We start from the raw sequence: 72,089 nt of genomic DNA, 5'->3' as shown, positions 1-72,089 counted from the left end.
ATAAATAAAATAAATTAAGAGAGAAATTTCACTTCACTTCTAAATTTCTCATTTGAATTTTGAGGAAATTTCATTGCATTGTTCAAATTTCAACAAGTTTCGCTAAAATTTCGAGATTTCAATAAATTTTAGATGATTCGTTGAGATTTTGACAGAATTTATGCAAGACAGAAATCGACTGCATTTTTTATTTCAAGGGTGATGGAAATCGGAAATTTCGAGGGAAATTTTTACAATTTCGTGGAAATTTAAGACCATGGTTGAATCATGCCCTATAGGCTATTACTGAGATGGGGATTGGCAGGAGTAAATAGCTGCCAGTGTATAGAATTTGGCTGGGTTTGTGCAGATTTGGAAGGAACCTTATGAGCAGCTCATTGAGAATTAAGGATCTGTTTGGTATCATTTTTGACTTCCATTTCCTATTTTCTTTTCTATACAGTGAAAAAATATACTATGAAAAAACACGTTTATTTACGTTGGCAGTTTTCTGTTTCTGTTATCGATTTTTAACTCTTCTTAAAAAAGTTGAAAACCAGATTTTATGGTTTTTAGTTGTTTTGAAAACCTGATGTCAGAATACTTTAATACTCAGAATCAACTTTTGCAGATTAAAAATCATTCATTTTATACTTGTATTATTCTAACCATATTTTTGTATTTTTATTTGATTCAAGTACAAAAATGAGTATTTATTCAATCAAAATTTTAATTTGTTTTAGTTTTAGAAATATAATGCAAACAGGTTACTATTTTTCAATCTTTAGTTTCTATTTTTGGTTTTTAGTTTTCATTTTCATAATTTTTTATGGTGATTACAAATGGCCCCTAAGGTGCATAGTTGACACACCCAACTGAGTGGCAGGAAACAACTTTGGCAGGTGTTACATGATAGGATCTTGAATAATCTTGCAGAGTTTAAATGAGGCTTATGCAAGGATTCACGTTTTGGATGTTGTGGATATGATAAGGCTGATGCAGCAATGTTTTGGATTTTGTGGATATGATAGGATCTCGAATAATCTTGCAGAGTTTAAATGAGGCTTATGCAAGGATTCACATTTTGGATGTTGTGGATATGATGAGGCAGATACAGCAATGTTTTGGATTTTGTAAATATGATAAGGTAGATACAGCAATGTCTTGTGGGATTACCCTTGAATTTTGTGTGTCTGGCATTGGCTTCCAGTACTTACTAACAAAAGAGGTTTTCTTTGGATCAGATCTACATAATTGGCCAATTTTAAACCTGTTAGATAGAAAAGGTTGGAAGGTAATTTTTACTTTGCTCTGTGGTGGATTTATAAGGATAGGAATGAATGGATGCTTTGAGGGACCTCCCCTTATCATTAGCTGTTTGAGCATATCCTTACTTATGCTCAATAATGTCATGTTCATTTGGCTTATGTTGGAAAAGGAAAAATTACATTCATACAACCAAAGGAGCATCTAATTAGATGGTTTTCTCCCCCAAATAATTGAGTAAAATTAGATACATATGACTCTTCTAAAGGCAATCCTAGCCTAGCAGGGTGCAGCAGTGTTTTTATAGATAACTCTGGTAGGCACAGAGGTGGTTTCTTCTTCAATATTGGCATAAGCAACTCTTTGGTGGCAGAGCTCAGGGTCATGTGACATGGCCTTGAAATGACTTGGAATGGAGGTTTTTGTCAAGTAATGGCAGAATCGGATTCGGGCATGGCTTATGGTGCATCCAATATATTTATGAGTTCAGTTTAGCTTGTTAGTGTAAAGGTTATGCTAGAAGGGACTGGACCCTGAAATTCGGCGCACTTAATTAGAAGGCATCTGTGCAGCAGATTCTGTCAAAGCCAATTGATCTTACTTATGCAAGAACCCTACACTTGGTATTTTGAGTCTTTTGTTGGATGATCTAGAGCTTAGAGGGCATCAGTATCTGCAAATAAGTCCTTCTGAAGTCTTCTTAACGTTTCTTATTTGGGCATTTTGGCCTTACACTTAACCAACATAATGTATGTGTGCATGTGCGTGTGCGTGCGCGCGTGTGTGTGTGTACATATATATTACTTTAGTTTCATCAAAATTTTCTTTTAGAAAAGGCAAGAGAGCGTATATTAGCGTAATTCGGATACAAAGAGAAGCTGATATCAAGAAAAAACAAGTACTAGAAGAATTTGCTAAATTTTGTAACACCATCAATGTAACATTGAATGTCTTCCTATACTAATGAGTTACCTCATCAATTTTAAAGTTTTTAAAAACCATTTATTCCTAGTTCTCCAAATGTGATGGACACATGCAGCTAGAATGAGTTTGCAAATCAGCTGAAGAACCATGATCCAGGATGATTAATCTTTCCATCTCTTCCTCCCAAGAAAGAGCTGGACTAGGAGTTTTTGAAGTGGCTGCAGCCTTTTGTTAGATCGAACTTGTATGGCAGCAAGAAAAGAATTATGACAGAATAATCAGTTCAGAGAACAAAGACTATTCTATTTTGAGACTCAACCTGAAGACTTTAGCATATTCCAGGTAGACAGCAATAGAGTATCCCCGCATGCCTAGGAATGCAGCCTTTAACCAACTAACTTACGATGAGGAACTGAAGCCCATTTCTCTCTGATGAGTTCCTATGCTGTACTGAAATTTAGCATATTAGAAGAATCTGCAACCAGTACCAAAGAGTCATGCTTTGAAGGATTTGGATCAAAGCTTAAAGCCTTTTTTACTGCATTAACAATGACCGAAGACCTTCTAGGCCAGAACCACTTCCCCTCCCTAGGGATGTTGCAAACCCCTTTCCCTCTAAAAGGAGGAAAAGATCTTTGTGAAGATTAAGCCCAAACTTCTGAGTTAGGTTCCCAAAAGACACCAATTATTAAAAAAAAAAAAATGGATGTGTTGTATCCACTCCCTATTATATGTTTGAAGGCATGAGATGCTTTACTTCAAATTCCAACACTCTTCCCTGAACAAGTGTCGCTTGGAGGGGGCTTGATAGCCCAAATGCTTGTGTTTTTAATCTTCTAGGCCTTCTTCAATCATTGAACCCATAAGAAAGACGAATAAGTGCATATTAACCAGGGAAGCTTTATAACAAAAGCCTCCCTCGTCCCACATGGCCTTTTAAGGCCTAAGCCAACCTCAGTTTGTTCTGCAAACTTTATCCTAGCTTGTATTGCAGCTAGTCTGTACATTTCTACACGAAAGCCTAAAGCTTTTTCTCCAAGTAAGTAGTACAGATGAGGGAAGAGCAAGGGAGGAGCCCCAGTAGTGGTGAATACTAAGTAGGTTTGAATTAATAAGTTGCAAACTCCCAACATAAGATAGGTTTTCTTTCCACCAGCTACTAATCCTTAGACAAATCCTCTCAACCAACACAAAACAGTCTTTTTTATTGAAGTTTTATTTTCGCCATGTTTTCAAAATGCCACTTGGAATATCACCTAGCATTTTTAGTTTCATTGACTTGTGAAAAAGAAATGGCAACTTTTGATTCTCAAATTCTGATTATTGGTTTGCTGCAAGATTGTTGCTTTAATGATCTAAATCATGGAAGCAAGAATTCCAACATACATTGTAATCCCTTTTTTGTTTCATTTTAAGCATTTTTTGTTATTATTTTGGTTTGTTTCTTTCACTTGTAATCATGTAAATGCAATTTTTTGTTATATTGTTGGTTGTCGCATGCAACAACTACTTCCGCATTGGTTTGATTATGTTTATAATTACTTCTACACTAGCTTCAACCTGGTTCCAAAATAAAATACATTGTAACTATATTGTAGTAGTAAAACAAGACAAATGGCATGTTCACAAAATTTTCTTAAAGCTTTCGTTCTAATTTTAATTTACCACTCTCATGGAAAATGCTTATTCTTATGGTTCTCTAGGCTAGGGTTTGTAATTTTATTTTTTTTTAAAAAGTGCTCATTTTAAAATATATTGCATCTCTTTATTTTTGCAGAGAGCTTTATTTTATTGGTTTTATTTATTGATGTTATTTCGGTATCAACATGAATTAGATTTACAGGTTGGATGCCAAGATTTGAATCTAAGGATTTAGATTTGGTTTACATTCATCTTAAGGATAAAATAAAAAGCTTGTGATTTTTTAAAGTGCAAGTTGTGTTGAATTTCAGGTGTAAAAAGCAATAAATTATGAATTAACTTTTTTTTTTTTTTATCTAGCTATTTAAATCTAAGATTAAATAGATGTAGCCAAAATAGTTAAGGCTTCTTAAATATTTTTGTACATACTTCCTAACATTTTGGTTTTGGTAAGATTTAAATCAAAGTGATGTATATGAAGTCAATGTAAAAGCAATAACTAATTTTATGTATACTTTTTTAGGTAGATTACTTATTGCATATCAAGAATATTTTATACCATAAAATAAGATAATAATTATAGAAATATATAGTAACTAATAAAAATCATAAAAATAATTTATGAATAAATATAACATCATAAAAATTCCTAATCAGAATTAAGGTATATTCTTTGCACATAAAAGTGTGGTACTGAAATGATAAAATTTAGCTGTTCTCTCTATATTGCATGAGTTGCTATTTTGTTCTTTAGTTCTTCCCAAGGCATTGCTTGATTAGTGTTTTCATAATTATTTCTTTATGTCTAAAATTAAATTATTCATGCATAGCATTGCGTCACGAGACCTCTGCTAATGCTTTATTAATAATTATCAAAAAGAAAAATGCTGAAATTAGCAAAAAAATTTAAAACAACCTTTGCATGGGCTGCAAATGATCAAATTTCCAAGCCATTCATTAGTTATTCAGTGCTCAGCTTGATAATGGTTTGTTTAGCCCATTTATTAAGATAAATGAGTCAAACTCAAGCTTAGATTTTAGTCTTGAAAAGTGAAAACAAGCTGAGTTTCAGCAAGATGATACTCAGCTTGCCAAACTCACAAGCTAGCTCGTTTAACTAGCTCACAAGTAGACCTGTTTCAAAACTCGAATAATAGGTTTGTTCAATAGGCTTACGAATTAAGTAATAAAGTAAGTTCGTAAACTTCTTTGTATGTAGGACAAAAAATTAACTTGTCTATTCATTTGTCAAGAGGCTCATTAATATAGTTGGTTAGAGTTCATTTTAAATTGATATTATTTTACATGTGTACTTTTTTATAAGTATTTTCTTCCTCACTAATTGCTTATTTCTGTTTGTCACTTAAAATTTTTTCATAACATACGATAGCAAAACATATAACAACACAACAACAAAACCAAGCCTTAGTCCTACTAAGTGGGGTCGGCTATATAAATCATTTTCCGTCAATTTATGCGATTATGAACCATTTCTTTTGATAGATTCAAGAATATTAAATCCTTAGTCACTATCTCCTCCCAAGTTATTTTAGGTCTACCCCTACTCCTTCTACTGCCCCTCACAGTAATTAAGTCACTCTTCCTCACAGGTGCACTATAAGGCCTACGTTGCAAGTGTCCATACCATCTGAGTCGTCCCTCCCTTATCTTATCTTCTATAAGAGTTACACCTAACTTACCACGAATATGTTCATTCCTTAATTTATCTTTCAATGTTATACTACTCATCCATCTAAGCATCCTCATCTCGGCAACTTTTACTTTTTGGATATTATGTTTCTTCGTCGCCCAACATTCTGATCCATATAGCATAACTAGTCTTATAGCTGTCCTATAAAACTTCCCTTTCAATTTTAAGGGTATTCTACAATCACATAGTACACTTGAAGCACTTCTTCATTTTACCCAACCTACTTTAACTCTGTGCATTACATCATCTTCAATTTCTCCTTCAGCTTGCATAATAGATCCAAGATATCGAAATCTACAAGTGCTATTTATTTCTTCATCATCAAGTTTAACTTTGTCTCCAATATTCCTCTTATCATTACTAAAATTACATTTCATATATTCTGTTTTATTTCTACTTATCCTAAAGCCTCTAGATTCCAAAGCTTCTCTCCATAATTCTAACTCAGCCTCTACTCCATCCCTAGTTTTGTCAATTAATACAATATCATCTGGAAACAACATACACCATGAAACCTCCTTTTGAATACTCTTAGTCAATTGGTCCATCATTAAAGTAGAAAGATAAGGACTCAAAGCAGATCCTTGATGTACACGTATGGTAATCGGAAATTTTCTAGTTTCTCTATCTATAGTCCTTACACTAGTCATTACTCCATCGTACATATCCTTAATGACATCGGTATACCTACAACATATACCTTTTTTTTCTAAAACCCACCATAGAACTTCCCTAAGTATCCTATCATATGCTTTCTCAAGGTCAATAAATATCATATGCAAGTCCCTCTTCTTTTCCCTAAACTTTTCCATTAATCTTCTTAAAAGATGAATAGCTTTTGTGGTAGATCTCTCAGGCATAAAACCAAATTGATTTTCTGAGATCTTCATTTCTAACCTTAATCTTTGTTCAACTACTCTTTCCCATAGTTTCATCGTATGACTCATAAGTTTAATTCCACGATAGTTATTACAATTTTAAATATCTCCTTTATTTTTGTATATTGGTATTAAAGTGCTTTTCTTCCATTCATCTAACATTTTCTTAGTTTTTACATTTGTATTAAATAAATTAGTTAACCATATAATTCCGTTATCACCCAAGCATTTCCAAACTTCAATTGGGATGTTATCCGGTCCCATAGCTTTCCCATTTTTCATTTTTTTAGTACAAACTTAACTTCGTTAACTCTAATTTTGCGAATAAATCTTATATTTTTAGTTTTTTCCTCATTTAACAATTCTAAGTTTAAGCCTTCTATTTGGTTTTCGTTAAACAACCTACTAAAGTAACTTCACCATCTTTCTTTAATATCTTCGTCCTTAACCAAGACAATATCATCTTCACTTTTTATGCATTTTACATTTCCTAAGTCCTTGCTCTTCCTTTCTCTAGCTTTAGCAAGTTTAAATATATCTCTTTCCCCTTCTTTTGTACCTAATCTATCATACAAACTATTAAATGATTTATATTTAGCTTCACTAACGGCCTTTTTTGCATCTTTTCTTGCCTTATATTTTTCAAAGTTATCTCTACTTCTATATTTTTGCCACGTTTTATATCAAATTATTTTTGTCTTTATAATTTTTTTGTACACCTTTATCCCACTACCAACTTTCTTTGCTATTCGAGAATCTTCCCCTTGATTCACCTAAAATTTCCTTTGTTATCTTTTTAATAGAGCTAGCTAATCTATTCCAAAGATTATTTGTATTTATCCCATCCTCTAAGGTTCAATCTCCATCTTTGATCATTTTATCTTTAAATTTTATTATATTTTCTCCTTTTAGGTTTTACCATCTAGTTCTCCTACACTGGTTTATTTTATCCTTTTTCTTCCATTTTTTAATACATATATCTAATACTAAGATTCTATGTTATGTGGTTAGGTTTTCACGTGGAATAACTTTACAATCCTTGCATGATAAACGATCTACCCTCCTAGTTAAAAAAAAATCTATTTGACTTCTATTTTTTCCATTTTTAAAGGTTATTAAGTGTTCTTCTCTCTTCTTAAAGCAAGTATTCATTATACTAAAATCATATGACATAGCAAAACATAAGTCCGAATATTAAATTTATGTTTTTAATGATCTAACTGGTTTTTTTTTTTTCTTTTAATTCATCAATGAGCAATTTCAGATTTCACCATAAAGCTCATTTTTATATAATGAAAACTTTAATTGGATTAGAGTCGGCTCGTTTTAAGCTCGATTAATAAATAAACCAAGCATGAACAAGGCTTAAGCTCCGCTTTTTTAATTAGCGAGTCCAGTTCAAGCTCCACTTTAAAAGCTTATTTATTAAAAGAGTCAAGCTTGAACATGTTAAATCACGCTCGGCTTGGGTTGATTGCAACCTCGTTGACATCTTTATGTCCAAAACAAGAGCAATGGGTAAATTGCTTTCTTTGAATTGAAAGGGTGCAGGCAGAAGGAATGTTGAGGCCTTGATTAAGAATCAAACATGATTTGCTTTTTCTTCTTGAAACGCTTATTCTAGGTGCCTGTGTGGTAGCCCCACTGCTCGGATTGGGTAACAACTTTCAATGATTGTTCATCACCTTGAGGGGTTCAAGGAGGAAGTTTATGGTGTCCAGACCGATGAAGTTTTAAGGAAAATATTGATTATTGCAATCTGTTGGATTTGGGTTCTTAACAGGAGGTTCTCTTGCATTTCAAATAGCTCCCCTGCTCTTTTGAAAATATTCCTCAACCATTTTTTGCTATCCATAATAATCCTAAACTTCCTTTTGAGTCTCATTGGCCTCATCTCAGTGGACAAGGTGCTGCAAGCTTTAAAGTCCATGATAAAAATCTTTCAAAGCTCTTGGAGTGAATGGCTTATCGCCCATTTTCGTCAATCAGTAGAGGCAAATTGTGAGTGATTTTGTTCTTTCTACAATCAGGTATGCATTTGAGATTGGTAATTCTTGAACAAGTTTTGGCTGATCGACTACTATAACATGATTTAGAAATTTTGGATTAAGGTTCATGGTAACAACATTTGACCATTCCTTGATGATATTATAAGCTATTTTCAAGTGAGATTTTTTTTACATTAGAGAACTTCTGATAACATCATTGTCACCCAAGCGGCAATGTAATCTATTAGGAGAGGTTTAAAGCTAAAAGGGCATCGTGGATGTTAAAAGCAGACCCTGGGAGGGCATAGAATAGGGTGGATTAGTATTTTCTTATTGCATTTTTCACTTCTTTTTCGCTATGTTGTAGACTAGGGCTAGGTTGGATTTGTATAGACCACCTAGTAGTCTTTTCCAAAGAGATCTCATTTCTCCATCTTTCTGTTCTTTGTGTGGAAGAATTTAATTTGATTACTAACAAGAAGGTTGATCTGAGGGATGGCATCTTGTTAATTCCCAGAAGTTCTAGCTTTTGTCTTGCCAATGACCGAGCGGAGGTGTCAAGAGAACCTGAAATCCTTACCCGAGGTATCTCTTCCTTCATATGTGAGGTAGCAGTTTGATTTTGCAACCCCCATTTTAAATTATGAGAGTCAACAAATTTACATACATCTTTCTGCCATTAGTCAAAATAGACTCTCTCTGTAGAAGGCTGAACTCCTGATTTTGGCATGGCATGCCATTTTAATTGTGATCACTGGGGTTCCCTTGTTCTTCTTATGGACTTCTTACTTCTCAGGCAAAGGTGTCCTCCTGAATGGATCATATGAGTTCTCATGAAAAGGAGTAGGTAATATGAGCAAGGGAAAATAATATTCTGCAATCATAGGCAACTTTTGCCATCATGGTATCTCCACACTTTGAATATGCTTTGGTTTAAGGTGTTTTGGTATTTGCAGGATGAGGATTGTCTCAGCCATGTTCCTCGTAGCAGTGCTTCCCACACTTGGAAGTCAGTTGTGAAGGGCATTAATACTCTTGAGCATGGTTTTTAAGTGGGAGTATCAAGGCAGGGCAGAAGGTGTCTGTTTGGCTCAACCTTTGAGTGGGAATGCTCCCGTTTTTGGAAATTTTCTGTTGTAAGAATTGTCTAGACTTGATTATTAGGGGTTCTAATGGCTTGAATTTGAGAATTCCATTTTGGAGGTCCTCATTTCAAATTTTATTTAGGCTATATTTGGCCTAGGTGAGGGTTAACTTGTAAGTTGGACTAACTTGGAATATTGTTGTGAGCTTAGGAAATTGTTTCAATTGCTATTTCTTATTTGGATAGAACCATTAGTACTATTGCTAATCAATTATTGTCTACTAATAAATATATCAAGTGTAGCTAATGCCCTAACCCAATTACATTACAAATTCTAAACCTAACAAAATTGATGAGTTTTGTCATTTGCTCAAAAGGAATTCAACATTAATGAGGGGGTAGTTCAGCATTAAAGTCATTTATTGGCTATCCTCCATTTGGGCTTTGACCCAACTTTGAGTCATTGATCTTAAAAATTTAATGACTTGTTTATTTGTGGTAAATGATATTTATTTATTATTTTTAGTTTTTCAAAGAAATATGAAAATATCAGCCTATTTTTTTTTTTTCAATATTCTGTTAGAAAAAAAAATATACAAATATATAATGGAGGCTTTTTTTTTTTTAGTTGTGAAAAGCATTTAAAAATTATATAAAAAATTAATCTATAAAATAGTAAGAGATGTTTTGAAGTTCATTGTACAAATTTTTAAAATTAGAAGATATTTTTGAAATTATTTGAAAAAATAAAAATGACTTGTGTCAAAAATTTTCTTTATCATTTTGGTGTGTTTATGCAATTGTTGCAAAATTAAAATAAAAAATATATAGTAGTTTTGGCAATTTATTGTCAAATTACTTGAATCTCCTAGATTAACTATTATCTCATTAATTCTATTAATAATATTTTATGAATATCAAAATAAAATTACTATATGAATTTAAAACATAATTAAAATAAAAATATTTATACTTTTAAAAAAAGTTGATAAAAAATAAGTCATTCAAAATATAATTTTATAAATTGCTAATTGACATGTAAAATATGATTATTTTGCTATACTAAATAATGGGTTTTGAAATATAATAATGAAGTAAAATAATAATATTATTTCTTGTACTTTTTTTATTTTTATTATTTTAGCTATACTTTTTAATTGTGTTTTTATGATTTGAAATATCCTATTTAGGTAAGCCCTTTGGATGCACTCAGATAATACTAAATCGGGAGAAATGAAAACATTGTTATTTCTCCATTGACGTATTCCTAATAATTCACTAGTCAACCCGCAAGTAGGAATTTGTCATCAAGCCCCAACTTTGGCTTAATCACTCGAGGAGGAAACTCAATTAGGTTATACTTTTTAATTGTTATTTGAGAAAGGACAAAAATGAACATTTGTGCAATTAATTTTTAATTTATTTTAATTTTGCAAATACTATTCAAAAGGGTTGTTGGTTTTTTAGTTTTTATTTTTATACTTTTTTTTCTAATTTTCATTTTTAAATAATTTGAACGGCCCTTTAAATTTATAGTTTTCTTATTGTCCTTGAAATTCTTATTGCACATTTGGTACGTAGGAATGGAATGTAATCGGGAGGAATGGAATCAATTTTATGATTTGATCTTATAATTTAATTTTCATTTCATTCCAAAAAAAAAAATTTGTGTTGTTGATCCTATAATTATTTATATATTATTTTTGCAATAAAATGGAAACTCAAAAAGAACAGGAGAAACTGAGGGCTTGCTTAGTTGTTAAAAAATATTTCTATTTTTTTATTTTAATATTTCAAAAATTAAAAAACAGTTTGCTTGTTTCTTATTTAATTTTGAAATATTTGTATAAATTTTTTTATAAAAAAAAACAACAACAAAAAATATTGGCATTGTCCACTTGTGAAAATAGTTTTATTTTCTATTCTTATTTTTTTAATTAGTTAAAAAATGTACCTTTTTGACTTTTCTAAATTTGTATAGAAAGGGTGAAAAACATTTTTTTTTAATTGTTTTTCAAAATTTTGATTTCTAACATAATATTTTTTAGAAGATAGAACACAATGTGTGATTTTTGTAATTATTTAAAAATATGGAAATAAAAAATAAAACTATTGCTTGGAACCAAATGAACCCTTTTTTTCTAATTTTTTAAAACAAAATGTGGAAAATTAAAGATAAGCTAGCATTTTTATAATTTTTGAAAATTAAAAAAGAAAAAAATATTTTATTTTTCAAAGAATTATAAAAACGTCATTTTGATATTTAGTTTTCAAATATTTGTATGGAAAAGTTAGGAAACAATAAATTTTATTTTCAGAAAAAATTAACAAAATGCTAGATTGTTTCACAATTTATTTATTTTTATAGAAAATTAGAATTTTTTATTATAACTAGGGCTGCCACAGCTGCATCGTCAACAATATGCCTCACCCACTACCTTCTCTGAAATCACCTTCATCAATCAAGAAGGTTTCTATGATGTCACCTTGATCGACTGCTATTATTTACTCATTTCCATAAAATTGTTCAAGGTTCAGAAAAGTTCAATTAAGTGGGCGCACATAATCCCAATTTTTGTACTTTGAATTTGAATTTATCTGAATCATACAAATTATATTAATTTTTTACCAAATCTTCACAAATTTCAAATCCAAATCTCGAAATCTATACTTTCAAATATTATCTTAAAAGGTAAGATTCTCTTACCACGTCAATTAAATATAATTTTCTTCAACAAAATTCTAAAACTCCAATTTTATTTTTATTATTATATTTTTACTAAAAGAGGTCGGCACCTCCATTTATTTATTAATATACCCTCACTTTCGGTAGAGGAATACCATAATTACAAGATAAAACAATAGAGAGAGTATAGAAAAACCCTCCCAAAAACAACCAACACCAACAACCAATTAAATTAGGACAACAAAACTAAACATAACTAACAAAGAAGATAAAAACATAAACACAACCAAAATTAAAATAAAATGCACCAAACGAAACTCTAGAGTTGAACTAACGATGAACGGAAACGAGACCCTACCTATCCATCCAAAAAATACCTTTCAGATAACATGGTAAAAGGTGTTGTTTTTCGTAGATTACATTGTTTCTCATTTCTCCTTCTTTAGCAAGAAAATCAATCGCACTATTGTCTTCCTTATATTGATGCATCACCATGATGCTCACTCCTTCTAGCTCCACCACGAGCTCCTCCCAAAAATTCCAAAGATACCACAAAGTACATCTTCCTTTCCGAAGTCAATCAACTACAATTCGCGAGTCACTTTCAATAATCACATTAAAATAATGCAAACGTTTATACAAACGAATTCCTTTCCTAACTACTTTTAACTCCGCACTATTATTTGTATCATTACCAAAATAACTTGAAAGAACCGTTTTTACCATGTCATGGTAATCCCGAATAATTCCTCCACCTCCTGAAGTACCCGGATTGCCCCTACAACTCCCATCACAATTAAGTTTTATCCACCCTACTGGAGGTTTAACCCACGAAATAATTATTCCAGACCTGTCGCAAACTCCCTGATACTTAATTTGAAACTCATCCAAAATCTTAATGTCCGACTTTTTCAACTTTTGAAAAGAATTGGTGCTCTTAGCGATAAAACTAACCCAGAATCAAATGCTTCTCCACATCTGATCTGCACTTTGATAAACTTCTTCCATTCTCGCTTTACATCTTCGATTCCAGAGGCACCATGTAGTCATACACGGAATCAACTCGATTAAAATATCTTAAATAGACAATTTTTTAACATAGTGGAACCAATTTGCTATTTTGTTTTTCCAGGGAAGGGATCGTTGGAAAGCGATCCCCAACGCCACACTAGCCCGACCTCAAACCTCTAAAGCCATCTCACCTAAAGAAAGAATATGATCAATATTTTTTTGCCTTCTCTGAACGTAGCAATCACAAGCCGAAGCCATCGATATTTCTTTGGCCTGAATTCTATCATTTACAGCTAAGCATCTAAATCAGGCTCTCCATAAACACATTGAGATTATTCAGGGCAATAAAGAATGCCAAAACCAGTCATTCCACACAAAATTATCACTTCTACTCCTCATTGCCTCCCAAGCAGTTTTTGTAGAAAAATTACCGTCAGGGGCAGGCTTCCAGACAAAAGTATCCTGCCCACTTTTACCCACCGACACCTAGTGCAAAATTTCCCTTATTTTATCGGCACCAACCAATTCCAGTACTAAATTAGAGTTCCAATTATTATTTAGTCATCAATCCTTAATACATAGTTTCTTTTTCAAAATATCCTCAGTACTCATAAATAATGGACCTGATGACAGCCACCTGTCGAACCAAAAAGAAGAGTTCCCACCTCTCACCAAAATTTTAACACTATCCATAACTTTTGGAATGGTGATCGTAATTGATTTCCAGAATTGAGAGTCATTTGGTCTCCCATTCCTTATTAATAAATTATCATTTTTGTAATATTTATTCCTGAAAAAGTCTGCCCACAGATTGTTAGAGGTGAGTAATCTGAAGGCAAATTTCATGAGAAGAGAATTCTGAATTTCCTTAAGATCTCTCAAGCCTAGACCCCATTTCGAAGTAGGTTTACAAATTTTCCCCCAAGAACGTTAATGAATCTTCCTTTTATCTTTTACCCCTCCCCATACAAAATTAGAAAGAAGAGAGTTAATGCGAGAATATATGACCTGCGAAACCTTAATAACAAGCATCAAATGAATAGGCATGCTAGACAACACATGTCTTAATAAAATCAATCTTTCACCTTGCAAGAGCAACTTAGATTTCCACTGAACAATTTTCTTTCTAATCTTCTCCACAAGAGGCTCCAATGTCTTGGAAGACAATTTTCCAAACACCAAAGGCGCACCCAAATATGTAACTGAGAATTTATCTTCCATAAAACCCGTAATTCTCAATAGACCACACTTCCGAGCAGGAGTGATGTATTTCAAAAGGAATAGCGCTGACTTTGTCTTACTAATTTTTTGACCCGACCACTTTTCAAACATTTCCAAAGCATAAACTAAATTTCTAATAGACCTCTTCCCACCATTCGCAAAAATAAGAATATCATCCGCATATAACAAATGCGAAACTAATGGGGCCCCAATCGGATGATTAAATTGACCAATCTGACCAGTCTCATAGTTTTTCCTAAGCAACCTCATCAAAATCTCCTCCATTATGATGAATAAATAAGGAGAGAGTGGATCCCCTTGCCGCAAGCCTCTTGTAGATTGAAAAAACTCTTTAAAGGTTATGTTCATCAAAACAGAAAACCATGAGAACACACAATTTTTTATTAGCTTGCAAAGCATCTCAGAAAAACCAAAAGCCTTAAGAACCTCCAAAAGAAAATTCTAATTCACTCTGTCATAAGCCTTAGCCATATCAAGTTTTACCATCACATTGTCGTCAGCCATTTTTTTGTGCAAACACTGAACCATTTTTTAAGTAAGTGTAATATTTTCAAAAATACTACGCCCAGGAATAAAAGTGTCTTGTTCATGCGAGACCAACTTATCAACAATTTCGGTTAGTTTAAAAACAATAATCTTGGAAAGAATTTTATACGCCACAAAGCATAATAAATTTCATGCTAATAATTAAGCATCATAAATCCATGCATAATTGTATAACAAAATAAATATATTGTGCAAATTTTGTGATACCACATGCATCGATCCTAAAAGGTAATGAAAACATGCTTGGTAAAAAAATTAAATAGGCTCGATCGATCCTAAAAGGTAATTCCTTTATCTTAAGATATGCCTAAAACCTAACCCTATGATCGACACCCATAACATGGCTTTCGATGTTAGGCTAAATTACATCAAACGCGTACTAAGAACATGTATGGTTCAAATGACAAAAGCCATATAATCTCACAATCGCTTAACCAAAAACAAAGTTATAAAAATAGACAATGAAAAAAATGTTAAAAGAAACAAAAAAAAAAAAAGAAGAAAAAAAATACACATAATTCATACTTAAATTCTGAGTTAGCTTCCGAGTAAATTAATATATTATGGAACTTTATGTTAGTAATAAAGTAATACTTTTGAATTATCACATAAATTCTTTATTTTTTTTTTTAAAAAGTTATCAACATGATGGCTAGAAACTTGTTCAAAATTTTCAAGAAGTAACAAAGTCATGCATGGTAAGATAATAAACAGACTCCATCAATCTTAAAAGGTTATTTCTTGTGTCTTTATTTCATTAATTGTAATGGAATGTAATATAATTATAAAAAAATAAAATCAGGAAATGCGTTGAGAAAGGGCATATGTATGGAACCTTTCAATGAGATAATGTTGTTGAGAATTTCACTTGTGAGTTTGTCCCACATTGAAAAATTTGAGTAGATGATGGGTACTTATATACATGGTTGGGCCCAAGACCCAATAGACTTAAGCTTTTGGGTCAAGTTGGTGTTCGCCCATGTGTATTAAGCCCACCTATGGGCTCCTCTGATCCTAACAAGTGGTATCAGAGTTTGGTTTGGAGCAAAAAGGCTAGATTGGAGATTTTCACCGAAATCAGAGCTCTATCCAGTAGCTCGAAATTGAATTTTGAGGCCACCATCACGTTCATCTCGCCGATACGAAGCCGACAGTGCAAACGGGAGCTTAAAAGGAGTTCAGACGACATCACACGCGTTGCCATGCGCCTCGCCAGAGTTGTCCGTGTCGTCACGCACCATCACGCGCCGGTGACCTGCCGGCCACGCATCCGCACACGTGCCAGGTGTCTTCCTCACTCAGCTGCCTCAACTCGACCCGACACGGCAACCAGCTCTAGATCCCGACCCGGATCCATAACTGGTCCGTCCACGTCAGCGAGCCACGCGTCCTGTCAGCGTTGAGTCAAGCCTCGTCAAACGCTGCGTCACCGCCACGTCAGGTGTCACATCACTGCCACATCATTAGTGGGACCCACATAATATGCCATCAGGTGGGCCCCATAGTGCCACGTCAGCGCCATGTTAGTAGTGGACCCCACACCTGCCACGTCAGCAACCGTTGACCAGATTTGACTCGATCTTTGATTAGGTTTTTTGGAGTCATTTGGGTCCATTTTTTGAACAACTTGAACCATTTATAAGGTTTTCAACCATTCTGGATTCAACCGTGCTATCCATTTGAGCTAATTCCATCTCTAAATCAGTGAATCGAGATGTCGAACAAAAAAAGCTCAAAGATCGAGATGTTTAACGACAACAATTTCGGTTTCGAGAAAATACAAATTGAAGATTACTTGTTTGGGAAGGAGTTGCACTTACCATTGAAGGGTAAGCCAACATCTATGAACGAGGATGAGTGGGAGTTGCTTGACCGAAAAGCTCTCGGAGCTATCAAAATGACATTGTCAAAGTTTGTGGCATTTAATATCAAGCACATATCAACCACCAAGTCTTTGATGGATGCTGTAAGAACCCAAACGGTAGTATGTGGATTTGATACTTGAAAGAAGGGTAAAAAGGTAATTGTGCAGACTTCGTCGACAAGGCCATCATTTGTCGACGAAGGTTGAAGGCTCCTTGTCGACGAAATTCAGAGGCTCGTCGACGAGGGAATGTTGAGAGGTTCGGAGAATATTCGGCTCGTCGACAAGGCCACCCCTTTGTCGACGAAAGTAATGGCGGATTCGTCGACGAGGACGCCAATTCGTTGACAAATCCACCCAAGTCAAAAGCCTTTAAAGGATATTTTGGGGTTGCTTCTTGGCTAAGATTTAGAAATCCTCTTCCTCTCTCTCTAAAACTCGAAGCTCTCTCTCTCTCTCTCTCTCCTTGATTTCTTCGCCGTTCGTCGCCTGATTCATAAATCCAACGTTACTGCGAGGATCAGGGAATGATTCTTTACGTTTCTAGCGGATCGAAATCTCGTTTTGAGCGATTTTGAGTTTCGAGCTAAAATCGAGGTAAGGCTCAGTTATTGTTTTTGATTCAGGATATGTGTAGTAGTACGAATTGTAAGCATGTATTGTACTGTGGTTTGTGGGTTTTGGAGTCTCGGTTCGTAAAGTTGGGGACTATAGAGTTCGTAGTTGGAATTCGGGTTAAGGTAAGGGGATTTAGTTTATATCAGTTTATTTTCGAAATCAGAATCGGTAAGCTTGTAGGCTACGATCATATGTATGTTTTGGTAACTTATTTGGGGAAATCTGTCGGGTAAAATACGGGATTTTTGAGTTACAATTTTTGGGAAAATTTAAGGATTTCGGGTATCATCTCTACTTTGTTTGGAAAACCGTTCATTTTGTTTAAACTGCATTATTGAGATAACTGTTATCCATATTTGCATAAACTGTATACTTGAAATGGAAAACAAATGATTTACCGTAAACCAAATAAGTGTGGTATGTGTGGTTGTATGTAATTGTTCTAGGTATTTGTAAAACAGCTATGTGGCGGCTAATTACATTACACTAAAATGTATAGGAACGTGAGTTCCAAAATGATTCCAGGTTTTGTGAAATCGGCTAGGGGCGGCTAATTACCGTACGTCGAAATAGTTATATGGCTACTAATTACCATATGATGCGCCATGTACCGGTTAACTATCATTGGTAAGAGTGGCCGACTCTATATCCGGGGTGTGAAATATCACCAGTATGTTCCGTTTGGTCACTGATGGGTGTGTTCTACACCGTATGGAGCAATGTAATCATTGTGGGCCTCGGTCGTCGCAGCGTAGTTGTGTATGTAGCAATGTAATCGTTGTGAGACTTAGGTGACTTTGTGTAGTTGCGTATGGAGCAATGTAATCACTGTGGGCCTCAGTCGTCGCAACGTAGTTACGTATGTAGCAATGTAATAGCTGTGAGACTTAGGTGACCTTGTGTAGTTGCGTACTAGTGTGACGACACTGACCGTATGTTTTGGGTATCGTATGTACTGGAATGGTTTTGTGAAAATACTAGAACTGTATGTAACTGTATGAAACTATATGGAAATGTTTCAAACTGTATCGTATTTTATAGTGTTATGAAGTATGTAAAATAACAGTGGTATGCCACACACTGATATAACCTGTTTTCTTCCTTACAAAGAGGTGTCTCTCCCTGAATGTACGTACAATGTTTTTTTTTTTTTTTTAGGTCCTTCAGGTAGCCGTAACTAGCATCCTAGCATCTAGGAGCGGGGGTGTCGTTAGCTATTGCTAGTACCTATTAGGTACGAGTTTTGGTATCCAGGTTATCGGGATGGTTTTGTAGACACTTGAGGTATGCTTAGTATTATGGGAATGTATATCCTAGCTTGTATAGACTCTGGTATGATACTGCATTTGTATAAAAAGATTGTATTTCGCTATGTATTTTGATGAGTATGGATGTTTATGTGTATGTATATGAGGCATCCGTTCACCCCACGAGGTTGAACCCTCTTTTTGTGTTATATCATGTATGTTTTAAATTGATACAGAGACATATTAGGTTACTAAATTCACACCTAGGACCCACCTGCGGATTCGGGGCGTGACAGATGCACTTTCTAATATGTACGAGCAGCCGTCAACCGCTAATAAGGTACATCTTATGAAAATATTAGTTACTATGATCATGTCTGCAGGTGAAAGTTTTAGCAAACATTTGAATAATTTCAACGAGTTGTCAGATCAACTCGCCTCAGTCGGGATTACACTTGATAGTGAGATTCATGCCCTACTGATTCTTAGTCAGTTGCTCGAAAGTTGGAATGGTGTTGCTACTGCAAGGAAATCAAAGCTTGTATATGATGAGGTCGTTAGCATGATTTTGACGAAAGAAATCAGAATGCAGTCAAACTATGGTTCCACTTCGAGTTCAGCCTTGAACATAGAAATTTGAGGTAGAGGAAACAGGCATGGACGATCAAACAACTGTGGCGGATCTAGGCCCAGGCGGTCTTAATCAAGAAATCTTAGAGGTTCTCAGGACACAGGTTCTCAGGGCACAAAAATTATTGAGTGCTGGAACTGTGGAAAAATTGGTCATTACAAGAACTAATGCAAAATTCTAAAGAAAGAATATGAGACAAAGTTAAAGACAGAAGCAAATGTTGCTTCAGAAAATGATGATATGTTGTTATGCTCTTTGGAGAGCAAAAAAGAGTCTTGAGTGTTAGACTCTGGAGCTTCATTCCATGCCACTTGCAGCAGATATTGCTTAGAGGAATGTACATCAGGTAATTTCAGTAAAGTATATCTTGGCAATGATCAACCTTGCGACATTGCCGGCAAGGGAACAATGAAGTGGGTCAGTATAGAAGCTGAGAGATGTCAGATATATTCTAGACTTGAGGAAGAATTTGATCTCAGTTGGTCAACTAGCAGATGAAGGAAATAACACAACTTTCATTGGTGATGAATGGAAGATTTCGAAAGGTGCACTAACGATTGCACGAGGTAAGAAAAGTGGTACTGTTTATGTAACTCCTAATGCATGCATGTCTATTACAGTTGCTACAGGAAAATGATGATAGCAACATATGACATCAATGACTCAGACACCTAAGTGAGAAGGGACTCAGGGTGATGCACTCAAAGGGTAAGTTGAGTGATTTACAGTCGGTGAAGATTGACATATGTAAGGATTGCATATTTGGGAAACAGAAAAGGGTTAGTTTCTAGATAAACATTAGTACCCCAAAGAAGGAGAGACTTGAGCTAGTCCATTCAGATGTATGGGGACCAACAACCATTTCATCCACAAGTGGGAAGCATTACTTCGTGACATTTATTGATGATCATTTATGGAAGGTATGAGTTTACTTCTTGAAATATAAATCTGATGTTTTTGATGCTTTTAAAATTTGGAAAGCAATGGTAGAAAATGAAACTAGTTTGAAAATCAAGAAACTGAGAACAAATAACAGTGGTGAGTATGTTGACACCGAGTTCAATAAATTCTACTATGAGCATGGTATTAGAATGGAAAGAGCTGTGCTAGGTACGTCTCAACACAACGGCGTAGCCGAGCAGATGAACAGAACGTTGACAGAAAAAGTCAGAAGCATGCGTATGCAGTCAGGCTTGCCAAAGATGTTTTGGGTAGAAGTAGTCAACACAACAACTTATTTGATTAATAGAAGTCCATTAGTACCATTGGACTATAATCTACCAGAAGAAGTATGGAATAATAAAGAGGTAAGACTTTCACATTTAAGAGTTTTTGGTTGTGTTGCATATGTACATATCAATGATCATGTCAAGAATAAGCTGGATCCGAAATCCTAGAAATGCACCTTCGTTGGTTATGGTGAAGATGAATATAAGTATCACATTTGGGATGATGAAAACAAAAAGGTGATCAGAAGTAGAGATGTGATTTTTGACCGTACCACGTAAATTTCTGGTGTCTCTCAATTTCTGGTGCTTGCTTATTGCTCATAGGGTCCTTACAAGTGGTATCAGAGATGATGGGTTGTAACTCTGGGTGAGCGACATCGTAAAAAAAGTCGAGATGTGAAGGTAATTTTCCTAACGTGGGAGGTAGGATTGGTTTGGAGGCATGTGGAATGCAATCTGAGGCACGTAAAGCACTAGTGGTAAGGCCCACTTGAGAGCAACTGTTGAAGAATTGGGCTTACTCCCAAAAGGGAGACGATTTCTGTTCAAGGGGGACTAGTTGGAACTCACAAGTGAGGAGGAGATTATTGAGACTTCCACTTGTAAGTTTGTCCCACATTGAAAACTTTGAGTGGATGATGGGTCCTTATATACATGGTTGGGCCCAAGACCCAATAGGCTTAAGCTTTTGGGTCAAGTTGGTGTTCACCCATGCGTATTAAGCCCACCCATGGGCTCCTCCGGTCCTAACAAGTGTTTTTTCAACTCAACAATGTCTTTGTTATTTGATCTAATAGCGTTCAGTTAGATAGGAACAGATTTGATAAATACTCATAACTCTCAGATAGAATATTAGAACGAAATTATCACTCGATTTATAGTAGTCACAATTCAAAACTTCAATCCATTACTTTTCTACTCTATTTTATTCCACTTTTCAACAATATGTACAAACCCAATAAAATAAATAAAAGACACATATCATGCAATTTCAATTTGACTAAAATGGGTTTAATCCCTTTTTTTTTTTGCCTCAAATTCTGTTAACTTTTTGAGTCTGATTCCTGTTTTGATGCTGACAAAGCATAAGTATCTTACTTGTGCACTAAGCTTATGAACATGGTAAATTCTTTGCACGCACGGATGGTAAGGACATAAGAAAACCATAAGGACCACGAAGATCATACTTCATGATGCTTAACAAGAGGCAAAAAGAATGAAGACATTTTTGTGTTGTATTGTAATGCATTTAATATTTGGGTCTATAATAATGCATTTGCATGCATGATAGAGTTTAATGCTTAAGAGACCTTAGACTGACCTTAAGGCGTTAAAAATGCCTCCGTCGACCGAACTGGTAAAAAGTCAATTCTTTGACTTGACTAGGGAGACGGACCCATATTTGAACTAAAACTCCACGGTTGACCGAACCTTAGAGCTGTCACTTTTTACCAGCCCCAGCCGCCCGAACCTATAGTTCAAAATCACCTCGGGCGATCGAATAGCAAAAACCAGCAGATCAAATCCTAAACCAGGTGACCAAACCTACGAAGGTTTGGTTTTTCGCCTTGGTTTGGCCGACCAGTCCTATTCTCAGCCAACTGAACCCAATATGAGCTTTGTGTCTGTTCGGGGTGACCGACCCTATGACCGGGCGACGGAACCTCTCAGGTTCACTTAAAATAACCGCAGTAATTAGGATAAAAATCCTCATTAAACTTTTCTAAAGTTTTCGATTGAGTCCCAACGATTATTTTTTTAGGAAAAACTATATATAGCCCTTCATTTGCCTTGATTAAGTAGGAGATTAGTAAATAGATTAAGGAAAAATCCTCTCAAATTCTTATACTCCCATTTGCCCATACAACATATTTTCAAGCAAATTTTTTCATACTCTCTCTTACATTACTTGCTAAAATCTTTTTAAGAGTGGAGAAATTTATTTGCTTATACTTCTCACTTGCAAATTAATTGCAACTTGAAGGGGAGTTTTGAGCTTTATTGTTACGAGTATTTTCCTACTCAAATCTCTATATACTCTCAAATTTCTATACTCATTTGAAAATTTTTCATTGAGAGTTTGCTTGGTAATTTTTCCTATATTGTTATTTATTGATTAGCATTGTTTGGAAAAATTATTTTAACTTGTGAGTTTCTTGCATACAAATTGCAAGAATTGAAAGTTTGCCTTTATCTTTGATAAATCTTTTGCACACTTAATCCATAACCTCATTTGTGCTTCATTTTTTAAATATATTAGTGAACTATTTGATTTGGGTTGTTTAGATTCTTTGATTGCTTACATGGTGAATATATCTTCTAGAATCAAAGACCTCACTCACACACACATATACAAAGGGGGTCGCATGACCAGACCCTCATATATTTACTTTCAATAATAGAATTTCCAGTGATGTGCATAGACTCAATAATATATCCGAATATATGGACTGAGTTGCATATTCAATAAATTCCATCAAATGCACATTGAGCACATGCATATATCTATATATATATATATATATATATATGTGTGTGTGTGTGTGTGTGTGTGTGTGTGTGCGCGCGCGCGCGCGCGCGCGTGTGTTAGGGTTTATGGTTTAGAGTTTATGATTTTAGGATAGAAGGGGTGTCTCCTCATAAAGGGGGGTTGCAGCGACCAAGCCAGTGTAATTTTATAGTCATTTAATTAAGATAAAGTTAAAAAAAATACAAAAGAAATTTATAAAAAAAAAAGTAAAACAAAAGAAAATCACTAAAAAATATAACGTCATATAGGTCCAAATAGCAAGTCACCCTGTACACATGCCTTATATGAAAGAAGCATGAAAGTTTTTAAATTCATATTCAAACCCTAACATGTATTAAAAAAAAAACTCAAAATTCAAAGTGAAAAAACCTCATGCATAATCTCATACACTTAAAAAAAAAAAAAAATCCTTATGCAAAGAAAAAAAAAAATAAAAAAAAAAAAAATATATATATATATATATATATACACAAGACTTACAAGTAGCACGAGGCTGGCAATGAGCAAGAGAGTACAAACTCACAAACTCAAATTAAGAAGAGGTAAAATAAGAGCAAACAAATGGGCAGTACCCATAAAAGTAAACAAGTGAGAAAAGGGGTTTCCCACCCTTATATAATATGGTTTTTTTGAAATCATACTTAACATAAAAATTAATTTTATAAAGAAAATCTTAAGTGATGGTTTTTTTTTTTAAATATATGATTATATGTAAGGTTTAGTCAGTCAAATATTTATTTTATTTTATTTTATTTTTTCCTCGCAAACTGAATTTCTACATAGATTGATAAGAGAAACTATGTAATGAAATATTTATAACGCAGTTTCTTACTAATATTTTAAAGAATTTAAAATCTCTAAGGATACTTTGAAATGATATACAGATGTTTCTATTTGTATATAAATGTGTTTTACTACTTTAAAATTGAAATTATCTTTTAAACATGAATTAACCTGTGCTTGTTATCAAACTGTGAGAGAATTAAAGGTTGTATAAGCCTAACAACAATGATCTAACCAAATCATGAACAACTTTGATCAACTAAAAAAATCAATACCCTTAACCATATCACATTTGAATTTAATATCACTAAACTGTTCATCTAACAACTTATTCTATGTTTAATTATATTTCTATATACAGTTAAGTATTACTCATTCTTCATTCATGGTGTGTTGAGACTAATTTAGATACTTCCTCTTATTTAGTATTTTGCAAATCAATTAACTATCAAAGATTTGTTTCTCAATTCATTAATGCTCCTAAATCTTTCGAAATTTTGAATTAACCTTCAATAAGTTTACTTTGTAACCAATAGCTATAATAGATAATCTGTGTTTTAGGAAAAAATTGAAATTGTCTTATTGTCAAAATAATTCTCAGTCTCATCCAAAATGGTCAAATGGGAACCGACTTGTCCCTCTTAAATTAGAAAGGGAAGGGAAACAGAGAAGGTCAAAATTGATAAATTTAAAAACCCATTTGGGCTATAGTTGAAATAACAGAAGATTTGGGGCAGATATTTTATTTCTAAAGGACCCCAAATTTAGTTCATATTTCACAATTCAGTCTTGCAAAAAACCCCACTTTTGATTCATATTTTATAACGTTCACTCTCCCTCCCTCCCTTCCTCCCCCAGTCCCCCCCTATCTCTCTCTACCCCTCCCTGTGTCGCAGAGGCTGATAGCACTTCGGCGCTCTTCGTCCTCCACTTGTCGAACACCCACAGGTGCAGGCTGCAGCGATCCTTGTGGGCTCCAACCAGAGAGAGGGGGAGGGAAGAGGAGGGATAGAGAGAGGGAGCGATGCATTCGAGCTCATCCATAGAGCTATGTTGAGAGCTTTCCATATATAGAACGTGCCATTCCTTTTTTGAGTTCTCAACTCCTCTGGACAAAATAGGCCGAGTTCCTTGCAGGTAAATTTGGGCAAATGTAGACAAAAGTGCAGAGTCTTTTTTTCCTAATCACAGAACAGAGCGATTTCATGAATATGTTAGCCTCTGGCTCTTTCTCTCCTATCACATTTTCTCTTGTCCCTCTCTCCTCTGCCTTATCTGATTTCAGTGTTCATGGCCAATGCTCCTCTAGACATTGGAGCTCCTTCTTCGTGGTACGCTTTCTTCTTTGCGTTCCCACATTTGGGTTCTCCTCATTCTTCTCATCTTTTAGTTTTTACATGAGTGTTTTGAGTTTGGGCTTTTGGGTCTAGTGCATTTTTTTTTTCTTCCGGCGACTAATAGGCAGATTGAGAGATTTAGTATTGTGTATTTTGTGTGTGTATGTGCGCGCGCGCGTGTTTGTTTGTTTTTTTTTCGTGCATACCTGTTCCCCACCTCCTTCTTTCCCCCATATTTCTCGAGCTTCAGCTCATTATTTTTGTTAATTTGGAAGATATTTCCCTATTTTTTTCTCTTGTGGTTGTGCTTCTCTGATTGTTTTTCCGATGCCTTTAAATTTCAGCTTTTGGGTTTTCAGAGATTCTTTTTCTATGTGATGACAAAGTAGATTCAAGATTCGGATATATATTCTGTTTTATCTAATTGTTTAGGAGCTTTAGCTGATGGGTTTTGTTGCTTTTGTATTTTTGAACTTTAGCATTGCAGATTCAGAAGTATATGTATTGTTCATTCTCTAATTTTACTTTTAAAAAAAAGAGTGTCTAAGCTTTAAGAAATCTGGGCTTACACTTTTTGGGGATTTTGTATTCTGATGCTGTTACAATCAAACTCCAAAATAACGCAACTGCAAAGGAGATGAGTAAACCAAACGAAAAGAAACACAAGGCGAACACCATGATTTACTGTGTTCGTCTTTGAAGCCTACATACATGGGCAAGGGAGGAGAGAAATTTTATAATGGATCAAATGAAGGCACAGCTATTATCAGAATCTCACGATGCTCAAACCCTAATCCTAGACATTCATAATCTCATGTAGATGAAAAAATAAATTGTCCAAACCCTACAAGCATATGTATGACTTGCAAATACGAAACAGATTGCTGGCTAGAGTCGGGTCTGTTCCAACTCTGCATAGCGACCTCATAATAGGTGACATGCAATGGGCAGTTTGCCTCATGGGCTCCACTTCGGCACCCCCCCCCCCCCCTCTCTCAGGAAGGGCCCGGTATCAGTTGGCTTGAGGCATAAGAATTCAAGATATACTCAACAAATGCAATGGCAGCGCAGGTTTAGAGATTTCCATACGTTGTTTTTTATATTCTTTTTCTAAATATATTAATTTTCACTGTTATTTTGGAGTTTGGTTTGAAAGATTTCTTGGATCGATAATGGATAAGGATGCTAGGATTTCTATTTTTGTGATTTAAAGACCTTAGTTAAATCTAGTTAACCTTATAAAGAAAGTCAGCACATGGATGTTGTGGATTTGATCGTTCCTTTAGATAATGTAGCATATTTAGGTTTTGGCATTGTATCTTCTGTGTTTTTTATTTTTTTCTGTTATTTTTTCTGAATATGGATGACTATGTTGTGGCTTAAGAGCTTATTAGGGGTTCCATTTAATTTCTCCTACTTTCTCCATTTCCCCTTCTAAAATTGTTTTTGGGATATTTTCCGGCTGCTTCCTGTTATGGACTGTTGGACATTTTGAGTTTGACGCCATTTCTACTTCTTCTTTTTTTTACTCTCCCCCCCCCCCCCCCACCCCACCCCCCCGTTTTTTTTTTTTTTTGTGTAGGGGGGCAGGGTGACTGGAGATTCTTCATTAACATGTAGATATTATTTATGCAGGGGAAGTGGTGAGGCTTCTGGTGACAAACCAGAAAATGCACCAGAAGATGGCAATGATCCTGTAGGATATACAACACTAGGTTCTCTGCTCTCTTCATCTTTTTCTGCCCAAGGTGCTCTCCATTAGTCATCTTCCTTGGAACTCTCTCCATGGCACTTGTGTATGAGTACATGCATATTCATTTGTCTTAATTTCCACTTTCCTCATGCAATGGTTTTTCTCTTCTAGATTTGAGATGTTTGGATGTGGAAAAGGAGAGACAAGATGTGTCTTCTCCTAGGGGAGTTTTAGAGGGAATCTTGGAATCTGAAATGGATTCTTCCAAAACCAATTCATTTGAATCCGGAACTCATTGCTCAACTTCAAGCTCACTTTCTCATTGGCGTGGATTCTTCAATTTGTGGAAAAGAAAGTCAATGAAACGGTTACCAACCTTCCCTCCTCTTGTGCCAAAGATATCAACACGAAAGAGCAGAAGTGCAAGAGAAAAAGCTTCTGCAGAGCTGAATCAACCTGAGGAAGCAAATTTTTGCTACTTCAAGTCATCATGGAAGAACTTCACACTCTCTGATCTCCAAAATGCAACAAACAATTTCAGCCAAGGTGAGGATTCAGATTCATTTGCTGCATATATTCACTGGATTTTAATTTCTCAGTTCAATTTTGTGGTAACTGATTTGGATTTTTATCCAATTTCATAGTGAAGTGTACTGGTCCAATTGTCAAACTGACAAAGTACACAAAAAAGTTATGGTTGCTTCTAGAAAAATCATGATTGGAATCTTGATAGAAAGGGTAATTATTAGAAGATGTAAATTTATGGATGTGTTGTTTGTTTGTTTAATAGGATGCCAAATTGAATAAGACTGAGCTCTTTTGTTGAGGCAAATTTTTATGTTGCTTTGCCAACCATAGGGTATGAATGTGTAGCACTCTTAGCCTCCATAGTGATGATATTTCTTTTTTAATAGAAAATTTGATTGGAAAGGGCGGTTATGCTGAAGTTTACAAGGGGTGTCTTCAAAATGGGCAGCTGGTAGCAATTAAACGGCTAACCCGAGGAACACAAGAAGAGAGGATAGCATGCTTTTTATCTGAAGTTGGCATTATAGCCCATGTAAATCATCCTAACACTGCAAAGTTGATTGGGTATGGAGTTGAAGAAGGAGTGCACCTTGTCATCCAATTATCTCCACGTGGGAGCTTAGCCTCCGTTCTTCATGGTTTGTTCACAATTCCCATGCTCATGTTTCTCTAATCATCTTTGCCCCTTGGTTTACAGGTGTCGTGTACTTCTTTTAACTATGTTTTCCAGGTTCAAAAGAAAAACTAGATTGGAGTATTAGGTATAAGATTGCTTTAGGGACAGCTGATGGCCTAATGTATCTTCATGAGAATTGTCAAAGGCGAATTATTCACAGAGATATCAAGGCTGATAATATTCTACTGACAAAGGACTATGAACCTCAGGTATTTTACAATTTTCAACTTGTTGCTGATCAAGTAGAAATATTTCATTCTTTGCCAAAATTTGTGCTGTATGATCATTTCTTGATAAAACTACTCCAAGGAGCAATGGGATACAACAATTCATTAGGGGTTAGAAAGAGCCTACTTGTGCTTGACATAGCAGCATTCTATGTTGCCAGTGCCAGCTTATGCCATTGAACTAGTTTTGCCCTTGTAGTAAATTGTGTCCCTTCCAAAACTAAAATTAACCATATTTTTGTAATTGTACTTACTTTTAAGGGCCTCCATAGAATGTTGAACCTTTCAAATTGCACCATAACAACGTCATCTGTTTTGCTGGCTAAGGTTTATGGTATTGGATGGGACTAAATAGCTCAACACTGGACTGTTATAATAGTTATCTTATTCCATGTCTGAATTAGGATCTATAGAGGACAGATTAATCTTTCAAAAGAGATTAAAATATAATTAATAAAAAAGAGCAACAACAAAAAAGGGCAGTTCAACTTGTTCATTTCGTGGGCACTGCTAGGCCATGTGGAGGGACTGGCTAGCCTTATACCATGTAAATGGGCTAAGGCCCTCCCTGTGACAATCTGCTTAATTTCCACATTTTTTTTTTCATAATATAATTAAATCAATATCACAAAACTTAGCAGATCATAATCCACTTGGACCTGTGGGTCTCAGGGATACATCAGAAACACATCACGGAGGCCTATGCAGCAGAAAATATAAAATCACATACATACATACATAATCCTCCATCACAATACCATAAATACCAGAGTCACTATATCCACTGCATTTCAATATACACATCCCAAAAACAAGATCTAGGGACATTTTCCACAAAATCCAACCGTCCCTACTAAAACTTACCCTTCAAAGAGGGCAAATCGACAGCACTAGATTAGCGGGGCTTTTTCCACTCTCCTATTAGGGGCTCCTGAAAAGTTTATAAAATTCGGGGTAAGATACCTCTCAGTAAGGGAAATAAACTAGTACTAATGTGTGGCAACATGAGTATTCCGTGTTATACATATACCATACAAAACATATTCAGTAAACTGTTATGTGAAATCTGGTAAAACATATATATCATCAAAACATGGCAGAATATATTGCATTTTCATAAACATATATCATCTCATAATAATAATACAAAAACATTCCTGGTAGGTTAGCTGGCTGTTATCATGTATACCCCCACATGACTGGGTTATGTGGCCCGAAGGCGGGACCTAACAATGGTTGGCCAACCACTGCCAAGTCAAAAGTACAGTCTGTAAGTCTGATTGGTCTGTCAAACCTGGTCCATACACCAGGGGCGCTCACACACTTCTTAAAAACCACATCGACCATCCAATCTCACACTACTTCGTACAGCGGCGTTAATATAGATATCATGATCATGATAACCATGGACACATAACAACGGTACCATGTAAGTCCTAGCTTAGACTAAGCCAACCAGGTTCTGATATCATATAACATATATTTAAACTGTGATACATGGATATTTCATATCATTAATTATCAAGTCAATCATATCATTTTCATATATACGTATATCATGAAAATCATCGGCCTGTACGCCGGTATTTCACATTTTACCATAACTCGGCCCGTTCGTCGGCAAATCATATCATAGCACAGCCCGTACGCTAGCAAATCACATCCATAGTTCGACTCATACACTGGCAAATCACATCCATAGCTCGGCTCGTACGCCAGCAAATCACATCCATAGCTCGGCCCGTACGTTGACAAATCATATACATAGTTCGGCCCATACGCCGGCAAATCAAACACATAGCTCGACCTGTACGCCGGCAAATGTATTAAAATCTCGGCCCGTACGCCGGTTTTCCATTATAAAATTCCGTATCATTAACACGTTCCTAGAAAACAGTATTTCATAACAATTTCTACTCATGCTACACTAAACAGGTTTTTCGCATATTTAACATACCATCATTTTTAACATTATTTTCCCAAATAGAAATCATGTATAAATATATTTATTTTTCTGAAATCATATGCTATAATATTATACAAACTTTTCATAAAATACTAGCTTAGTTTATTTTTCTTGAAAAGCCCCTAAATCAAACACTCCTGCACCCGTAGGGTTCCCTGTTCAACACCTTAAAAATAACATTCCCCATAACTAAAGTTCAGTATTTCTACGCATACTACACTTTTGACAACTGCCAAAAAGCCAAATATTGAGTAGAAAGTCTTACCTTGAATTTGGGATGGTTTTCACCTCAGTCCCATCGATGATTCGCTCCGGCAGATTTGCAGAGAACTTTCTCAGGAGCGTCGTGGTGGCTTCAGATCCTCGAACCGGCGGAAATCTGGCCCAAAATCTTAGAGAGAAGGAGGAGGAACTGAAGGGTAAGAGAGAGAGAGAGAGAGAAGTTATGTGCAGGAAAATAACTGAAAAATCACGTTTAACCCTATTTATCCTGCGAGATTCGTCGATGAGTCACGTCACCTCGTCGACGAGTCCTGTAGAAAGTTCGTCGACGAACCTCAACCCTCGTCGACGAATTTCAGGCTTCCAAACATTCTCTCTTGGTATCTTCTCGTCGACGAATCCTGTCCTCGTCAACGAGCTCCTCTTATACTCTCGTCGACGAGTCCCCTGTGTTCGTCGACGAGGAGTTGAAAAATTCCTCGGGATTATCCCATCCAAAATGCAACATCGTCGACTGCCTCTTTCTGTTCCCGTTTCCATTTTCCTTTCTTTTTATTATTTAACTACAATTATTCTTCGGGTTGTTACATTCTCCCCTCCTTATAAAATTTCGTCCTCAAAATTTACTGCTCATGCAACTCATCATCCCTTAACAAGAAAAGGGTATACTTATTTTATTACTTACCCTCACTTATGACGGAGGAATACCGTGGTTACATTCCGAGTCTTGGGAGATTACATATACAAAAGAAAAATTTTCCTAAAACTAAAATGCTACACTAATTAAACCATTACATGTACCTGCAAAAGAAATATTACCTAACTACTTAAGCTTCTTGAAATAGTTGCGGGTACTTCTATTTCATCTGCCCCTCAGACTCCTAAGAAGCCTCTTCTATCGCATGATTCCTCCACAAAATTTTTACTTGAGGAATCTCCTTGTCACGTAACTCCTATACTTTCCTATCCAGAATCTGTACTGGTACCTCCTCATACACCAGTGAATCATTGAGCTCTAATTCACCATAATTGATGATATGAGACGGATTTGGGACGTATTTCCTCAACATAACAACATGGAATATGTCATGGATCCTGGACAACACAGGTGGCAAAGCTAGCCTGTAGGTTACTGGTCCCACTTTATCTAGAATCTCAAATGGACCGATAAACTTAGGACTAAGTTTATCCTTCTTCCCAAATCGCATAACCCCTTTCAACAGAGCTATCTTCAAAAACACATGATCACCCACATCAAATTTCAGATTCCTGCGACGATTATCAGTATAATTTTTCTGTCGGTTCTGAGTTGCACTGATTCTGTCTTTGATAAGCCGAACCTTATCACCCACTTGCTGAACAAGCTCGGGTCCACTACTCGCCGCTCATCCACTTCATCCCAAAATAAAGGAGAACGACATCTCCTACCGTATAAAGCCTCAAATGGTGCCATGCCAATACTGTTCTAATAACTGTTATTATACGCAAATTCTACTAATGGCATGAACTGAATCCAACTACCCCCAAAATCCAATACGCACGCTCGGAGCATATCCTCCAATATCTGTATCGTCCTCTCAGTTTGCCCATCTGACTGATGATGGAATGCCGTGCTAAACGAAAACTGAGACCTTAGTGCTTCCTATAGGCTCCTCCAAAAACGTGATGTAAAACGCAGGTCTCGATCTGATACAATCGATACTGGCACCCAATGAGAACGAACTATCTCCTGAATGTAGATTTCCGCTAAACGGTTAAGGGAGTAGTTGATCTTGATAGGTAAAAAGTGGGCGGTCTTAGTCAAACGATCAACAATCACCCAGATGGCATTCTGGCCATGTAATGCCGTCGGCAGTCCTGACACGAAGTCCATGGATATATGATCCCACTTCCACTCTGGGATAAATAACGGCTGCAACTACCCTGCCGACCTCTGGTGCTCAGCTTTTACCTGCTGGCATGTCAGACACTGGGCTACATACTCGGCGATCTCTCTCTTCATACCACTCCACCAGTACAACTCTCGCAGATTCTTGTACATCTTCGTATTACCGGGATGAATTATATACAAAGATCTGTGAGCCTCCTCTAAAATAATCTTCCTGATCTCAGTATCGGCAGGAACGCATAATCTGGAACGGAACCGCAAAGTTCCGTTGTCTGCAATACTGAATTCCTCCCCCTGACCACTCTGTACTCTGTCTATCACCTCCACTAACTCTAGGTCTTCCTTCTAAGCAGCTTTAATCCTCATCTACAGAATAGGCTGCACCACTAAACTGGCAATGTGAGCATGAGAACTACTTTCAACTAATTCGATGCCGAGTCTCTCCAGATCCATCATGATCAGATACTGGATCTCCATAACCGCCAACGTTGATTCCCCGGACTTCCTGCTCAACGCATCAACTACCACGTTTGCTTTCCCTGGGTGATAACTGATGGTACAATCAAAATCTTTAATTAGCTCCAACCATCTTCTCTGCCTCATATTCAGTTCCTTTTGAGTGAAAAAATACTTCAAACTTTTATGGTCGGAGAAGATCTCACACCGCTCGCCGTACAGATAATGCCTCTAAATCTTCAAGGCGTGTACTACTGCAGCTAATTCAAGATTATGTGTAAGGTGGTTCTTTTCATATTCTTTCAACTGCCTCGACGCATACGCAACCACCCTGTTATGCTACATCAATACACAACCAAGTCCCTTCAAGAACGCATCACTGTAAATGACATAACCCTCACCCTCTGACGGGATGACCAATACTGGTGCTGTGACTAATATTTGCTTCAGTTCTTGAAAACTTTGCTCACAACTGTCGTTCCACTCAAATCTGACATTCTTCCTAGTCAGTTGTGTCAAAGGCCCTGACAAACTTGAGAATCCCTCAACGAAACGGTGGTAATACCCAGTTAGCCCCAAGAAACTCCTGATCTCTTGGACATTCATCGGTTTAGCCTAATTCACTACGGCCTCAACCTTACTAGGATCTACAGAAATACTGTCTCCAAACACAACATGCCCCAAGAAGACGACCCTCTCAAGCCAGAATTCACATTTACTGAACTTGGCATACAACTTCTTTTCCTGAAGCGTCTGTAGAACCTGCCTCAAATGCGTCTCATGCTCCTCATAACTTCTCGAATAGATTAGTACATCATCAATAAAAACAACAACAAACTGGTCTAGGTATTGGTGGAAGACTCAGTTCATCAAGTCCATAAATACCGCAGGAGCGTTCGTCAAACCAAGCGGCATAACAAGAAATTCGTAATGCCCGTACCTGGTCCTAAAGGTTGTCTTCGAGACGTCTTCTGCTCTCACTTTCACTTAATGATAGCTGGATCTGAGGTCAATCTTCGAATACACCCGTGTACCCTGGAGCTGGTCAAACAAATCGTTGATACGGGGTAGAGGATACTTGTTCTTGATTGTCGCTTTATTAATCTCCCTAGAGTCTATACATATCCTCATAGACCCGTCTTTCTTCTTCACAAATAAAACTGGAACTCCCCACGGAGATATACTAGGTCGTATGAAGCCCTTATCAAGTAGATCTTGCAACTGATTCTTCAATTCTGTCAACTCTGCTGGCGCCATCCGGTAAGGTACTTTAGAAGTCGGTGCCGTACCTAGAAGTAGATCAATAGGGAAATCAACCTCATGATCGGGTGGCAAGCCTGGTAACTCATCTGGGAAAACATCTCTAAACTCCTTTACTACAGGCGTGCTAGCAAGTTTCAATTCATTCTTTGACATCTCCTTCACAACTGCCACAAACCCCTGACAACCACTCAGCAATAGTCTCATAGCCTGGATAGCTGAAACTAGCTGAGGCGGGGATTGCACCTGCGACCTTACGAACTTGAATTCTGCTTTCCTTGGAGGTCTGAATATCACTTCTCGTGCTCGGCAATCTATGTTGGAAAAATTTGCTGCTAGCCAATCCATGCCGAAGATCACATCGAATCCATGTATATCTAACACTATCAGATCAGCAAACAGAATTTCCCCTTGAATATCAACTGAACAACTCCGGAGTACTTTACTACATCTCACTACAGATCCAATCGGTGTAGACATTAACAATTCAACGTCTAATGGTTGTGTTTTAGCCCCACATAATTTAACACACCCCGAAGACACTAACGAGTGTGTAGCTCCTGAATCAAACAATGCAATAACTTTAAAAGAAAGCATAATAACCATACCTGTCACCACGTCACTTGCTGTCTCAGCCTCACCCCGCGTTAGAGTAAACACCCTGGCTGGAGCTGTATCCCTCTGCTGGCCCCCACGTGGCCCCTGGTAACCTCCTCGATATGGTTTGGGAGCTGGAACTGCATCTGGTGGGGTAGGGCAGTCTCGCACCATGTGCCTCGGTCTACCGCAGCGATAGCAGACCACACCACCAGCTCGACACTCTCCCCAGTGCCTCCTACCACAAGTTTGACAGACTGGAGGACCCTGCCTAGCCTGAACCTCGCGTCCCCCAGTCTCCTGTCTCCGCCCTCTACCATGATTTCCTTTCCTCCACTGACCCGGTCTATGACCCTACTAATAACCTATGGATGCAGATTTCTTCCTCTGTCCCTGCTCCTTTGCATCGAGATGCTCACCGATCTCTGTCAGGGCTGCCCTGTTGACTAACTCAGTAAAGTCCTAGATCCGCAGCACCACCTGTCACCCCCCGAACCCGAAAATGGGACTCAGGGGTGAAAATGTAAACCAACCAGTCCCTGTACCATACAAAACATCCAAAGATACAAGATAAGGGATGAGGGTCTGACCCCGTGGGGTTCCCAAGCACCCTATACACATCCAATCATAACAAAATATACGCAGCAGAAAAGGTCATTCTATATATATATGCAGTACTATACCAGAGTTTATACAAGAGCAGAATAGGCTCTATCATACAATGCACAACTAGGTGCCCAACACATTCCAAATTGGCAACCTATCCAAAATACAGTCCTAGCACTTACCCAAGCGCTAATCGCAGTACACTGGCCACTACGCTCCTTAGACCAGGACGCTAGTTCCGGTTACTTGAAGGACCTATAAAAATGTACGTACAGTAGGGGTGAGACATCTCTCAGTAAGGAAGAATCTAGGTTATATCGGTGTGTGACATTTGAGTATTATCATGATACAACATACACGCAGTTAAATGCAGCCCAATACTAATTTCACAACAGTGCCTACAAGCACACACACACATGATCAGCAATCTCGGTGTCGTCACACCCATCAGCTCGAAGCCTGCCCGCGACATACGGCGTTGGCCCGTAGCCAACCCGCGAACACGGCGCCACCGGCATATGGCTAGTCCCCGACTCCCATGGCATCGTATTGGCGCTAAACTGGTGGATCCACACCCTTCGGCCTGATCTGCCGGAATAGGCTCACGCCCTCGGATATAAAGCCGGACCTTTGCCAATCTATGGCCAGCGATTTCATACATCCTCGGATATAAAGCCAGACACTCTCAGTACTTGGAACAATTCGGAACCGTGTTCCTACTAGCATTTAAACAATCATACACAACAAACTACACCCATTTGATAATCTAAAATCATGGTTTTCCAAACATATACAGTTTAAAACAAGTTAAGACACGACCATCCCAATAACACAGTATAAATCAACATATACGCTCGGTTTCCAACAAAACCAGGGATGTAGCCTGGTACTCCCTTTTTCCTAAAATTGTAATAATGAAAAATCCATAGTTTTTTCCGTTAGATCCCCCCAAATGAGTAGCCAAAACACACACAGGACCGTGAACCACAGTTTCACCGAGTCCGATTTAAAAAATAATCGATATAAACTCAGTTCCCCTTACCTTTTCCCCGAACAGCAAATCCCGAACACCAAGGCCCCTAAACAGCGAACTGAGTTCCAAAACCTACAAATTACAGTACAGAATATACTCACAAGACTGTTCTCTACTAAACTACCGGATCAGAATTGAAAACCAAGCCTTACCTCGATTTTTCACCAAAACCCGAAAATCTCTGAAACGGGATTCCAATCCGTAGAATTTGTAGAGAATTCTTCCACGATCCTCGTGGTAACTTTAGATTCACAATTCTAACGACGATTAGCGAAGAAATCTAGAGAGAGGAAGTGTAGGGAGAGCTCTAGAGAGAGAGAGAAGATATTTGAGTTTCTTAATTGTTAAGCAATGAAATTTCTATTTATAGCTCCTTTGACCCGGGCAAACTCGTCGGCGAGATGGTGTCCTCGTCGACGAGACTCAATAGTCCTCTCGTCGACGAGATGGAGGATTCGCCGACGAATCTTGATATCACCAGTTCCCTAAACTCCTCGGCTTCTCCTTGTCGATGAGTCTCTGAACTTCGTCAATGAGAGATGCATGGCCTTCGTCGACGAACTCTGACTTCGTCGATGAAGCTTGTTCAAATACCAATTTTACCCTTCTCTTATTTATTTAAATTCATATATCACGGTTCGGGTTCTTACAACCTCCCCTCCTTACAAAAATTTCATCCTCAAAATTTGCCATCTCTCGAACGCAAACTCATTCGTACAACAGACATATACACGCAATACTAACAAGAAACTGGTGACTACTACAGCACAGCCCCATCCTAACATACACATACATACCCTCACTTATGGCGGAGGAATACCGTGGTTCATATACAACCGTTTCAGGAGTTCACAATGCATATACTCCCGACAACTAACCACCTATCCCAACCCAAAGTAGGATAACGTACAAGTGCTCAAAACAACTATGGATACTTCCGGCATATTTCCGACTCCAGTTCCCAAGAAGTTTCTTCAACCTCGTGGTTCTGCCATAATACCTTCACTAACGGTATCTCTTTGGTACGAGGCTTCTGAGCTTTACGGTCCAGAACCTGAACAGGTATCTCCTCATACGCTAAAGTATCCCCAATTTCCAACTCATCATAACTGATAACATGTGATGGATCCAACACGTACTTCCTCAACATGGATACGTGAGACACATCGTGGACCCTCGAGAGTGCTGGGGTAAGTGCAATCTTGTAAGCTACCAGACCCACTCGCTCAAGTACCTCGAATGGTCCGATATACCTCGGGCTCAGCTTGCTCTTCCTCTCGAATCTCATCATCCCTTTCATCGGAGCGATACGCAAAAATACTTTACCCCCCACCTCGAACTCTAACTCACGGCGGCAAACATCTGCGTAACTCTTCTGCTGACTCTGAGCTAATTTAATCCTCTCCCAGATCAAACCCACCTTCTCAGACGCCTGCTGCATAAGTTCAGGTCCTAACATCTGACGTTTACCAACCTCCTTCCAACATAAAGGAGATCGACACCTTCGACCATACAAAGCCTCGAACGGTGCCATTCCGATACTAGATTGGAAGCTGTTATTATAAGTGAACTCTACAAGTGGCATAAACTGTATCCAGCTACCACCGAAGTTTAACACACAAGCTCGCAACATATCTTCCAATATCTGTATCGTCCTCTCCGGCTGTCCATCAGTTTGGGGGTGGAACGCTGTACTGAAAGTAAGTTTCGTCTCCATTGCCTCCTGCAAGCTTATCCAGAATTGAGAAGTAAACCTCGGATCTCGATCTGATACAATGGACACCGGTACTCTGTGCATTCTCACAATCTCATGCACGTACATATCTGCTAGCCTACTCAAAGTGTAGCCAACCTTCATCGGTATGAAATGAGTAGATTTCGTCAATCTATCCACGATCATCCAGATAGCATTCTGCCTGTGAAGCGCTGGTGGCAAACCGGTCACAAAATTTATGGAAATATGCTCCCATTTCCACACCGGAATAGGCAAAGGCTGCAACGGCCCTGCTGGCCTCTGATGTTCAGCTTTTACCTGCTGACACGTTAGACATTGCTCCACGAACTGAGCAATCTGCCTCTTCATACCAGACCAACAAAAGGACTCGCGCAAATCCCGATACATATTTGTACTACCTGGATGTACCGTATACAAAGAACGATGCGCTTCTTCCAAAATCGCCCTTCTGATCTCATTATCGTTCGAAACACATAGCTTGACCCCAAACCTCAACACACTTTTGTTAGAGATGTTAAACTCTGTAGCTAGTCCCTGCTGTACCTTTTCCATAACCTCTACCAACTCTGCATCATTAGCCTGCGCGGCCTTAATACGCTAAAACAAAGTCGGTTAGACCACCAAACTAGCAAGATAAGCCTGATCATCACCTACCACCAATTCCACGCCAAGGCTTCCCAGATCTCGTCGGATGTGACACTGAGTTACAACTGCAGATACAGCCGCATGCCCTGACTTCCGACTCAATGCATCAGCTACCACATTAACCTTCCTCGGGTGATAATTGATCGTGCAATCGTAGTCCTTGATCAACTCTAGCCACCGTCTCTGCCTCATATTTAGCTCCTTCTGTGTGAAGAAATACCTGAGGCTCTTATGATCAGTGAAGATCTTACACTGCACACCATACAAATAGTGTCGCCAGATCTTCAGTGCATATACAACAGCAGCCAACTCTAGATCATGCGTAGGATATGTCTTCTCATATTCTTTCAATTGCCGAGAAGCATACGCTACTACCTTATCCTGTTGCATAAGCACACATCCTAGACCTCTCAGAGACGCGTCGCTATAATTCACAAACCCACCATCCTCCGAAGGAATGGTCAAAACCGGAGCAATAACCAGCCGGGGCTTCAATTCCGGAAAACACTGCTCGTAATCACTGGTCCACTCAAACTGAACTCCCTTCCTGGTCAATTGAGTTAGAGGCCCAGATAGTTTAGAGAACCCCTCTACGAACCGACGATTATAACCCGCCAGTCCTAGAAAACTCCAAACCTCTTGCACATTCTTTGGCCTCACCTAGTCAACCACAACTTCAATCTTGCTAGGATCAACTGATATACCATCCCCAGTAACCACATGGCCTAAGAATGCAATTTGACTCAACTAGAATTCACACTTCTTCAGTTTAGCATACAACTTCTTCTCTTGTAAAATCTATAATACTAACCTCAAATGTACCACGTGCTCTTCCGTACTCCTTGAGTATACCAGAATATCGTCAATGAATACGATCACGAATCTATCCAGGTACTTATGGAAAACCCTGTTCATCAGATCCATGAACACCGCCAGAGCATTCGTCAACCCAAATGGCATGACCAAGAACTCGTAGTGGCCGTATCTAGTTCGGAAAGCCGTCTTCGCTACATCCTCAGCTCTAACCCTCACTTGATGATATCCTGACTGCAAGTCGATTTTCGAAAAGACCCGCGTCCCTTGCAACTGGTTAAAAAGATCATCGATACGAGACAAAGGATAGCGATTTTTCACAATCACCTTGTTAATCTCACGGTAATCAATGCACATCCGCATCGACCCGTCCTTCTTCTTAACAAACAATATTGGAGCTCCCCAGGGCGAAACACTAGGTTGAATGAATCTCCTGTCTAGTAATTCTTGCAACTGCTTCTTTAACTCTTGAAGTTCTGCTGGAGCTATTCGGTACGGAGCTTTAGATATCGTTGCTTTGCCAGGCAGCAACTCTATCACAAACTCCACCTCACGATCCAGAGGTAAACCAGGTAAATCATCAGGAAACACATCCGGAAACTCGTTAACTATCCGAATATCCTCACGTCTCAGCTCATCCCGCGACGGTTCCTCCACACAAGCTAGGTATCCCTGACTCCCGTCTAAGAGTAACCTCATCGCTTGTAGTGCTGATAGAATCTGTGGCATCGGACGCACAAACGATCCCACGAATTCATACTCCTGTTCCCCAAGAGGTCTGAAAACTACTACCTTCCTACAACAGTCGATCACCGCATAACTGGAGAACAACCAATCCATCCCCAGAATAACATCGAGCCCTGACATGTCATATACCACGAGATTCGCCAGTAGCAGCTTTCCCTAAATTACTACTGGGCAATCTATCAACATCTTCCTACAGAAAGATACACTCCTAGATGGCGTAGTAACAGATAATACATCGTTCATGACTTGGGTCTCAACCTCACACCGTCCAACAAAATTCACAGATATGAAAGAATGGGTTCCACCCGAATCAAACAAAACAGAAGCCTTATTTGAAAGCAATAATAAGGTACTTGTCACTACGTTCCCTGCATGCTCAGCGTCCGTTGGAGTAAGAGAGTATACTCTGGCTGGAGCTGTATTCATCTGAACGGTTCCCTGAGGTATTTGGTTGCTCCCTTGGTTCACACTAGATGCAGGCACATCCCGCTTCGGCGCACGACAATCACGAAACATGTGACCTGACTGGCCACAGTTGTAATAGTTACCTCCAAATGACTGGCACTCACCCTCGTGCCATTTGTGGCATCTGGTACAACGTCTACTAGTCTGGCTCATTTGAGATTCCTAGTGCTCGGTATTCTGATGATAACCCGAGCCCTTGTTCCTCTTCTTCCACGATCCCTGATGAGATCATGTTTGAGAACCAGAAGGTACTGTCCTCTTCCTCGATTCTTGATCCACCTCGTCCTCTCGGATCCCGGTCTCAATTACCGTGGCTTTATCCATCAACACCGAGAACTCGTGGATCTGAAGCATACCCACTAGTCTGCGGATATCCTTCCTCAGGCCCTTCTCGAACCTACGAGTCTTCTTGTACTCACTCGAGATCAAACACAGTGCAAACCGGGACAGCTCTATGTACCGAGCCGCATATCCCTGCACCGTCATACTCCCCTGAGTTAGAGCTGAAAACTCATCCGCCTTCGCATCACATACAGAAGCCGGGAAGTATCTATCAAAGAACACCTCCTTGAAACGGCTCCATGTCATCTCCTCAGGATTGACTCTTTGCCTCTCCAGCAGACTCACTGCAGTCTACCATCGACCGCCTCCCCAGATAGCTGGAAGGTAGCATAGAGGACTCGCTGCCTATCCGTGTAGTGCAAGACCTCCAAGATCCTCTCAGTTTTCTCCACCTAGTCCTTTGCTATCATTGGGTCAGGTCCTCCAGAGAACGTTGGAGGATGCATGCGTGCGAACCTTTCAATGGTGCACCCAGCAGCAATAGGAGAGCGCTCGCGTCTCCTCACACTCGGCCCAATCTCCCGTAACACCTGCCTCGTCAACCCTCGAGGCACAGAAGGAGACTCATCACTCACAGTCTCCTCGGAGCCACTTCCCAGGTCATTATCCTTGGGCTTCATTCTGCAGCACAATAGGAATCTATCAGTATCCCTACATCACATACAGTTAACACAATGATCTACACTAATCGTGTTAACTAATTCTTGCCAGGTCTAGGTCTGTCCTATCACACCGACACGAAAGTCATCAATGATCTGCTATGCTTTTACTGGAATCGTCATCCCAGGAAAAACACGGAATACCATCGAAAAATCCCAGTCTAGCAACCGAACAACCCTCGACCAACTCTATCGATGTCCAACATCCTATACTCTGGTATGTACTCACAGCTAAGTCTAACCAAGTCTACAAGACCTAACAATCTGGTTAGCTCTGATACCAAGCTGTCATGCCCCGAACCCGGAAATGGGACCTAGGGGTGAAAATGTAAACCAACCAGTCCTTGTACCATACAAAACATTCAAAGATACAGGACAAGGGATGAGGGTCCGACCCCGTGGGGTTTCCAGGCACCCTATATACATCTAATCATAACAAAATATACGCAGCGGGAAAAGGTCATTCTATATATATATGCAGTACCATACCAGAGTCTATACAAGAGCAGAACAGGCTCTATCATACAATGCACAATTGAGTGCCCAACACATTCCAAAATGGCAACCTATCCAAAATACAGTCCTAGCACTTATCCAAGCGCTAACCGCAGTACACCGGCTACTACGCTCCCTACACCAGGACGCTAGTTCCGGTTACTTGAAGGACCTATAAAAATGTACGTACAACAGGGGTGAGACACCTCTCAGTAAGGAAGAACACATGTTATATCGGTGTGTGGCATTTGAGTGTTATCATGATACAACATACACGCAGTTCAATGCAGCCCAGTACTAATTTCACCACGGTGCCTACAAGCACACACACACACACACACGATCAGCAATCCCGGTGTCGTCACACCCATCGGCCCGAAGCCGGCTTGCGACATACGGCGTTGGCCCGTAGCCAACTTGCGAACATGGTGCCACCGACACATGGCTAGTCTCCGACTCCCATGGCATCGTATCGGCGCTAAATTAGTGAATCCACACCCTTCAGCCTGATCTACCAAAATAGGCTCATGCCCTCATATATAGAGCCGGACCTTGCCAATCTATGGCCAGCGATTTCATACACCCTCGGATATAGAGCCGGACACTCTCAGTACCTGGAACAATTTGGAACCGCGTTCCTACTAGCATTTAAACAATCATACATACACATGCATGCTCACATAACCAAACAAATCACACCCATTTGGTAATCTAAAATCATGGTTTTCCAAACATATACAGTTTAAAACAAGTAAAGGCATGACCATCCCAATAACATAGTATAAATCAACATATACGCTCTGTTTCCAACAAAACCAGGGATGCAACCCGTCACCCCCTTTTTCCCAAAACTGTAATCATGAAAAACCCATAGTTTTTCCCGTTAGATCTCCGCAAATGAGTAGCCAAAACACACAGGACCGTGAACCACAGTTCCACCGAGTCCGATTTCAAAAATAACCGATATAAACTCAATTCCCCTTACCTTTTTCCTGAATAGCAAATCCCGAACTCCAAGGCCCCTAAACAACGAACTGAGCTCCAAAACCTACAAATCACAGTACATAATATGCTCACAAGACTATTCTCTACTAAACTACAGGATCAGAATTGAAAACTGAGCCTTACCTCAATTTTTCGCCAAAACTCGAAAATCTCCGAAATGGGATTCCAATCCGTAGAACTTGTAGAGAATCCTTCCACGATCCTCGTGGTAACTTCAGATTCATGATTCTAACGACGATCTACTAAGAAATCTAGAGAGAGGAAATGTAGGGAAAGTTCTAGAGAGAGAGAGAGAAGATATTTTAGTTTCTTAATGGTTAAGCAATGAAATTTCTATTTATAGCTCCTTTGACCCGGGCAAACTCGTCGACGAGATGGTGTCCTCGTCGACGAGGATCTATAGTCCTCTCGTCGACGAGACGGAGGATTCGTCGACGAATCCTGATATCACCGTTTCCCGAAATTCCTCGGCTTCTTCTCGTCAACGAGCCTTTGAACTTCGTCGACGAGAGATGCATGGCCTTCGTCAACAAAATATGACTTCGTCGACGAAGCTTGTTCAAATACCAATTTTATCCCTCTCTTATTTATTTAAACCCATATATCACGGTTCGGGTTCTTACACCACCACCTGCTTAAATATACTCCGCCTCGGGCCTCTCTCAAACTGTCTCGCCTTCTTCACTTTATCAGGAATAATGTACGGGGCGAAACGAGAGAGTTCGATGAAATGCGCCGCATATTGCTGAACTGATAACTGTCCCTGCTTCAAACGCAGGAACTCTTCCACTTTAGCCTCCCTGACAGTAGCTGGAAAATATCTATCGAAAAACAACTCTTTAAATCGATCCCATGTCATGGCTATCGGAGTCACCCTCTGCTGCTCCAGCAGTCTCAAAGTAGTCCACCACCTCTCGGCCTCTCTTGTCAGTCTATAGGTGGCAAAGAGGACCCTCTGTTCCTCAGTACACTGCAATACAGTCAAGACTTTCTCGGTCTGCTGCATCCAGTTCTCAGCGGCTGCAGGATCAACTCCACCTGAGAATACCGGAGGATTCATCTTTGTAAACTTCTCTATGGTGCACCCATGGCCTGCAGATGGACCACCCTGCTCCCTCGAGCTCCTAGCGATCTTAGTCATAACCTGCTGAGCCACGCTACGTAATACCGCGTCAGAGTCGGTCCCAGCTGCACCTTATGGTCATGCTCCATCACTGCCACTCGCATGGGCACTACTTCCTCCTGGATCCATCCTGAAAACAACAAACACAACTTAGAAATCCTATCCTTATAATTTACCCACCTATCCTCACCACTTATCTTAACATTTCCAACTTATTTCTAATCCCCAGTCCTACATTCTAGGAACATAACCCGACAATAGCTTACTATGGTTTTTCTAAAATCATCACCCCAGGAAAAACATAGAAACTACCACGGAAGTCCTGCCTTTAAACTGTAGAACAAAACCTCAAATCATTTCCTATACTCTGGTATCGTTTCCACTGCATTCTAAAGTATACAGAACCTAGCAACCTAGACTCGGATACCAAACTATGACGACTTGCTTAATTTTCACATTTTTTTTTTCATAATATAATTAAATCAATGTCACAAAATTCAGCAGATCATAATCCACCTAGACCCGTGGGTCCCAGGGATACATCAGAAACACATCACGGAGGCCTATGCAGTAGAAAACATAAAATCACATACATACATACATAATCCTCCATCGCAATACCATAAATACCAGAGTCACTATATCCACTGCATTTCAATATACACATCCCAAAAACAAGATCTAGGGACATTTTTCACAAAATCCAACCGTCCCTACTAAAACTTACCCTTCAAAGAGGGCAAATCGACAGCACTAGATCTGCGGGGCTTTTCCCGCTCTCCTATCAGGGGCTCCTGAAAAATTTATAAAATTCGGGGTGAGACATCTCTCAGTAAGGGAAATAAACTAGTACTAGTGTATGACAACATGAGTATTCTGTGTTATACATATACCATACAAAACATATTCAGTAAACTGTTATGTCAAATTTGGGAAAACATATATATCATCAAAACATGGTAGAATATACTGCATTTTCATAAACATATATCATCTCATAATAATAATACAAAAATATTCCTGGTAGGTTAGCTGACTGTTGTCATGTATTACCCCTACATGACTGGGTTGTGTGACCTGAAGGCGGGACCTGACAATGGTTGGCCCACTGCCAAGTCAAAAGTATAGTTTGTAAGTCTGATGGATCTGCCAGACCTGATCCGTACACTAGGGGCGCTCACACACTTCTTAAAAATCACATCGACCATCCAATCTCACACCACTCCATACAGCGGCATTAACACAAATATCATGATCATGATAACCATGGACACATAGCAACAGCACCGTGCAAGTGCCAGCCTAGACCAAGCCAACCAGGTTCTGATATCATATAACATATACTGAAACTGTGATACATGGATATTTCATATCATTAATTATCAAGTCAATCATATCATTTTCATATATACGTATATCATAAAAATCATTGGCTCGTACGCCGGTATTTCACATTTTACCATAGCTCGGCCCGTACGCCGGCAAATCATATCATAACACAACCCGTACGCTGGCAAATCACATCCATAGCTTGGCTCGTATGCTGACAAATCGCATCCATAGCTCGGCCCGTACACCGGCAAATCATATACATAGCTCAACCCGTACGCTGGCAAATCATATCCATAACTTGGCCCGTACGCCGACAAATCATATACATAGTTCGGCCCGTACGCCGGCAAATCAAACACATAGTTCGGCCTATACGTCGGCAAATATATCAAAATCTCGGCTCGTACGCCGGTTTTCAGTTATAAAAAACCGTATCATTAACACATTCACAGAAAACAGTATTTCATAACAATTTCTACTCATGCCACACTAAACAGGTTTATCGCATATTTAACATACCATCATTTTTAACATTATTTTCCCAAATAGAAATCATGCATAAATATATTTATTTTTCTGAAATCAAATGCTATAATATTATACAAACTTTTCATAAAATACTAGCTTAGTTTATTTTTCTTGAAAAGCCCCTAAATCAAACACTCCTACACCCGCAGGGTTCCCCGTTCAACACCTTGAAAATAATATTCCCCAGAACTAAAGTTCAGTATTTTTACGCGTACTACACTTTCTACAACTGTCAAAAAGTCAAATATTGAGTAGAAAGCCTTACCCTGGATTTGGGATGGTTTTCACCTCAGCCCCACCGACGATCCGCTCCGGCAGATTTGTAGAAAACTTTTCTAGGAGTGTCGTAGTGGCTTCAGATCCTTGAATCGACGGAAATCCGGCCAAAATCTTAAAGAGAAGGAGGAGGAACCGAAGGGTAAGAGAGAGAGAAGTTCTGCGCAGGAAAATGACTGAAAAATCACGTTTAACCCTATTTATCCTGCAGGATTCGTCGACGCGCCACGTTACCTCGTCGACGAGTCCTGTAGAAAGTTCGTCGACGAACCTCAACCCTCGTCGACGAATTTCAGACTTCCAAAAATTCTCTCTCGGTATCTTCTCGTCAACGAATCCTGTCCTCGTCGATGAGCTTCTCTTATACCCTCGTGGACGAGTCCCTTGTGTTCGTCGACGAGGAGCTGAAAAATTCCTTGGGATTATCCCATCCAAAATGCAACATCGTCGACTGCCTCCTTCTGTTCCTGTTTCCATTTTCCTTTCTTTTTATTATTTAAATATCATTATTTTTTGGGTCGTTACACTCCCTCTTGCCCAATCTTGTCCAACATCCTTTTTGCACCAAATGCCTAACCTAGCCTAGCCAAGCCACCAAGACAAATGCACCCTAAAGCCATAAACAATATTCTCATCACTGGATGCTTTGTTAACAATTTCTGAAGGTAGGATGGAAGTGTGGAAGACAATGATGAAACCTCACAGTTATCTAAAAAGGACTCTAAATTATTTTTGAGGATGGCATGATGTTCTCTTCTTTTTGACACCATTGTTTGTGCTACTAGTTAGTGTTAGGGTGTGGCTCATATGGGTTAGGCAGCCACACCACCCAGCAGTAGGGGTGAGCAAAATTCGGGGAAACCCGAATTAACTTATTTAACCGACTGAAATTGGTCGGTTCGGTTCGGGTAAAAAAATCGATTCGGTTGGTTCGGTTGGGGTTCACCAAATTTCGGTGAATCGATTTTCGGTTCGGTGAACAGGAAATATAAATTCGGTCAACCGATTTAATAATTACTTAAATTTCAAGCATAAATTAACTAGGGTTTACTTTTAGTGTTTAGTTGTCCGCTCCGCACTGGCGCACTTCGCAACCGCGTCCTCGACTCCTCTTCACTCTCGAGTCTTGACTTCTCCTTCGGTCCTTCTCGAGTTCTCGGCTTAACGGCTTCTCCATCTCCACTTCTCAGTTCAGCAATTCTCCAGTTCTCCTCTTCAGTTCTCGCTTCCATTCCCTTCGGCTCACCTGAGGTCCCCATTCCCGAATCCCTCTCAGTTCTCCCTCTTCGCAGCTTCACCTGTCCGACTATCCCGAATCTCTCTTCAACATATGTATCAGCATTAGGAATTGTTTAGCAGATTTTTGGACTCCAATCCGAATTGATGACCCTTCGGCCTTCAGTCTGAGCTTGAAAATTCTCTTCTAGAGGACAGGATTGACTTGTGAGTAATACTTTTTAGTTGAAGACTTGAAGGTGCCTATTTTTTGTTTTGATAGCATAGTAAAATTATTAAGAGAGAAAGGAGGTAATATAAACTAAAGGCAAGAAGTCCTGAGAACTAAAACAAGGAAAAAAGCCAAGAAAACTAAGACAACTTATGTAGAAAGCCCTTCAAATGTTTTTTGTTTTTGTTTTTGTTTTTAAATTAAAATTAATAAATGAGCAACAGAGTAAAAAATTTATAATTATATTCTGTTTTTAATAATTAATTTTAAAGAATTTTGATTAAATTCGATTAACCAAATTACCCGAATAGTTAATTCGGTCGGTCGAGGTTCGATTAATACCTCTTATTCAGTCGGTTTGGTTAATGGAAATGGTTAACTGAAATTTTTTTATTAATTCGGTTAATTAACCGAATTTCACCGAACCGACCGTTTGCTCACCCCTACCCAACAGCTTATGTTAATATTGCTGAGAAGACCAGTAACCCTCCACCAAACAGCTGCCTACCATGTTTGAAATTGCAGCCATCTTCTTTGACCATCCCTTTCCCATATGTGTATATATATGTGTTGTGGAGTGTGAGTGCAGTGTCGCAGTGTGTGGGCTTTGGGCTGTGTTGTGTGCATACAGAGAGCTGTATTGTGAGAGAGCTGAGAGCTGTGCATTGTACGAGAGGTGTGGTGTGCTGTGTGTGAGGCAGAGTGAATCCTTGTAGAGAGAGTGAGAGAGGAGTTAAGGGCAGTAGCCTCCTCCTTGTATAATTCTCCCGACGGTTATAGTGGATTTTGTGCTCTCCCATGAACATAGGTCACAGTGGACCGAACCACGTAAATCTGGTCTTATATATTGGTTGCGTAATTTTTCTTGTGCGATTGTCGTTCGTAGATCACTTCTCAACAAATGGTGTCAATGTGAGGTTGGAGCCAAATCGCCGGATCAAAGCAAAATTCCCAGATTTGACCCTCTGCCCAGTAGCTCGAAACTCGGTTTTAAGACCACCATAACGTTCCTCTCGTTGAGACAAAGCCAACAGAGGTCACCAGAGCTTGAACGGAGCTCGGTAGAAGTTGTACGCGCTCACATGCGCCACCGGTGGAAAGACTGCGTTGCCACGCGCCCTCATGCGCTCTCACGCGTGCCAAACACCGGTGAAAGTTTGGCATACGTTCAGAGGTTGAAGACGCTGACATCAGCGGCCACGTAAGCACTGAGTCAGCGGTTGCGTTAGCAAGCGTCAGGCCACGTCAGCGGGCCACGTGGCGCCACGTCAGAGTTGAGTCCACTGTACAGTCAACAGGGGCCCCACGACACATTAGAAGCCGTACAGTGCCACGTCATCAATGGGGACCTACGGTGAGCCCATAGGACACGTCAACAGGTGGGCCCCACATGAGGTGAGCCTCGGTGCCATGCAGCAGGTGGGGACTGTGGCGCCGCATCAGCAAATGGCGTCAGTGGCCGTTAACGCCATCAGGAATATTCCGTTAAGGGAGGGAATATTTTGTTAAAGTTAACGGAGAGTTGACTTTCTTAACCAGTTTGACCAGGATTTTCGGAGCCATTTCGGGTTGATTTTTCGAACAGATTGAACCATTTCTAAGGTTTTCGATAGTTTTGGAGCCATTGGCGGTGTCCGTTTTTTGAGATTCGGAGCAGAATGGCAAGCGTTGGCACTTCAAAGTTTGAGGTGGAGAAGTTTGATGGGCAGAACAATTTCAGTTTGTGGTAGAGTATGGTATTTTAGTTCATCAAGGCTTGATCAAGCCGTTGATCGAGAAGAAGCCAAATGATTTCAAAGATGATGATTGGACCGAATTGGAGATGAAGACGGTCAGCACAATTCGATTGTGTCTGGCAAATGAAGTTAAATGTTCGGTGTTAGACGAAACCTCACCGATGGAGCTTTGGAAGAAATTGGAGCAAGGTATATGTCGAAGTCCCTTACCAATAAATTGTTTCTGAAGAAGAAACTTTATCAACTTCGAATGAACGAGGGAAGTAGTCTTTTTGATCACATAAATGATTATAACAAGATTTTGACCCAGTTGTTGAGCCTCGGCATAAAAATTGATGAAGAGGATAAGGCGCTTCTACTTTTGTCGTCTCTACCAGCTTCATTTGATGGTCTGGTAACTGCATTGCTCGTGGGGAAGAATACCTTGAAGTTGGATGATGTGATGACATCACTTCAAGATTCTGAGACGTTAAGAAAGCAGATTGTGACGTCTCGTGAGCAAGCTTTGGTGGCTAATAGTGAGAGACAAGGAAGAAGCAAAGATTGAAAGCTCGGAGGTAAACAATGACGTTCAAAATCAAGAGGACGAGATACAAGCGAGGTTGTATGTTACTGGTGTGATAAAAAGGGGCATTTCAAAAGGGATCGTGAAGATCGAAAACGATACGAAGAAGAAAAGAAGACACGAGACGGTGTCAATGTATCGGAGCATGCCACATGGCATGAAAATGATGAGGTCCTCGTAATGGCGAGCAGCTTACATCGACAAATCAGTCAAAGAAATGTGCAGTTTCGATACTGCAAGAAGTACGGCCATATGAAGAGAGATTGTCGGAAATTGATGAGAAAGAACATGAATGCTCAATGCAGTCCAAACGATGATGGATGGGTTTTGGACTCTGGGAGTTCAGTTCATGTTTGTTTTAAGAAAGAATTTTTCCATTCGTTCAAAGAAGTTCCCGGTACGGTATCACTTGGTGATCGGTCTTCATGCGATGTCAGAGGGATTGGATCTGTGAAGCTAAAGACGCCTGATGGAGTGGTTCATATTTTGGATGACGTAAACTTTGTTTCAAGGATGTGAAGAAATTTAATCTCCCTTAGTAGGTTGGATTCTAAGGGTTGTCAAATCTCTGTCGCAGGTGGAGCTATGGAGGTGACTCGACATGACTCAATGATATTTACTGGGAAGGAGTCTCGTGGGCTGTATCAATTGATGGGAACCACAGTGGTTGGTGGTTTGACCTTGGATGATGATAGCGGCACGTCGCTAGGGACGAACATATGAGTTTGGTTTGCCGATGAAGAAGGAGGTATTCTTTGCAATGTTCAGACGTTTGAACCAATCTATGTTGATTTGCCTTGATCAAGTTCGTATCAAGGTGGAGCTGTGGACTTGGGAGTTGATACTCACCAAGGTAGAGATTGTTAGGGTGTGGCTCGTATGGGTTAGACAGCCGCACCACCCAGCAGCTTATGTTGATATTGCTGAGAAGACCAGCATCCCTCCACCAAACAGCTGCCTACCATGTTTGAAATTGCAGCCACCTTCTTTGACTATCCCTCTCCCATATGTGTATATATATGTGTTGTGGTGTGTGAGTGCATTGTCGCAGTGTGTGGGCTTTGGGCTGTGTTGTGTGCATACAGAGAGCTGTGTTGTGAGATAGCTGAGAGCTGTGCGTTGTAGAGAGGTGTGGTGTGCTGTGTGTGAGGCAGAGTGAATCCTTGTAGAGAGAGTGAGAGAGGAGTTGAGGGCAGTAGCCTCCTCCTTCTCCTTGTATAATTCTCCCGGCAGTTATAGTGGATTTTGTGCTCTCCCATGGACGTAGGTCACAGTGGACCAAACCACGTAAATCTGGTCTCGTATATTAGTTGCGTAATTTTGCTTGTGCGATTGTTGTTCGTAGATCACTTCCCAGCAATTAGCTTACCACCTTACCCAAAATCTTAAGCCATTTGATTGCGGGACAACAATTTATATCAACCCTTAACACTCCTCTGCACATGCAGCTCAATTGCATAATTGCATGTGGATAGATAAAAAATGATAAATAACACCCATTACAAGGAATAAGATAATTTTTAACCACCACACAATAAATGCAGCAAAAATACTAGAACCCACGATCTTTTGGCAACCATAGCTTTAATACCATGTTAGATTACCACTTCACCACCATTCACCCAAAAGCTTAAGTTGTTAGATTATGGGCCAACAATGTGCGTCAAGCTTTAAAACCACACAACTGAAGCCAAAAGCTCCAAAACCTTCCATTGATGATGGAAAGCTTGAACCACAAGCCTAGAGCTGCTTCTTTGTAGGTCCTGAAAAAAACTTAGACTATTTGAAAATTTTCAGAAATAGCTGATGTTTAGAGTTATTTTAAATAACAACTTAATTTTTGAAGTATGAATTTTCAAAGGTACCAGAATATAAAGAAAATACTGTGAAACAGATCTCTATATGATGATGTCTCAATATTAGTTGTTTTTTAAAATAGTTTTAATGATTCAAACTAAATCCACTTCCATTAAGTTGTCATTTTCCTGCCTAAATGCTTTGCAGTAGCCACTTGGCCCCAAAGCTTGTAAATACAACAACAATAACATGAACAAAAAACCAAGTCTTAAGTCCCACTAGGTGGAGTTGGCTGCACGAATCCTTTTTCGCCAATTTACATGACTATGGGAAATTTCGGCCGACTAATTTAGGGCTATTAAATCCTTACACACTATCTCATCAAGCTTTTTTAGGTCTAATCCTACCCGTTCTACTACCCTCACAGTAATTAGTTCACTCCTCCTTATGGATGCACTATTGGCCTTCTTTGCAGATGCTCAAACCATCTAAGTTGCCCTCCCATATCATATATCTTCAACAAGAGCTACACCGCCGCAAATGTGTTCGTCCCTAAATTTATCTTTAACTTTATGCTGCTCATCCACCTTAGCATTCTCATCTTGACAAAACAAATAACGAATAAAAAAGATAGATATGGGCCAACGAGGTCTAAATCCAAAGACTCAACAAAATTAAAGTTCCAATACCATGTTGACATCTTGGCCTCAAAAGCTTAACTGTCAGGGAGTGGGCTAAGTACGCGTGTCAAGCTAAATTTCTATCATTAGCAACCTTCTAAGACATAGAAGACACTAGATTGGTGTTCTATAAGGCTAAGCTGTAAGTTGCAAGATTCTAAGACGCGATCCAAGTAATTCATTGAAGAAAAAGAAAAGCTGCACACAGCTCAATTAGTACAAAATTAAAACTTTGGGCAAATATGTTCAGATAGTAGTTCTAGTGGCAAATATGGGATTCAATTATCTTCACAATTGTGATTGTAATTGATATTTGAAAAGTTTTTACACTTTCAATTACAGCAACATTATTGTGTTTTCCTTGGGGAAATAATAAACTGAGGATGAGAAACTGCACTAACATTCAGTGAAGCCTATGTGAGTGAATCTAAGGGATGGTTATAGATGCAATGATGAAACTTGCTAGAAGCTGTATATGTATCAAGCTGATGGCAAGTCGTGCACGCATACATCATCATACTATTTGACTAAGTGATCTGGAGCAAATTTAAATGTGATGGTAATGTTGAAGCCCACAAACCTTTGTTACAGCAATCTACTACCTAGGGCACACTGCTGTCTCAGAATCTTGATTTTGCATTTCTTGCAGAAAACCAGGATAGAACCCGTCCCCAATCATGGTGAAACATCACTCTTGTTATGGCACTATCATGATCCTATCATTATAAATCTCAAACAACTTTAGTAGGCCATATGCCTAAGAGTTTATTTTTTTAAAATGACAAAAGTTACAATATAAACTTATTAGGCATTATTATGTGAAAACATGGTGCTTATGTAATTGGGGTAGTTTATATGTTGGAGTTAGACATTTTTCTTTGAAATTTTCATGTTAGTTGTGTTTTATGATTACTTATTTAGCTTATACTATATAATATACATATATGCTTCCTAGATGCTTTTATCCCTTGACACCTTTGTTGGAATAATTTAATAGTTGTGCGCAATTTGCAATAAAATCAACATGAACAGCATATGTAAACAAACTGAAAGTTAAATAAAAATAATGCAGGATGGCCTATGAGTCACAAGAAGCCTCCCTCCATGCAAGTGGTGCCAGCAGTTTCTATCTCCAATATAAAACACATTGCAGCAATTTCATTCTATCAGCACATTGATGGAGAGATGGGGTGACCATTCTAGATTATTGTCCAAGCAATAGTAATATAATTGTTAAATTAACAAGAGAGGGAGAACAAAGAGGTGTGTAGAGATGATGATGATGAATAAGAAGAAAAAGAAGAAGCCAAAGAGCATTGGACATTGGAAGTGGTAATGTTAACATACCACCCTGCCTTCCTTTAAATAAAAATATAGAGATCCATTTTATAGAAGGGAATGACTCTAGAATGATATCTATTAGGAATAGACAATTTAAAAGTACAAAAAAGTATGAGTTTGTGACTCCCATACAAAATTGAAGGGGAGCCTAGGCACAATGGTAAAGTTATCGTCATGTGACTTGGAGGTCATGGGTTTGAGGCGTGGAAACATCTTCTTGCAAAAATGCTAGAAAAGGCTACGTATTGTAGACCCATTGTGGTCTACCCCTTCCCTAGACGCCGCATATGCAGGGAATTTTTGCACCCAATGATAGAGTTGGTGTTCTTGCTGTGGCTCCATGAAGGAGAATCCAGTTGGACTACCATGGTTTTGGCATCTTTCCTATGGTTGACTAATGACCATGGTTTTAAATAACGGCCGCGAATGTAACAGTTTTTTGGGTTACCAATACTGTTACACACCGCAAATCGGTGGGAAAAAAAATTGCTGCTATAGCGGTCGTTAAGGACCGCGACCGTTATGTAAAGGCTGCTACGGCCGTTACGTAACCGCTACAGGACTATTACATCAAAAATTTTATTTTATTTTTTACTTTTTCTTCTCACTGTTTCCCTCTCTTTCACAAATCATTCTCATTATACCATATGGCGAGAGAGGGAAAATATTATAATGAGAATGCCAATGACACAAAATTTACTATTTCTTTAAATACTCACAAGAGATGCATTAATTAACAATTTGAAAATATTAACTTGTTAGAAAAATATTTTATTTTGACAATATTAGTAATGTGATATTTATGTTCTATAATTTTCAACTTCAACCTTCTTTCTTTTCTAGCTATTTTATATTTGTATTATTCGTATGTCTTATGTGTCTAATAGATTAATGGAGTGTATCATGTATTTTGTTTTATTAATTAATTTAGCACACATAAGAATTTATCATAGATAAGAACAATGAGAAGTATAAATACGTACACGTAATTTTTCTATTAATGGTGGTTTAAAACAAATGTAAACTTGTTGCCCTTACCAAATAACTTAGCTACTCAAACTAAAGGATCCAAAATACACTAAAACTTTTTCTAAGGGCTAAAAGCTTGCAATATGCAAGTACGTTAATATGCATAAGGTTGTGCGTGCTTCAAAAAAATTCACAGCCGTTACACCCGCTTCCCGTTATGTAACATCCGCTACTCCCACTTTGTGTTACACCCGTTACCGTTACGTTACGCTACTTGCTACTGCGATTTAAAACCATGCTAATGACTCCTTTGGTTCCACATTGCCAATGTGAACAGTTTCTGCAGTTTTCAATTGAGGGAGTGGTGATGGACTCACATGTTGGGGAGATTTGTTAGGACCACATCCTAGTGAGTTGCCCCACATTGGAAATGAAGGGTGTCTTGTGTACGCAGATAGGTGGAGGCCCAAGATTTACCACATCCACACCCTCCCCACTTCCTTGTCATGTAACTATGCTGAAAACATAGTACTGAATCACTAGGCCAATGTGGAAAAAATCTTAGAAAGCCAAAGCATTTCCTTTGTATAAAAATAAAGCATTTCCCTTGTATAACTAGACAAGTTGTCTCATAACATATTATTTAAATGATAATTAGAATTTTGATTAGAATATCCACAAGTGAACTGTCCCAAATTGGAAAAGAATGTGGAGGGATAATATTTGGGTGGGCCCAAGACCTAAGCTTAACCTTTTGGGTCAAGTTTGTAGCCCATCCATGCATGTCAAGCCCTCGTGCAATGACTGCCCAACCAAATACTACAAGAAATACCAAAATGCAATGGTTTATGTTGGCTCTTAGCAGTCATGTATGCGTTTGTGACTCTCATGTTGCACGCGATGATAGAGTTGGTGTTCTTGCAGCAGCTCCACCTTGCAATGAAGTAGAGTCTAGTTGGCCTCCCATGGTTTTGGCATCTTTCACATGGTTGAGTAATAACTCATTTAGTTTGCATGTGACGAATAGGTGATGTGAATGGCTTCCATGGCTTTTGATCGAGGGAGTGTTGATGGACTAACAAATGATGGGGAGATGTATTAGGAATACCCGCTAGTGAGTTACCACACATTGGAAAAAATGTAGAAGGGTGTCTTATGTACATAGATAGGTGGAGACGCGAGATCTAATAGCTTAATCTTTTGGGTCAACTGAGTTCATTCATGTATATCAAGATTGTGTGCAAGAGCTAGTACTAACAAAGTTCTTTTATTTTGGGTTGAGAGTGGAAAGGAGTCTTGTGTTACTGTTGATAAAGTGACTGGCATATTTAGAAGGCATTCCTTTTGAAGCAATGTTTCTTTTATAAAAGTCTGAACTTTAAGGTGTGGATTTTCGGACACTTGCACCCAATTCTGTACCTCAAGGTGTTTTTCATAGATCTCATGTTGAAGAGAACCTCTTTATATGATTCTTGATATTAGTTATAGTTACTCAAATTGAGGCTCAATTTAATTTACCCTCAATATACATTGTCAACAGCCAAGTGATTGGAGAAAATTGTGTGTTTTTCTTAAATCATGATTTCCAAGTCTGGAAATGGTTTCATTTCATAGATTGTTCTTTCTTTCTCAAAGGATTATTCCTTCAAATTCCTTTGTTTTTTTTTTTTTTTTTTTGAATCTTGTTTTTGATAAAAGTCTATGGAGAATTTTTAATTGAAAATACCTCTTATATATATATATATGTATATATTAATTTTGAATACGTAAGCATCCATGGACTTCTAACATTGATGGCATTATGTGCTCCAATTGATGAAAACTTATTTATATTTTTTTTATGGAAAACTTATTGATTTTATTTGTAAAGATGCTCTTTCTACATGTGTTATGATCCCTCTTTTGTCACCTTCCATTGGCCTATATTCTCATTTTGACTAGGTACATGATTCAACAATTAACTTTTTAGCCAAATTGATACAGATTTGCGATTTTGGGCTCGCGAAGTGGCTGCCAAAACAATGGACTCACCACAATGTGTCAAAATTTGAAGGAACATTTGGGTCTGTAAGCCTCAAAATTCTTGTTTCACAGCTAATAAATTACATCTCTAATGTCTTCCTTGTATATTCAATGGCAGTTATTTTGCTCCTGAGTACTTCATGCATGGTATAGTAGATGAGAAAACTGATGTTTATGCTTTCGGGGTGCTTCTTTTGGAGCTTATCACTGGACGCCGTGCTTTGGATGATTTACAGCAAAGCCTTGTTGTTTGGGTTTGTTTTTGCACAATTTTGTGATACTGCCCCACATTATCATATATTGAAAGTCTTTTAGTAATTTATTTGATTAATTTATATATCTTGTAGGCAAAGCCTTTGCTAGATGACAACAATATTAGGGAGCTTGTTGATCCTGCACTTGGTGATGCATATGATCCAGAAGAAATGGATCGTGTGGTCTTGACTGCATCTTTGTGCATCGAACAATCTCCTATTCTACGGCCTCGAATGAGCCAGGTATTTTGGAGAAGTGACTGCTGCGGCCATGTGACTTTTATAATATTTTGTCCTCATGATATGCTTCTGTTATCTTGATTCAACTTATAGGAAGGTGATATGCTACTGTTATCTTGATTCAACTTATAGGAAGGTGATATCTATATTTCTGAAGAAAAAAATGGTAACTTAGTAATTTGTCCAGTTTCTATTACAGTGAAAAGATTCATGTCATTGTGAGATGTAACCGAGTGGAACACTCAATTGCGAAAGGGATATGAATCCATTTAGACGCCTTAGATTTCACTGTTCCTTTGGCTCCCATTCACAGGGTGGAAATGCCTGTTGTTTCAGAGGATGACAAATAGTATTCAAATGTTTCACTGATTCCACTTTTGTCAAGATGCCCTTGCATACCATCATGTGGTGCACTTATGGATGGTAAGCCGAGATAGAGGAACTGAATGCACTGCGAAATCAGAGAACGGATATGTGTACCATTTTAAAGATTTAATAAAGTAGTACACCAGAGCTAGTTACTGTAAGAGTAGGGCGGCTCAGATGGTTTTTGCATGTGCAACGTAGGCCAAATAGTACACCACTGAGGAGAAGTGAGCTAGTTATTATAAGGGGCAGTAGAAGGGGTAGGGGCAGACCTAAAATAACTTGGAATGAGATAGTAAGGATTTAATAGTCTTGAATTTGTCAAAGGAAATTGCCCATTATTGTGTAAAAATTGGCGGAAAAGGATTCAAGTAGCCAACCCCACCTAGTCAGATTTAAAGCATGTTTTGTTGTTGATAAAGTAGGTGTAGACCTGGGCATAGGCTGATCCCCCTATAGATCATGAGTCAACATTGGTTGTTTTATCATCATCCATGAGGTCAATTAAAAAATTAACGCATCTTAGAAGGTGAAACTGATGTCTTCTTGTGTTCTACTAGAAAGTGAAGTTGGGTTTTCATGTTTACTACCATGATATTTGTTGCCTACCTCACCATGTCCCTTTGAATCATGGTGGAAAATGCATTGGAAAACACTTCAACTCAAATCACCCCTCAATAAGTGACTAGTTTTTAATGTCTAGGACTTTTTATGCAACCTGTTTCTTTGACACATCACTTGCTGTCGCCAATAAACTAGGATGTTGTCGGAAAATTTTGCCCACTTTTGGGGCCAGTTGAATGCAGATATCCTGGAAATGGATTTTTTTTTTTTTTTTGAAATTGTCTTTTCACTACATTTGAACTTGATTTCATTTTCCCATTTTTTCAACAACATCAACAAGCCTTTAGTTCTACTAGGTAAGGTCAACTACATGAATCCTTTTCTGTCAATTCACCCGATTGAGAGCATTTTCCCATTTTCCCATTTTTTTTTTTTTTTTTAAATTTTGAATGTTCAGAAGTATGTTCCTCTACTCCCTATTCACTTGACAGGCATTATTGAGTAGCATTCTAGAAGTGCCTTTAAACACAAAAATTGCTCTGCATTTTTCTCTCCAAAGCAAAGAAAGATGTAATGCCAATCAAATAGTTCCTAATTTAATGTTTTGGAAGCCTTCACCTTCGAGTGAAGATCCTTCATTGAAACTCCATATTTCCTTATAGTGACTTAGTGAGGCATCAATTCATAATGTCAATTGCTGCGGAAGATGAAAGAGAACTCCTCCATTTCCTCAATGTCCCTGGATGTCTCTTTGCCTATTTTAAGCTAATTTCAAAGCTGCTTAGTCACAGCCTTAGTATTCTTGCAGGATACTAGATGCTCAAATCTCAGAAATATTGCCAGGAGTGAAGTTTAAATTGCAGTTAATTAGTTATTTTCTTTTGCTGAATGCAGGTTGTCATACTGTTGAGAGACGATGGTAATAACCACAAGTGCGCAACAGATTGTCAGAAGCGGAGACTACGAAGGACATACTCTGAAGAGCTGCTGGATGCTGAAGAATACAACTCAACAAGATATCTGAAAGATCTTGCTCGGCATAGGCAGTTTGTTTTGGGTTCTTGAGGGCAATGAATCAACCTTTGAACTATGGTAATTTTAGTACTTAGGCTTTCAAAACTCATGGGCAGTTTGGAAGCCCCATGGAAATCAGCTCACTAAAATTTGTTTTGCATGGCATTTGAAAGCTTCAGACAGACCATCCTTTAATATCAAGCATCCCAAAAGAGGAAAAAAAAGGGTTGACCATGATTACATAGAACAGTAACCTTTTGTGGTTTACTTGATAGCATAAAGCCATGAAATATGAGATGGATTTCTTCCAAATGCCATGTAAAACAATACTTCAATAAGTTGATTTCCAAGGGACGCCCAAAAACCCTTAATTTTTTCTCTTAAATGTAAATGTGGTTCAGATTATTTTTGACTTCTTCAGTTTTGAACTGGTTATTCATTCATTCATTTGAAAAAAAAAATCGCAAATTCAAGTTGCATGAATGGTTGGAGAAAAGAAGTAACCAAAGGAAGAATTAGGGCTTGTTCAATTGTAAAAAACTGTTTTTATTTTTTATTTTTAAAATTTCAAATAATTGCAAAAATACTACCTTATCTTCGAGAAATTATAAAGGAGACCCTCCTTCACGTATCCATGTGCTTGTTACCTAAATTCTATACACATTGAAAATGAATCCCCTTATTGACATATTTGATATTAGTGAATGTAAGACTAATTTGTCACATATCTAACATCTAAAATACAAACACGTGGAGGGATCCCTTTTATAATTTTCCCTTATTTTCTGAAAGGAATGATGGAACACAATAAAAATTTATCTTCCAATTGTTCTTAATAAATATTAAAAAGCTAAAAAAAATAAGGTGATATATATATTTTTTGGTAAATTTTTAGAAGACTGATGAAAAATAAATTAGTTTGCTACAAGTGAACAGGCCATTAACTATTATTATTTTTTTTTTCATTTTTTGAACTCAAAAGTCTCTTGTAACTTGTAAGTTAAGACTGAGGGGGATGCCCTTAAATTCAACTGGCCAATAAAGTTTTCAACAAGCCTTCTTCTTATTGATTGTTTTAAAACGAAATCTGTGGTGAAAGTGATATTATCATTCACACCATTATCTGACTTTAAGTTTTAATGAGGGAGCAAAGGTTGCCAAATCCATTTTCTTAACATCAAATCCCAATTAGGAAAATGTTAAGAAAAGGGAAAGAAAGTATAAAAAGATTTACTTTTTCATGTTTGATTATTAAGAAAAAAAAAATTCCCAAATCAATGAACAAAATTTTAATTTACGCAGCATTACATTTGATTTTTTTTTTAAAAAAATTTAATCGTATTAGAATAAAATTTTAATTTTTGTAGTAGTTGAGATAGAAAATATAATGAAAAACAAGTTTACTTATTATTTTTCTTTAAATTTTTTTTCCCAAACAAAATCCTTGATTTACTTCAAAAGTTTCCATGGTATTATTTGCTCAAAAAATCTTCTCCACATTAGACGTGGCAAAGTGCAACAGGTCGGATAATTTGTAGCGAATTATCGGGTGAGAATATTACAATGCATACTCAAGTCATTTAAGTTGTGGATTCATGTCGGTTCGGATAGGATAATCCGTGGCGGATAGTGGATAATCCATCATTCTCATCCCTAATATAACTTTTTTTATTTTATAACATAATACTGAAGCTGTTTTTAAAATTATAATTTGGTGATATATTAAATATTTAATAACTAATCAAAAAATTATATATATATATTATTTATTTATTTTTCAGAGCATGAATTTAGATACTTTTATTTTGATCACAAAAAAAAAACGGAGTATTTGGATTTGAGTTTGAATGTGGGCATAGGGTAAACCCAGAAACGCATATAGTAGTGCAAGAGTTGAGAGTGTGGGACTAGGCCTTGGCTGATAGAGCTTATGCTAATTGATTTGATGAGTAATAAGCATAAGCATATCGGATTATCAATGAATTTAAACATTAGTTGTTAGCTTATAGACATACATTAATTGGATAAAATCCTAAATTCACCAACCGACTCATTTAGAGGCGGATAAAAAAAATTCAAACGATATTCGACTCAATTAATGTGTGGGTCGGTTAGGAGTCAATTTAAGCAGAATGAATTCGGTTCAGATTAACGGATTTTTATCCATTTTGTGAGATCTACTTCACATACCCTTGAATAATTATGGTAGGTTGAGCATTTGCCAAAGAGAAAGACTCGAGGAACTGTTTTACTTACATGTAGGATTTAGATATCAATTTAGATTCATTAAAATGGCACGGGACTTTGAGGTTCACATCAAACCATACCTTTCACTTATATGAATCCACATGAATATTTTTGTAATTGATGAATTATAAATTTTAGGTAAAAAAAATCGCTCTTTATTTATGATTGGGAAAGGTATAGAGAGAAAGGAGATTGCTGTCCACTGACATTAATGAATAGCCAAAGGCATATAAATGACCTAATGAATAATGAGTCATTAAACATTGAGAGAGCAATTAATTAATGACCTTATTGAGGAAATTAGCTAATAATGGCTAATCAGTTGCTTAGAAAAGGAGTAAATTGTTGATTAGCTGGTCATTAAAAATTGGGAGAAAATTGCAGGTGGGGTTTATTTTTATAGTAGGCAAAGTCAAAGTCAACTTTGGAAGAGTAAAAATTCAAGAGTGAGATTGGGTTGGGCTTGGGCTCACTTGGCAGGGCCCAAAATCAGGATAGGGTATGAATGAAAGTAGGAAAGAGAAGCTGTGAGTATGTGACTCAGAGGTGGTGGGATTTTAAAATAAGCTCATACACTAAAGGTGGATTTCATGAGTGTGCTAGTGATTTTGCCTATGATTACATGGAAACATTCTCACTCTCCACCCCCTATAGGTGAATTATTGTGAAGTATACTCAAGAATGATGCTGACCAAATAAGAAATAAAATAGAAGATAATAATAATAATAATAATAAAATAGTTCTTATACTATTAAGCGGAATCTATTTTAATCTCTATACTTTTAATCAGTACAATTAAAGACTTAATGATTTCACGCAATTGTTTTTAATCATCCTAATTAAATTTAAAAATATCATTGAATCTTGATAAAATTGGTTACACGTATAGATTAAAGAATTGATATTACACATTGTATCACTATTATTTGTAATAAGTCTACTATTAAAAAAAAAAATCAGAAAATTCATTTGTGATGAAATAATTATACTTTTGAGTGCATAATTAGAATAAACTAATTTAAAAAATGATATATTTTTCTTAATTAATAATATTTGAGTTCCAAATAAGTCAATCAATCTCCAAGGATGGAAGAGCTCTCTATTGATTTCAACTCTCCAATTCATAACCATTAAGTTAGCTTTGATGACAATTTCGATTGAATTAAATTAATAAGTACAAGTCCTTAATTATTCAAATTAAAAATGTAGGAACTAAAAAAGATTTTCATTCAAAATATGTGGTTATGTATATATGTCCATCTTATTGAACCATGCTTATAACAACAATAACAACAAAACCAAGCCTTAGTCCCACTAAGTGGGGTCGACTATATGAATCATTTTCCGCCAATTTATGCTATCATGGACCATTTATTCTCTATTCCTTTTCTAGGGTTAAGATTGGCTAAGCTAGAGAGAAGTTCGATAAGATCCAAGGTAGGGAATATCCTCTCTTAGTCTTTGTTTGAAGTCACTGCGATTAAAAGTTTCAATTTAGGATGTATCAAAAAAAGGATTTAGTTTTAGTAGTGCAATCCTTTTTCAAAGATACAAAATATAGATGAGAAGACGATAAACGAATGAGCACTTGATTGTCTGAGAGGTGTAGGACACTACTTTTAGGAGTATATATGGCCTTATATGATGTAGGTTCGATGACTTCCTCAATATGCACTTGTGACATGAGGAAGCACAAATAGTGCTCAAATCTGCATGATACTAATAGGGAGTAAAGGGAGAATAGGGTTTTCTAATCGCAAAATTAGGTTTTTATGATATTCATAGGCATTTACATAGGGCAAACTCAATATATTATCAGGAATAAGACAAAACCTTGTAAAGAATAGTTCATTTAAATTTTGAAATCAGGAATTAGAATATGTTATATTAGTATTTGAACCTACTGTTGTAGCTGGAGCCAGGAGACAGCCACAAGAGCTAGAGCTGAGCTGGAAACGCGTGATGAGTTGGAAGGCGGAGCATTTATCTCCATTTTATCTCTCCATTGTAACTTCCCATTTATGATTGATTATGTTTAATTATTGTGATTTAAATATCAGCCCTATAAATAGAGGGCTGAGTAATACATAGAGGAGAATAAGTGAGAAGCTCAGAGAGTAGAGAGGAGGAAGAGGAGGAAGAGAGGGAGAGAGAGAAAGTGAGAATTGAAATTTTTCGGCGAAATAGTGAATATTTGGTGTGTGCTCCGTGGACATAGGTCGATATCGATCGAACCACGTTAAATTTCTAGTGTCACATCTTTCTGGATGCTCATAGGTTCCTAACAAATGGTATCAGAGCCCGGTTGGAGCAGAAAAGTCATATCTGAAGTGATCCCGAAATCACAGCTCTGTCCAGTGGATCAAAACTAAGTTTTGAGGCCACCATCATATTCAGCTCGCCGAGACGAAGAGAACCGCGCAGACCAGAGCTCGAACGGAGTCTAGACGAAGCCTCACGCGCCTCGCCGGAGCAGGACGCTTCACCATGCGCCGGTCACTAGCTCCTCACGCGCTGCACGTGATTGCACGCGTCTTCCTCGCCCTGACAGCCTCGACCCGACCCGGGGGGAACCTGAACCGACCTGGATACAGACCCAGACCGGGTTAACCCAAGAACCGGTCCCTGACCCGGATCTGAACCGCCGCCTCAGCGCCACGTCAGATGCCATGTCAGCAGGTGGACCCCATGAGCACGTCAGTAGGTGGGCCCCACTACCATGTAAGCACTTACCACGGAAATGGCCACGTCATTGTGCCACGTCAGCAAGTGGACCTACTGCCACGTCATCGTGCCACGTTAGCAGAGTTGACTAAGTTTGACTAGGTTTGACCATTACTTTGACCGAGCTTTTCGGAGTCGTTTTAGGTCCGTTTTTCGAGCGACTTGAACCATTTCTAGGGTTTTGATCGTTCTGGATCCAACCGCACTATCCATTTGAGCTAATTCCATATCTAAATTAGCAAATCGAGATGCCAAATGAAAAGAGCTCAAAAATCGAAATGTTTAATGTCAACAATTTCGGTTTCTAGAAGATGTAGATAGAAGATTATTTGTTTGGGAAGGAATTGCACTTACCGTTGAAGGGTAAGCCAACATCCATGAGCGAGGACGAGTGGGAGTTACTCGATAGAAAAGCCCTCGGAGCCATCAGAATGATGTTGTCGAAATATGTGGCTTTTAATATCAAGCATATATCATCTACCAAGTCTCTGATGAATGCGCTCTCTAATATGTACGAGCAGCCTTCAGCCGCAAATAAGATACATCTCATGAAAAGATTATTTACGATGAGTATGTCTGCAGGTGAAAGTTTCAGCAGGCATTTGAATATCTTCAATGAGTTGTCTGATCAACTCGCCTCAATCGGGATAACGTTTGATAATGAGATTCGGGCCGTACTAATTCTCAGCCAGTTGCCTGAAAGTTGGAATGGTGTCATTACTGCCATCAATAACTCCACAGGAAAATCAAAGCTTGTACACGATGAGGTCGTCAGCATGATTTTGACGGAGGAAATAAGAATGCAGCCAAACCATGGCTTCACTTCAAGTTCAGCCTTGAACATGGAGAGTCGAGGTAGAGGAAACAGGCATGAACGATCAAACAACTGCGGAAGATCTAGGCCCAGGCAGTCTAAATCCAGAGGTACTTAGGACACAGGTTCCCAAAGCATAAAAGTTATTGAGTGCTGGAACTGTGGAAAAACTGGTCATTACAAGAACCAGTGCAGGAGTCAGAAGAAAGAATATGAGACGAGGGCAAAGACAGAAGTAAATATTGCTTCCGAAAATGATGAGATGTTGATCTTGTCACGACCTGCTATTTAATTGGATATATTTTTTTTATACTATGATATTTAACATGCTCTGATACCATACTAGTTAAACCCAATTATCAACCTAAGCAGCGAGAAGCAGAAATCTCATAGACATAACCATATATATATATATATATATATATATATACAATACCAGAGTACTAACATGTTTCCCAAAATATACACATATATATATATATATGTTTCCCAAAATACCCTTAACTAAGTTGGGATATACAAAAATCCTCCACAAACATACTCACTATCTACTGACAGGGCAGTACTGAAGCCCCTCTATCTGCGAGCCTGGTCTGCTTGCCTACCTAATTTACCTAAAAAATGATTCAACACTGGGATGAGCCAACGCTCAGTAAGACGAAATATGCTATTACTAGTGTGTGGTAAATGAGCTACAATATTATGAAAATATGTTTCTATATAATCATGTATAATTGGATATATGAATACAGTACAAGTAATAAAAATGCACCACCCTTTCCATGTTGCTTAACATAAAAGTATTGTAGGTTACTATTCAAAATACTTCTAATGTACATACGTATGTTCCCTATTCTGTAAATCTGTATATGCGTAATAGTAACTGAAACTTTCCTGTGGATAACTGTGTGTCATGATTTAACCCCTCATGACAGGGTTGTGTTGTAGGCGGGATCTACCCTGGTTGGCCGACCATGATAAACCACTATACTCCATCGGTCTGATCTGCCCACCTCAACCCATATCTGATGGGGAGCCTGTCCACGTCAGGGGCCTAGGTGATCGACCTACTACCACGTATTATCTAAATAGGTGGTTGCACTCATAACATAAATATCTGTAGCAACGGTACCGTACTCTGTAACTGCATAGTTCAACAGGGTCTGATATTATATAATATATCTCTATATACAACTATCTCATTTACCATGATTCTGAAATAACTGTCATAACCATGATACTGAATAAATTGTAATTGTAATTCATAAGTCATGATACTGAGACCTGTATAATCATAACACTGAAAACTGCATAATCATAGTACTGAAATTTGTATAATCATGGTACTAAGATTCGTATAATCATGGTACTAGAATTCATATAATCATGGTACTGAAATTCGTAAAATATATCTCCGTACTATATTCATATTCTCAAGCCACACCAAACTTTAATACATACTATTCATAATTTAATAAAGTATGTAATATTTTAAAATTACCTAACATAGCATATTTCCCTTACCTGACTACTGAAAAGCCCCTATGGTTTACTAGCCTAACATCCGCAAGGCCTTCCACATAACACCCTGAAAACAATGTTTGCCAGAACAAAATATCAGTATTTTTTCGCCTACATTATTTTCTTATAACTGTCAGAAGGCTAAAAATGGACTAAAGGGCTTTACCCTGAATTTGGGATGAAATCAAACTTCGTTTCACCAACGATCCGCTCTGGCAGACTTGTAAAGAACTTCGCTAGGAGCGTCGTGGTGGCTTCGGATTGTCGATCCGGTAACTGGCGGGGACGAAATCTAAGAGAGAAAGGAGAGAGACCGTAGGAGATAGAAAGGAGAGAGAGAGAGAGAGAGAGAGAGAGAGAGAGAGAGAGAGAGAGAGAGAGAGCAATGAAAATGTGATAAAAATTCGAGTTTTCACTACTTATAGGGCTAGATTCGTCGATGAGACACGTCACCTCGTTGACGAGTCCTTCAGTAAATTCGTCGACGAACCTTACCCTTTGTCAACGAAATTCAGAGTAGCCCAATCCTTCGCTCGATATTTTCTCATCGACGAAATCTTGTCTTCGTCGACGAAATCTTGAAGACCTTCGTCGACGAAACCCTGTATTCACCGACGAAGCCTGGTAATTTTTGAAAATTTCTCCTTCTGTTTTCGTTTCCATTTCTCTCCCTCTTATTATTAAAATACTATTATTCTTTGGGTCACTACAGATCTGCTCTTTGGAGAGCAAGCAGGAGTCTTGGGTCTTAGACTCCAGAGCCTCATTTCATGCCACTTGCTGGAGAGATTGCCTAGAAGAGTACACACTAGGTAATTTTGGTAAGGTGTACCTTGACAACGATTAACCTTACGACATAACCAGTAAGGGAGTTGTGAAGATTAATGTAAACAGGTCAGTATGGAAGCTGAAGGATGTCAGATATATTCCAGACCTGAGAAAGAATTTGATCTCAGTTGGTCAGCTGGCAGATGAGGGATACACGATGAAATTCTTTGGCAATGAATGGAAAGTTTCAAAGGGTGTACTAACGATTGCGAGAGGTAAGAAAAGCGGAACACTTTTTCTAACCTCCAATGCCTCTATGTCTATTTCAGTTGCTGTAAGAAATGACGACAGCAACATCTGGCACCAACAACTCGGTCACATGAGCGAGAAGGGATTCATGATGATGCACTTAAAGGGAAAATTGAGTGGTCTACAATCAGTGCAGATTGACATGTGTGAGGATTGTATAGTCGGGAAACAGAAGAGGGTTAGTTTCCAGATAAACACCTGTACCCCAAAGAAGAAGAGACTAGAACTAGTCCACTTAGAATGTGTCAGGACACAATAGCAGAATGTCAAGAATCCTCAGGTGGAGGAACTAGTGGAGCATACGTCGCACCACCATCTCCTACTCCAACTCCAGAGCTTAGGATATCTACTCAGTCTCATGTTCCAAACAAAAGGTATATTGATTACATACTTCCTACAGATGGAGGAGAGCCCGAATGCTATGATGAAGTATGTTAGGTGGTAGATACGAGTAAGTGGGAGCTCCCGATGAAGGATGAGATGAAGTCCCTCACCTCCAACAGAACGTGGAAGTTGCCCAAAGGCCTTCACAACAAGTGGGTGTACAGAATCAAAGAAGAGCATGAAGGCTCCAGAAGGTACAAGCCTCGGTTGGTAGTCAAAGGCTTTGAACAGAAGGAAGGGATTGACTACACCGGCATCTTTGCACCTGTTGTAAAGCTATCAGTCATCAGATTAGTCTGTAGGAATCAAGCAGACAGGAAGGTGGTGACTATAGAAAAACTGAAGTTGTGTTCAACTTTAGTTGGTTTCATGCCTGAAGACATATATTTTGAGTACATCATTTATTCATGATACTGGTTGAGGAGGCGTCTTAGTCTCCAAGTAGGAGATTGTTGTAACTGGAGCTAGGAGACAGCCAGGAGAGCTGGAGTTGAGCTGGAAACGCGTGATAAGTTGGAAACGCGGTGCATTTATCTCCATTTTATCTCTCCATTGTAACTTCTCATTTATGACTGATTATGTTTAATTATTGTGATTTAAATATCAGCCCTATAAATAGAGGGCTGAGGAATACAAAGAGGAGAATAAGTGAGAAGCTCAGAGAGCAGAGAGGAGAAAGAGGAGGAAGAGAGGGAGAGAGAGAGTGAGAATTGAAATTTTTCGGCGAAATAGTGAATATTTGGTGTGTGCTCCTTGGACATAGGTCGATATTGACCGAACCACATTAAATTTCTAGTATCACATCTTTCTGGATGCTTACAGGTTCCTAACAACTACTAACATGATGCGAGATCCATATCATTGGCATATGCATCAAAGTAAACCTCACTTGTATTGATCAAGTGCTATCGTTGTAACATCTTATGATTGATGGATTCCAAATTTTACATGGAAGAACCATTACAAGTCTTTCTTCATAAGTCAACCCACAAAAAGAAGTTAATTAATAATAGCTTGTTAATTAATTAACAAATGAAATAAACAATTATTTAATTACTAATATCAGATGAATTTAAACTAAACTTGGGCCCACCTGCGAAGAGCCTAAAGCCTTGAATTTGCTAGTCACTGCACATGATGACTGTGTGTTTTCATGATTCACCTATTTTAAGTTAATTAATTTAGTTAACATAATTATAAGGATTTAAAAAAATACAAAAAATTTGAAGAAGTACTTCAATACCTATACATAAACGTTCATAACATATTCAAAATTGTAATAATTATCGAGGAGTTAAAAACTTATTAGTCATACAATGAAACTATGTGAAAGATAGTTGAACAAACACTAGGGTTTGAAATGAGTTTTTTAGAAAATCAATTTGTTTTTATACTTGGAAGATCAAGTGCACAATCTATATATCTACTAAGAGATTGATTGACAAAGTTTAAGGAAAAGAAGAGGGACTTGTACATGATTTTTTGTCAACTTAAAGAAAACCTACGACAATTTTGATAGAGTATGAAGGAAAGTTCTATATGGAAGGTTTTAGAAAAAAAGGAAGTATGTTAGTGATATTAATGACTAACATTAGGACTAAATATTAAGAGTTGAAGGAATTTTCATTCCCAATAGATGTATATTAAGGGATGACTTTAAACTTTTATCTTTTGCATTACTAATGGATGCACGTACTAGGAGTGCCCAAAATGAAGTTACATGGTGATGATGCTTATAGATGATATTGTCTTAATTGATGAAATTAACTGCATGTTTGATTTACAAAATAGAATGAGATAGGAAAGGAATAGAACGAAAATTTGAATAGAGAGAGCAACCAAAAATAAGTGATAAATTTAATTCCATTCCATTCCTTTGTACCATATGTATAAGGGTGGAGTAGAATCTATTTTAGAGAATTATGGAGTGAAACTTTGAAATGTAAAGATTTTAAGATAAGTACAAATGAGACAGAATATGAAATGTAATTTTAGTCATAGTAAGAAAAATATTAAAGAGAAGATTAAGCTTTACAGTCAACAAATAAATAGCATGAGTGGATTTTGATACCTTGGATTTATTACGTAAGTTGAAGGTGAAATTGAGAAGATATAATACATTCAATTAACGTAGTTTGGGTAAACTAGAGAAGTGCTTCAAGTGTGCATGTGTTTGTGATCATAGAATATATATAAATTTAATAAAAAAATTCTTTAGGACAACAGTAAGACCACACTACCAAAAAAGGGATTTTTAGTGACGAAATTATTAGTGACGAAGCAAAAATCACCACTAATAATGAGCCATTAGTGACAAAAATAAAATTCATCACTAATAACCAAAGTATTAATGACAATTTTTAAAATCGTTACTAATAATGCATTTTTAGTAACGAAATTGAAATCGTCACTAATACCTCCGTCACTAAAAAAAGATTTCTTGTTCAAACTATTGGGAGAAAATATTAGCATTTTGGATATTAGTGACAAAAATTTTCGTCACTATTAGTGGATTATTAGTGATGGTTGTGATTTGTCACTAATAGTCTATTAGTGACAATTTTTGAAACCATCACTAAAACTCTTACCTATAACCCTTATTTTCCCTTCGTGCTAAAATCACAAATCCCCCCTATTCGCGTTGAAATCCCAAACCTCCCTACACAATCGAACCCCCCTCCCTCCTCCTTACATGATCAAAGCCCACTGCCGGACGCACCTCCAACCTATTGCCGGACGCACTGCCGCCGCCGCACCACCGCTGTATGCAGCACCACCGTTACCCACCACCACCTGCAAGAAGGTGTGCCTCCTTCGTGCCTCCTCCTCCCCCTCGTAATCGTCTTCTTCTTCTTCTTCTATTACTGTTTTTGTGTGTGTGTATGCATGTGTGTGTGTGTGTGTTTGTTTGTTACTGTCTTTTGATATTGAACTATGGTTTTGATAGTTATATTTTCTTTGTACTCTTACGTATTTATGTTAAACTCGTTACTTCTCGGTAGTATCAGATGAGCATATTTTTGTAAATTGAGACGTACTTTATATTTTGATTTTGATTTTGGATGTACTTCATAATTTAAAATACAATGCCAAAATATACAATATAGGATTTTTGTTTGTAGTGCTAGCATCCCTCTTGTGTCTCCTTCAGTTTGTTTTCATGTGTTATATTTGAGCAAGAAATTTAGCAAAACCAACATTACGAGTTGAAAGTAGACAAACATGTGACCATCGAGTGGAAGCATCAATTAAAACCATGAAATATCGAAATGATCTGCAAGATGAATGGATTGGACCTCAAATATCTCCTTGTATTCTTTGCAGAAAAGATGGAGACTCTAAAGATAATTTAGATGGAGAAGGTCTAATAAGTAGTTTTCCTTGAGCACAAGAAGTATAAAAATAATCACCAAGTAAAAGAACTTTTTGATCCTTTAATGGATGTCCATGTGTATTTTCAATGATTCGTCGCATTATAGTTGAACCAGGATGACCAAGACAATCATGCCAAATTATAAAACTTCTAGGCTCGGAGCACTTCCGGTGCATAAAATTTGATTCAACCATCCTTATTTTTGTGAAATATAGGTCAAATGAAAAACTTGAAAATTTTTCTAATATGATCTTTTGGTTTGAAACTGTAGATGTAATAAAAAGATATTCCATATCTTCTTCATTTTTGGTTTCAACATGATATCCATTGCAACGTATATCTTTAAAACTTAGTAGATTTCTTCAGGATCTAGTGAAATACAACGCATCATCAATATACAATTTAGTCCCATTTGGAAACATAATGTGAACTCTTCCAGAG

At 38.0% G+C, this 72,089-nt stretch overlaps 1 protein-coding gene across 3 annotated transcripts; it reads left to right on the top strand.

Moving 5' to 3' along the window:
• Window positions 1-24,709: 24,709 nt before the first annotated feature.
• On the top strand, window positions 24,710-59,986 carry LOC131152920 (receptor-like cytosolic serine/threonine-protein kinase RBK2). Of its 3 annotated transcripts, none has more exons than XM_058104881.1 (9): window positions 24,710-25,189; window positions 26,831-26,943; window positions 27,060-27,434; window positions 27,803-28,054; window positions 28,147-28,301; window positions 57,031-57,110; window positions 57,188-57,323; window positions 57,417-57,566; window positions 59,388-59,986. In XM_058104881.1, the coding sequence occupies exons 1-9, from the start codon at window positions 25,149-25,151 to the stop codon at window positions 59,556-59,558; spliced, it is 1,473 nt and encodes a 490-aa protein (XP_057960864.1). In that variant the 5' UTR covers window positions 24,710-25,148; the 3' UTR covers window positions 59,559-59,986. The 3 variants fall into 3 exon arrangements, with proteins under 3 accessions (XP_057960864.1, XP_057960866.1, XP_057960865.1); XM_058104883.1 differs by having other exon boundaries at window positions 24,729-24,995; XM_058104882.1 differs by having other exon boundaries at window positions 24,729-26,266.
• The last annotated feature ends 12,103 nt before the right edge of the window (window positions 59,987-72,089 follow it).

The sequence above is a fragment of the Malania oleifera genome, chromosome 4 (assembly GCF_029873635.1).
Source record: "Malania oleifera isolate guangnan ecotype guangnan chromosome 4, ASM2987363v1, whole genome shotgun sequence".
Lineage (NCBI taxonomy): Eukaryota > Viridiplantae > Streptophyta > Magnoliopsida > Santalales > Ximeniaceae > Malania > Malania oleifera.
This window is presented reverse-complemented; position numbering and strand designations above follow the sequence as displayed.

Coding starts and splice junctions, on each gene's coding strand:
- LOC131152920 (XM_058104882.1), top strand. CDS start 26,139: ATGGGCAGTTTGCCTCATGGGCTCCACTTCGGCACCCCCCCCCCCCCC. Junction 28,302..57,030: donor CAAAGGACTATGAACCTCAG/GTATTTTACAAT, acceptor AAATTGATACAG/ATTTGCGATTTTGGGCTCGC. Junction 57,324..57,416: donor AGCAAAGCCTTGTTGTTTGG/GTTTGTTTTTGC, acceptor TATATCTTGTAG/GCAAAGCCTTTGCTAGATGA.